This window comes from Arachis stenosperma, chromosome 5, assembly GCF_014773155.1.
Source record: "Arachis stenosperma cultivar V10309 chromosome 5, arast.V10309.gnm1.PFL2, whole genome shotgun sequence".
NCBI lineage: Eukaryota > Viridiplantae > Streptophyta > Magnoliopsida > Fabales > Fabaceae > Arachis > Arachis stenosperma.
This window is the reverse complement of record NC_080381.1, coordinates 34,322,545-34,394,633: the sequence shown is the minus strand read 5'-3', so window position 1 is coordinate 34,394,633 and position 72,089 is coordinate 34,322,545. Positions and strand designations below refer to the sequence as shown.

The 72,089-nt window shown below is 37.1% G+C and overlaps 4 protein-coding genes across 4 annotated transcripts in view; 2 read left to right on the top strand and 2 right to left on the bottom strand.

Annotated features, from left to right (window-relative positions):
• Positions 1–638, bottom strand: part of LOC130980686 (uncharacterized) — an 870-nt gene extending 232 nt beyond the window's left edge. Inside the window, exons 1-2 of the mRNA XM_057904341.1 lie at positions 447–638; positions 1–365 (exon numbers count right to left, since the gene is read on the bottom strand). The exon at positions 1–365 is cut by the window's left edge and continues 232 nt beyond it. Of these exons, the coding sequence (XP_057760324.1) occupies positions 1–365; positions 447–638 (557 nt within the window). The remainder of the gene's footprint in view (positions 366–446) is intronic.
• Positions 639–29,298: 28,660 nt separating this feature from the next.
• Positions 29,299–33,289, top strand: LOC130980801 (uncharacterized). The gene is made up of 7 exons (XM_057904442.1): positions 29,299–29,890; positions 30,547–30,687; positions 30,778–31,143; positions 31,343–31,585; positions 31,742–31,834; positions 32,551–32,751; positions 32,839–33,289. The coding sequence occupies exons 1-7, from the start codon at positions 29,564–29,566 to the stop codon at positions 33,049–33,051; spliced, it is 1,584 nt and encodes a 527-aa protein (XP_057760425.1). The 5' UTR covers positions 29,299–29,563; the 3' UTR covers positions 33,052–33,289.
• Positions 33,290–33,837: 548 nt separating this feature from the next.
• LOC130980802 (uncharacterized) lies at positions 33,838–35,014 on the bottom strand. The gene is made up of 2 exons (XM_057904444.1): positions 34,697–35,014; positions 33,838–34,058 (listed from the first exon to the last, which is right to left on the bottom strand). Exons 1-2 carry the CDS (start codon positions 35,007–35,009, stop codon positions 33,880–33,882), a joined length of 492 nt encoding a protein of 163 aa, XP_057760427.1. The 5' UTR covers positions 35,010–35,014; the 3' UTR covers positions 33,838–33,879.
• A 5,005-nt stretch (positions 35,015–40,019) lies between these two features.
• On the top strand, positions 40,020–41,515 carry LOC130982856 (metalloendoproteinase 2-MMP). Its single transcript, XM_057906975.1, has one exon. It carries the CDS (start codon positions 40,085–40,087, stop codon positions 41,204–41,206), a length of 1,122 nt encoding a protein of 373 aa, XP_057762958.1. The 5' UTR covers positions 40,020–40,084; the 3' UTR covers positions 41,207–41,515.
• The last annotated feature ends 30,574 nt before the right edge of the window (positions 41,516–72,089 follow it).

The window sequence follows — 72,089 nt, the reverse complement described above, 5'->3', positions numbered from 1 at the left end:
ATCATATTAGCAATCTTTGTCAAGTCACCCCACAGTTCTTTATGCCGATGTATATGCTGATTAGCATACACCGCACTGCAGTAACTAGAATTATTGCCCATAGTGATTTCAAAACTGATACATTGATCAACTACATCCAATACTCTCACAGAAATATTTGAATTAGAACATAGAATCCAGATACCCCCATTATGACCATTAGCCTCAACAATACCAACACCTTGGTAACCTAGACTATTCCAAAAAGATTTCATCCTCTCGAAAGGAATATGGGTTTCAAACAGAATGAAAAAAGTAGGGTGAAATTTATTCACTAACTCTTTACTATGAACCCGGGCCAATTTATTAGATGCCCCTCTAATATTCTAAAATAGAAAGCTTAAATCTAAATAATCCATAAAACAATTGTACTGTAAAAGGAACCAACCTCAGCCGAAGTCCCTAACGAGATAATGAAGATCCACCATCATATCTCCCTGAGACTTGTTTGTCCTTACTCGTTTGTTGCCTGTTTTGTCTATGTCCTTCCACTGATAACCCTTCCAATTCGCTGATTTGCTGCTTGCTGGTATCGCCACGGCAGTCCGGAGTCGACGGCAAATTCTACAAAGAAGAAGCGCGCAACCTCTTGTGTCCATTTTTGATAATGGCAGTGAAAGTCGGCACCGCAACAGAGACAGCTTTGCCCTTCACCCCTTGCTGTTTGGAAGACACCATGCGTGCTTGAGATCTGCCAATTGACCCGATCTTCACCCCTGATTTGGCTCCTCTCATACGTAGCCCAAAGTCACGGTTCTGGTCCAATTTCTTATTTGAGTGCACCGGCACTTTGTCTTTAGAGGTTTGTTGGGCTTTGTTTGATTGGCCAATTTTTCTCTCCTTTTACCGCCGACTTTGGTCCAGCCAGCCTCATTTCCCAAATGCTGGGACCCCACTTCCTTCCCATGCAACATGTCACCCAATTCCTTCCCAATTTCTGTAACTATAACTGAATCTTTGAGATTGCATCCAAATTCAAAAAAAATTTTCCTTTGAGACTTCCTGTGGCTGCACCACCCGAGCCGCCGTCTCAGTCACTGATGTTTCCTTTCGATCCACCTTTTTTGACTCCATCGGGGTCATTCTGTAGTCAGTTGCTGGATGCCCGAAACAATTGCACTTGTCACAAATAAGGTGTAAGCATTCATACTCCACCTTATATTCAAACTCATCGACAATCACACTCCGAACCACCGGTAAACCAAGATTAATTTACACGCAAGCCCGAGCAAATTTTCCCTGTTCTACCGACTTAGTAGCCAAATCCACCCTGACTGGTCTCCCTACAGCAAAAGCAATTCTCATAATGGCTTTTTCCTGATAGAACCATATGCTCAAACCAGCGATTCGAATCCAAACCATAGTCTCCCTGAAAGTTTCCTCACAAGGTTTAAAATCCGATGTCCATGGCTTGACCGCAATATAGTGACCGAAGATCATCCATGGCACCCCTAGTAAAACCTTTTCTCAATCATCCATTCGATCAAATTTAACAAGGAAGTACCCAAAACCCACATCCAAGATTTCATATCCATCGGTGATCCTCCATACCCCTTTTAATTTGTGAAACATGGCCGTATAACTAAGGTTTTTTCCAAGAACCTTAATCACAATTGCCTCCTTGTATGGTTCAGAAAGGAGGTTTCGAGCCTTTTCGGAGAAGCAAACTTTCGGAGGCATAGGATCTCCTTATTTTTCGGTGACAACTGCCATGGAATCCTCATCTAGAGCTTCAATCCGGTTTATCCCTGAGGCTACCGTAGAGCCAATAACCTTGTCACAAAAAGAAATCTTGGAAGTCACCCTAGAATTAAGGTCGCCCTTACTTGATCCCTCCTTCACACCTAATGCAAACCCTCCCACACTCTCCCCCCTTATCTCTTTCAATGGCATGGCCATCTTCCTCACCGTGTTTCACCCTCAAACGCTCTCTCCCGCTCTCTCCTTCTCTCATTCTCCCTAAATACGAAGTACATAATCCAAATACACTTAAAACCCTATTCTTCTCAACCATTATTTAACAATTTCTCATAAAAAAATAAAAAATTAATAAAAATTTAAAACTATAAATCACTGATGAGCGGATAATTTGTATGCTTTTTGGCATTGTTTTTAGTATGTTTTTAGTATCTTTTAGTTAGTTTTTAGTATATTTTTATTAGTTTTTAATTAAAATTCACTTTTCTGGACTTTACTATGAGTTTGTGTGTTTTTCTGTGATTTCAGGTATTTTCTGACTGAAATTGAGGGTCCTGAGCAAAAATCTGATCCAGAGACTGAAAAGGACTGCAGATGCTGTTGGATTCTGACCTCCCTGCACTCGAAGTGGATTTTCTGGAGCTACAGAAGCCCAATTGGCGCGCTCTCAACGGCGTTGGAAAGTAGACATCCTGGGCTTTCCAGCAATATATAATAGTCCATACTTTGTCCAAGATTTGATGGCCCAAACCCGCGTAGCAATCCGGCCTCAGAAATTCCAGCGTTAAACGCCGGAACTGGATTAAAAGTTGGAGTTAAACGCCCAAACTGGCATGAGAACTGGCGTTTAACTCCAGAAAACGTCTCTACACATAAAAGCTTCAATGCTCAGCCCAAGCACACACCAAGTGGGCCCGGAAGTGGATTTTTCTGTCATTTACTCATTTCTGTAAACCTTAGGATACTAGTTTACTACTTATAGGACCTTTTGACATTGTAATCAAAACCTTGTGACCTCATAACATTTCATACACGTTCTTTCCACAGTATGAGCCTCTAAACCCCATGGTTGGGGGTGAGGAGCTCTGCTGTGTCTTGATGGATTAATGCAATTACTACTGTTTCTTATTCAATCATGCTTGCTTCCGTTCTAAGATAACACTTGTTCTTAATCCGGATGAATGTGATGATCCGTGACAATCATCATCATTCTCAACCATGAACACGTGCCTGACAAGCACCTCTGTTCTATCTTAGATTGAGTAGTTATCTCGGGTTCTTTAATCGGAATCTTCGTGGTATAGGCAGGACCTGATGGCAGCATTCAAGAGAATCCGGAAGGTCTAAACCTTGTCTGTGGTATTCTGAGTAGGATTCAATGATTGAATGACTGTGATGTGCTTCAAACCTGTAACCTACTGGGCGTTAGTGACAGACGCAAAAGAGTGATTCTATTCCGGTAGGGGAGGGAACCAAACCGGTGATTGGCGGCACTGTGACAGAGTGCTTTGCATTAGCTTTCACTGCGCGGATGGGAGGTAGCTGCTGACAACAGTGAGACCCTACACGAGCTTGCCATGGAAGGAGACATGCGTGTTTGATGAAGAAGACAGTAGGAAAGCAGAGATTCAGAAGATGGAGCATCTCCAAACCTCAACCCATTCTCCATTACTGCAGTACAAGTAATCATTACATGTTCTTTTGCTTTTTACAATCAATCCTGATAATTTCTGATATCCTGACTAAGATTTACAAAATAACCATAGCTTGCTTCAAGCCGACAATCTCCGTGGGATCGACCCTTGCTCACGCAAGGTATTACTTGGACGACCCAGTGCACTTGCTGGTTAGTTGTGCGGGATTGCAAAAGTGTTATTGCAATTTCGTGCACCAAGTTTTTTGGCGCCGTTGCCGGGGATTGTTCGAGTTTGGACAACTGACGGTTTATTTTGTTGCTTAGATTAGGATTTTTTTTATTTTTGTTGGTTTAGAGTCTTTTTAGTTGAGTCTAGTTTCATATTCTAAGTTTGGTGTCAATTGCATGCGTTTGTTTTTCTTTTAAAATTTTCGTTCTTGCATGTTCTTAGCCCTTTTTGATTCATAAAAGTTCTAAGTTTGGTGTCCTCTTTGTGTTTTTCCTTTAAAATTTTCGAAAAAAATTAGTGTTTGATTTTCTAAAATTTTAAGTTTGGTGTCTTTTTGTGTTTTTCTCTTTCCTCTTTTTAAGAATCAAATCTTTTTCAAAAAATTTTTCAATCATATCTTCTTAATTGCTGTTTTCAAAATCTTTTTCTTTACTAATTGATTCAGTTCCCAATTTGCTTTGATCTTATTCTATTCTTAATTTTCGAATTTTATTTTATTTTCCTTTTGTTTTATTTTATTTTATTTTAATTTTTCGGTTATTTCAAAAAAAAAATAATAATAATAAAAATAAACAAAATTCATCTCTTTGCAATTATTCTCATTTCCCTTTTGTCTATTATGGACTTAAGTGGAATTAATCAGTCCAGAAGGACTCTGGGGTCCTATGCCAACCCCAGTACAGCTGCATATGGGAGTAGCATCTGTGTACCTCCCATCAAAGCAAGCAGCTTTGAGCTAAACCCTCAACTCATTATCATAGTGCAGCAAAATTGCCAGTATTCCGGTCTTCCAGAGGAAGAACCTACTGAGTTTCTGGCACAGTTCTTACAAATTGCTGACACAATACATGATAAAGAGGTAGATCAGGATGTCTACAGACTGTTACTGTTTCCATTTGCTGTAAAAGATCAAGCAAAAAGGTGGTTAAATAACCAACCTACAGCAAGCATAAAGACATGGAAACAGTTATCAGAAAAATTTCTGAATCATTTTTACCCTCCAAAAAGGATGACACAGCTAAGGCTGGACATCCAAGGCTTTAAACAAGAGGATAATGAATCCCTTTATGATGCCTGGGAGAGGTATAGAGGTATGCTAAGAAAATGTCCCTCTGAAATGTTTTCAGAGTGGGTACAGTTAGACATTTTCTACTATGGGCTCACAGAAAAAGCTCAGATGTCTTTAGACCACTCAGCTGGTGGATCTATACACATGAGGAAGACAATTGAAGAAGCTCAAGAGCTTATAGACATTGTTGCTAGAAACCAATACTTATATTCTAGCAAGGAATTCGTTCCACAAGAAGAGGTCATGGCAGTAGTCACTGATCCTGATCCTCAAGAACAGATGAATGAGCTTAATCAACAACTACTCCTGATGACTGAACAGTTAGCAGAATTTAAAGAAATGCTCCATGATACTAAGGTTGCTAACAAGAGCATAGAACTGCAGTTGAATCAAGCAAAACAGCAAATATCTAAACAAATAACAGAAGAATGTCAAGCAGTTCAACTGAGGAGTGGGAAAACACTGAATGCCACTGCTCAAAAGAGCAAGAAGTCAATTAAGGAACAGTTGACAGAGGATGACCAAGCCACTGTTCAAAATCCCTCTGAGGACAGTAAGAGCCCAGAGAGGAATATTATTGGCGTTCAAACGCCAGAAAGGGGAGGAAAATTGGCGTTAAACGCCCATTCCTTGCCCAATATTGGCGTTCAAACGCCAGAACAGGGAGGAAAGCTGGCGTTAAACGCCCATTCCCTGCCCAGTTCTGGCGTTCAAACGCCAGAAAAGGGGGAGAAGTTGGCGTTTAACGCCCAAACTTCATCCACTCCTGGCGTTCAAACGCCCCAGGAGAATCAGACACCTGAGAGTGCTGACAGTAATCCTCTAACAAGGCTTCTTCAACCACTTCTGTAAGGAATAAACCTGCAGCATCTAAGGTTGAAGAATATCAAGCCAAGATGCCTTATCCTCAGAAACTCCGCAAAGCGGAACAGGATAAGCAATTTGCCCGCTTTGCAGACTATTTAAGGACTCTTGAAATAAAGATTCCTTTTGCAGAGGCACTTGAGCAAATACCCTCTTATGCTAAGTTCATGAAAGAGATCTTAAGTCATAAGAAGGATTGGAGAGAAACTGAAAAAGTATTTCTCACTGAAGAATGCAGTGCAGTCATTCTAAAAAGCTTACCAGAAAAGCTTCAAGATCCTGGAAGCTTTCTGATACCATGCACATTGGAAGGCACTTACACCAAGGTAGCCTTATGTGATCTTGGAGCAAGTATTAACTTAATACCTGCATCCACTATCAGAAAGCTTGGGTTGATTGGAGAAGTCAAACCAACCAGGATATGCCTCCAACTTGCTGATGGCTCCATTAAACACCCATCAGGCATAATAGAGGACATGATTGTCAAGGTTGGGCCATTTGCCTTTCCAACTGACTTTGTGGTGCTGGAAATGGAGGAGCACAAAAGTGCAACTCTCATTCTAGGAAGACCTTTCCTAGCAACTGGACGAACTCTCATTGATGTACAAAAGGGGGAAGTAACCTTGAGAGTCAATGAGGATGAGTTCAAGTTGAATGCTGTAAAAGCTATGCAGCATCCAGACACACCAGAGGACTGCATGGGCGCTGACATTATTGACTCTGGTAGAAGAGATCAATATGGCTGAAAGCCTAGAATCAGAGCTTGAGGACGTCTTCAAAGATGCTCCAACTGATCAGGAAGAGCCAGAAGAGGCAAAGGAATTTTCGAAAATTCCTCAGGAGGAAGATAAGCCTCCTAAGCCTGAACTCAAGCCATTACCACCATCCCTGAAATATGCATTTCTGGGAGAGGGTGATACTTTTCCAGTGATTATAAGCTCTGCTTTAAATTCACAGGAAGAGGAAGCACTGATTAAAGTGCTAAGGACACACAAGACAGCTCTTGGGTGGTCCATAAGTGATCTCAAGGGCATTAGCCCAGCCAGATGCATGCACAAGATCCTGTTGGAGGATAATGCCAAACCAGTGGTTCAACCACAGAGGAGGCTAAATCCTGCCATGAAGGAGGTGGTGCAGAAAGAGGTCACTAAATTACTGGAGGCTGGGATTATTTATCCTATTTCTGACAGCCCATGGGTGAGCCCTGTCCAAGTTGTTCCCAAAAGGGAGGCATGACAGTGGTTCATAATGAAAAAAATGAACTGGTTCCTACAAGGACAGTCACAGGGTGGCGCATGTGTATTGACTACAGAAGGCTCAATACAGCCACCAGAAAGGATCATTTTCCTTTACCATTCATAGACCAAATGCTAGAAAGACTAGCTGGCCATGATTATTACTGCTTTTTGGATGGCTATTCAGGCTACAACCAAATTGCAGTAGACCCTCAGGACCAAGAGAAGACAGCATTCACCTGCCCTTCAGGCGTGTTTGCCTATAGGAGAATGCCTTTTGGTCTGTGCAATGCACCTGCAACCTTTCAGAGGTGCATGCTCTCTATCTTCTCAGATATGGTAGAGAAATTTCTGGAAGTCTTCATGGATGACTTTTCAGTATATGGAGACTCATTTAGCTCCTGTCTTAACCACCTATCACTTGTCCTGAAAAGATGCCAAGAGACTAACCTGGTTTTAAACTGGGAGAAATGTCACTTTATGGTGACTGAAGGAATTGTCCTTGGGCACAAAATTTCAAGCAGGGGAATAGAGGTGGATAAGGCAAAGGTGGAAGTAATTGAAAAATTACCACCACCTGCCAATGTTAAGGCAATCAGAAGCTTTCTGGGGCATGCAGGATTCTACAGAAGGTTTATCAAGGATTTTTCGAAAATTGCTAAACCTCTGAGTAACCTGCTAGCTGCTGACACACCATTTGTGTTTAACACACAGTGTTTGCAGGCATTTGAGACCCTGAAAGCTAAGCTGGTCACAGCACCAGTCATCTCTGCACCAGATTGGGCATTACCATTTGAATTAATGTGTGATGCCAGTGATCATGCCATTGGTGCAGTGTTGGGACAGAGGCATAACAAACTTCTGCATGTCATTTATTATGCCAGCCGTGTTCTAAATGATGCACAGAAGAATTACACAACCACAGAAAAAGAATTACTTGCAGTGGTCTATGCCATTGACAAGTTTAGATCCTACTTAGTGGGATCAAAGGTGATTGTGTACACTGACCATGCTGCTCTTAAATACTTACTCACAAAGCAGGATTCAAAACCCAGGCTTATCAGATGGGTGTTGCTTCTGCAAGAGTTTGATATAGAAATAAGAGACAGAAAAGGGACAGAGAACCAAGTGGCAGATCATCTGTCCAGAATAGAGCCAGTAGCTGGGGCGTCCCTCCCTTCTACTGAGATCTCTGAGACCTTCCCAGATGAGCAACTCTTTGCCATTCAGGAAGCTCCATGGTTTGCAGACATTGCAAATTATAAAGCTGTGAGGTTCATACCCAAGGAGTACAGTTATGTGCAAAGAAAGAAACTAATTTCAGATGCCAAGTACTACCTTTGGGATGAACCATATCTCTTTAAGAGATGTGCTGACGGAGTGATCCGCAGGTGTATACCCAGAGAAGAAGCACAAAGGATCCTATGGCACTGCCATGGATCACAGTATGGAGGACACTTTGGAAGTGAGCGAACAGCCACTAAAGTTCTCCAGTGCGGCTTCTACTGGCCTACTCTCTATAAAGATTCCCGAGAGTTTGTGCGTAACTGTGACAGTTGCCAAAGAGCTGGTAACCTGCCTCACGGATATGCCATGCCTCAACAAGGGATATTAGAGATAGAGCTGTTTGATGTATGGGGAATTGACTTCATGGGGCCATTCCCACCATCATACTCAAACACTTACATTCTGGTGGCAGTGGACTATGTATCTAAGTGGGTAGAAGCAATTGCTACACCCACTAATGATACCAAAACCGTGCTGAAATTCCTCCAGAAAAACATTTTCAGCAGGTTTGGCGTCCCTAGAGTACTAATCAGTGATGGGGGTACTCATTTCTGCAATAAACAGCTATACTCTGCTATGGTTAGATATGGAATCAGCCATAAAGTGGCAACTCCGTATCATCCACAGACAAATGGGCAAGCTGAAGTCTCTAACAGAGAGCTAAAAAGAATCCTGGAACGGACTGTGATGTCCCGAAGAAAGGATTGGGCAAAGAGCTTGGATGATGCTCTGTGGGCATACAGAACAGCATTCAAGACTCCTATAGGCACCTCTCCATACCAATTGGTGTATGGAAAGGCCTGCCATTTGCCTGTGGAACTGGAACATAAAGCCTACTGGGCAACCAGATTCCTAAACATGGATGCACAGTTAGCTGGTGAGAAAAGACTGCTCCAGCTAAATGAGCTAGAGGAGTTCAGACTCAATGCCTTTGAAAATGCTAAGATCTATAAGGAAAAGGCAAAGAAGTGGCATGACAAGAGATTGTCAACCAGAGTCTTTGAACCAGGACAAAAAGTTCTGCTCTTCAACTCTAGGCTCAGACTGTTTCCAGGAAAACTCAAATCCCGGTGGAGGGGTCCATATGTGATTACAAAAGTGTCACCATATGGGTATGTTGAGCTTCAGGATATTGATTCTGACAGTAAGTTCATTGTTAATGGACAGAGATCAAACACTATCTTGAAGGAAATTTTGAGCAGGAATGCTCAAAACTGAGACTTGAGTGATTCTCAGTGAAAGTCCAGCTAAAGACAGTAAAGAAGCGCTTGCTGGGAGGCAACCCAGTCATTAGGAAGTTGTACGATTAGTTCTTACAGAGGCAAGTATCAAAAATGAAGGAATTCACAGAGTTACAGAAGGATTCAGCTCAAAAAGCAGAGAAAATGAGCTTACTGGCGAAAAAAACGCCAGTAAGAGGCATTTTGGGCGTTAAACGCCAGAATGGGCACCATTCTGGGCGTTTAACGCCAGTAATGGTACCATTCTGGGCGTTAAACGCCAGAATGGGCACCATTCTGGGCGTTTAACGCCAGGTGTGCAGCATCACTGGGCGTTCAGAAAAACGCCCAGTGAGGAAGGTTTTCTGGCGTTTAACGCCAGCCAGGGTACCTGGCTGGGCGTTAAACGCCCAAAAGGGGCAACAAATGGGCGTTAAACGCCAGAATGGGTGCCATTCTGGGCGTTTAACGCCAGCTTGGTGGGGGGACCACATTTTTGTTTTCAACTCAGATTTTTTCAAACTTTCCTTTTCTCACCCATACTTTTCTACAAAATCACACTTCAATCATTCATTATTCACTTTCAAATCTTCAAAAATCAAAACAATTTTTCAAATCTATTTCAAAATAATCCCAAATCTTCTTCAAAAACTCACCCTTTTCTCAAAAATCTTTCATATCTTTTCAAATTTCCTTTCAAATCTCTCTTTTGTTTTCGAAATTCTCCTCCCCCCACTCTACAAATGAACGTTCCTCACCCCTCCTTCCTCACACCATTCGAATTTTCTCTCCCTCTCTCTCTCTCTTCTCTTTCTTTTCTTTTTGCTTGAGGACAAGCAAAACCTCTAAGTTTGGTGTGCTTTTCCGTGATCACTAAGCCAAGATTCATCAATATCATGGCTCCCAAGGGAAAACAAACCAACTCAAGAGGAAGGAAAGAGACCAATCCAAAGAATCTTTGGAATGAAGAGAAGTTCTTAACCAAAGAACATGAGGACCATTATCACAAAATAATGGGACTGAGGTCAGTGATCCCGGAAGTTAAATTTGATCTGAAAGAAGATGAATATCCGGAGATCCAAGAGCAAATTCGAAACAGAGGTTGGGAAGTTCTGACCAATCCTGAGACAAAGGTTGGAAGGAACATGGTTCAGGAATTCTACTCAAATCTGTGGCTCACAGATAAGCAAAGAATGACTGGAACCGCTTTTCCTACCCACAGAACCATGGTCAGAGGGAAAGTTATGTACTTCCATCTGGACAAAATAAGAGAAATCTTCAAGTTACCTCAACTACAAGATGATCCTGATTCCTTCAATAGGAGGATGGTGAGAGTAGATAAGGGGTTGGATCAAGTTCTAGAGGACATATGCCTCCCTGGAACTAAGTGGATAACCAATTCTAAGGGTGTCCCAAACCAACTCAAGAGGGAGACCTCAAGCCAATTGCAAGAGGTTGGCTAGACTTTATTGGGCGTTCCATATTGCCCACTAGCAACCGTTCTGAGGTCACCATCAAGAGAGCAGTGATGATTCACTGTATTATGCTTGGAAAAGCAGTGGAGGTGCATCATGTGATTGCTTGTGAGATCTACACAATTGCAAACAAGAATTCCACTGAAGCCAAGCTGGCTTACCCAAGCTTGATCTCCTTGCTCTGTAAAGAGGCGGGGGTAAAGATGGGAGTAGATGAGTTCATACCCATTGAACACCCAATCACCAAGAAGTCAATGGAAGGACAAGTGCAAGACAACTCCATCAAAAGGAGGGCGCGTGAGTTCCTCCCTGAATTCCCTGAAATTGGCTACTGGGCCAGCCTAGAAGCATCCATCAACAAGCTGCAAGAGACTATGGAGCAACTGAAGGAAGAACAGCAGAATCAGAACTGCATGATCTGCAAATTGCTGAAGGAACAAGAGAAGCAGGGCGTGATATCAAGGAACTGAAACGCCAAAAGCTCTCCTCTCAAGCAGGGGGAGCATCCACTTCTCAAAATCAAGGTTGTTGAGTCCTAACTCTGTGAAACCTCTATCATTAGAGGCCTCTGTTTTCGTTTTTTTTATCTCTTTCCTTTATTTTTAGTCTCATCTTATATCTATAATTGAGTCTTGTTCTTAATTAATAAAATTAATAAAGTTTATGCTTTAAAGCTATGAATGTCCTATGAATCCATCACCTCTCTTAAAAGAAAAATGCTTTAATCACAAAAGAACAAGAAGTACAGGATTCCGAAATTTATCTCTGAAACTAGTTGAAGTAGTTTGATGTGGTGGCAATACTTTTTGTTTTCTGAATGAATGCTTGAACAGTGCATATGTCTTTTGAATTTGTTGTTTTAAGAATGTTAAAATTGTTGGCTCTTGAAAGAATGAGGAGAAAGAGAACTGTTATTGAGGATCTGAAAAATCATCAAATTGATTCTTGAAGCAAGAAAAGCAGTGAAAAAAAAAAAAAAATTTTCGAAAAAAAAAAGGGAAAGAAAAAGAAAAAGAAAAGAAAAGAAAAAAAAAGAGAAGGAAATAGAGTTGTGATCCAAAGCAACAAGAGTGTGCTTAAGAACCCTGGACACCTCTAATTGGGGACTTTAGCAAAGCTGAGTCACAATCTAAAAAGGTTCACCCAATTATGTGTCTGTGGCATGTATGTATCCGGTGGTAATACTGAAGACAGAGTGCTTTGGGCCACAGCCAAGACTCATACACTGGCTATGTTCAAGAATCAATGTACTTCACTAAGAGAATCAATAACACTATCTGAGTTCTGAGTTCTTATAGATGCCAATCATTCTGAACTTCAAAGGATAGAGTGAGATGCCAAAACTGTTCGGAGGCAAAAAGCTACTAGTCCCGCTCATCTAATTGGAGCTGTGTTTCTTTGATATTTTGGAATCTATAGTATATTCTCTTCTTTTTATCCTATTTTGATTTTCAGTTGCTTGGGGACAAGCAACAATTTAAGTTTGGTGTTGTGATGAGCGGATAATTTGTATGCTTTTTGGCATTGTTTTTAGTATGTTTTTAGTATCTTTTAGTTAGTTTTTAGTATATTTTTATTAGTTTTTAATTAAATTCACTTTTCTGGACTTTACTATGAGTTTGTGTGTTTTCTGTGATTTCAGGTATTTTCTGACTGAAATTGAGGGTCCTGAGCAAAAATCTGATCCAGAGACTGAAAAGGACTGCAGATGCTGTTGGATTCTGACCTCCCTGCACTCGAAGTGGATTTTCTGGAGCTACAGAAGCCCAATTGGCGCGCTCTCAACGGCGTTGGAAAGTAGACATCCTGGGCTTTCCAGCAATATATAATAGTCCATACTTTGTCCAAGATTTGATGGCCCAAACCCGCGTAGCAATCCGGCCTCAGAAATTCCAGCGTTAAACGCCGGAACTGGATTAAAAGTTGGAGTTAAACGCCCAAACTGGCATGAGAACTGGCGTTTAACCCCAGAAAACGTCTCTACACATAAAAGCTTCAATGCTCAGCCCAAGCACACACCAAGTGGGCCCGGAAGTGGATTTTTCTGTCATTTACTCATTTCTGTAAACCTTAGGATACTAGTTTACTACTTATAGGACCTTTTGACATTGTAATCAAAACCTTATGACCTCATAACATTTCATACACGTTCTTTCCACAGTATGAGCCTCTAAACCCCATGGTTGGGGGTGAGGAGCTCTGCTGTGTCTTGATGGATTAATGCAATTACTACTGTTTCTTATTCAATCATGCTTGCTTCCGTTCTAAGATAACACTTGTTCTTAATCCGGATGAATGTGATGATCCGTGACAATCATCATCATTCTCAACCATGAACACGTGCCTGACAAGCACCTCTGTTCTATCTTAGATTGAGTAGTTATCTCTTGGGTTCTTTAATCGGAATCTTCGTGTATAGGCAGGACCTGATGGCAGCATTCAAGAGAATCCGGAAGGTCTAAACCTTGTCTGTGGTATTCTGAGTAGGATTCAATGATTGAATGACTGTGATGTGCTTCAAACCTGTAACCTACTGGGCGTTAGTGACAGACGCAAAAGAGTGATTCTATTCCGGTAGGGGAGGGAACCAAACCGGTGATTGGCGGCACTGTGACAGAGTGCTTTGCATTAGCTTTCACTGCGCGGATGGGAGGTAGCTGCTGACAACAGTGAGACCCTACACGAGCTTGCCATGGAAGGAGACATGCGTGTTTGATGAAGAAGACAGTAGGAAAGCAGAGATTCAGAAGATGGAGCATCTCCAAACCTCAACCCATTCTCCATTACTGCAGTACAAGTAATCATTACATGTTCTTTTGCTTTTTACAATCAATCCTGATAATTTCTGATATCCTGACTAAGATTTACAAAATAACCATAGCTTGCTTCAAGCCGACAATCTCCGTGGGATCGACCCTTGCTCACGCAAGGTATTACTTGGACGACCCAGTGCACTTGCTGGTTAGTTGTGCGGGATTGCAAAAGTGTTATTGCAATTTCGTGCACCAATCACCATTATTTTTAACATTCAAAGAAAAATGATCACAAGCATGATATGACGCACTATTTTTCTTGCAATCATTTTGCAACTTGATCAATCACATCGGTCGTCAAAATGGGCTAAACCCATCGGGCCAGCCCGTTTACCGATTTAAATGGGCAGGCTTTGCCTCTAAAATTAAGTCCGTTTAAATTTCGGGCTAAACGGGTTGAGCTCGATTAACCCGAAAAAATGACTGGTTAAATGGGCTAGCCCACGGGCTAAACGGGTGGCCCATTTATTTTTTTACATTTTTTTTAAAAAAGTAGCACTTTTAGCCAATATTTCTCCTGATCCGATCTGAAAATCCGACCCATCAACTAAAAAATTTTTTTAATGGTTTTTGACCTAAAAATAGTATTTTTTGTCAATATTTTTCAAAAAATAAAATAAAATGATAAACGGGCTAGCCCGTTTAACCCATCGGACTTACCATAAACGGTCCGGGCTAAAAAATTCTAGCCTGCAAACGGACTAACTCATTTAACCTACAGACTTAATGGGCCGGACCTAAATAGGTCAAGTTAGCCCGTTTAACAGCCTTAATTTATAAGTTCTAAGACAGCAATCTAATTGTAAATTTGTACTGTCTTCGACATCTATTTTTACTTTTGGCAACTTTCAGGCCTACTTAAGGAATAACATAAACGCAGCTTTAACAGCTTTAGAAAATATTTGTAATTTATCATATTGTGTCTCATAAAATAAACTTAATTACTTCTACCACATTGCACTACTGTGATGTCTCGCCTAGTTAAGAGATAGGTTTTGAAAATAAAGAATAATAAAAAGGTTTTGATTTAGGTGAAAAAAGATATATTAGAGACTCTAGTGGTCTAAATAAAAAAAAACTAAAAAATAAAATGATAAAATTACATTAGTACTTTTATTTCTCTTTTTTTCCATAACAATGACAATTATCATAACACTTACTGCACACTTATCTTTTTTCATAACAATAGTAACCACTGTATTATTTATTGTTGTGTATCCATTATTATCAATAATATTATTACTAATTCTTTTTTTTCTTTCCTATATTGCTAGAATAAAAAATGAATAACAATTTTTCAGCTCTCCCAAAAACAAGGAATAATTTCCCGTTCACTGGAATCGTATTCAAAATCGAAACCAGTCTCCAATTTTAGTGACATTAAAAGAAACATATTGAGAAACTATATTTTATAGAGCAACTAAGACATATGAATGAAGCTGGATGATGAGTAAACGACGTCGTTTACCCTTGGCATCCAAACAAGTCAGAACTGAAGAATAGTAGAGGTAGAGAAGAAGAAGAATACTTTATTTTGGGTCTCCATCATTTCTTCTCCCTTTATATTGTTTTGTCGATTTTTAACAAATCGATGGTGGTTCGATATTTAACAGCCTGGGAGCGAAACCTACTCCTCTCTGCAGGTACCAGTTTTCTATAAGTACATCACAGCGTCTCGAATTAGACAGGCATCACAATAAAGAATAAAAAAATTGTAAAAGGATAAAAGAAGTTAAAAACAACAAATTTGAAAAGGAAATTAATCGAAATCGAAAAGGTTGCGTTGAAATTTAAAGAAAGCAGTAAAGGTGCCTTTGACTTAGTCAAAAAGCTTTTGGCATGAAAATTAAAGGTACTGGAATATAAATTGCATTCGAAAATTAAATCATTACTTAAAACATAAATTTGCTTGAAAAAGTAAAGTTTATAGAAAAATAAATTGAAAAGATAAATACATGAAAGGAACCCTATAGATAATTAACTCGAAGCAGACTCGAAAGTCTCTAGGGATGTGAGTCTGCGTGAGTAATTTCTGAAGCAAAGTTCCAACATTTATTCCCTAAAACTTTCTAATATTTATAGTCTACTTCTGTAATCGATTATTAATTACATAGTGTTGTCTTATATGCGCACTCCCTGGTAACCACTCCCGCTCTTTTGTTAATAAAATGTTACTCATCAATTCCTCACGTGGTGAAAGCCTTCAATTTCTCCACTTATGTAACCGGTCGATTCACTATTTCGAGCAACCATTCGATTTCTCATTCGAATACCTATTCGACTAGGCCCGCTCGATTTAATGAGGTGTCCGAAATTGAATCTGTATCAAGTAACTCCCAATTAATGCATGCACGTGCACCTTTTTGACATCTTCTTCTATCCCAATTATCTCTTTAATACTTTGAATTAGCTCATTCTAATTGAAAATATTTTTTGACTAACAAATTGCCCCCTTGGATTAATGTGTTTGTCTTCGAAATCAATTCTGGAAGATGAAACACTTAATCCAAATTCAAATTTCAATCTCCTGAATCAGTAATAATTGCCATTTAACTTTTTCATTAATACTGACCCGTTTGACACGTCTCCCACGATTTACATTTTCTCTCTCCACCACTTCGCCTTCTTCGCAAAGTTACCTCTTTTCTCTTTGAGTTCCTCTTGTAATAACGGCTACAGTGACATTCTCTTTAAATTCAACACTTCAGTCTTTGTTAAACTTTCTCGAACCCTTATTCTCTCAATTTCCCTTGCATCTATCTTTCTACGCAGCCAATATTCTTCAATCTTCATTTTTCTTTACTCTACAATGGCCGCTTCATCATCTCACACTGCTGCTCAAGATAAGGACAAAAACCCTGTGGTAGAGCCACCAGCTCCTTCGGCCCTTCATGTGTTGAATCAGGTCAATGATGAAGTCATTGATGACCCACACCTTCAAATCAATGACACCAGAATCCTAATCCCATTTTCAGTAGGTGGAGATGTTCATTGTTTCATTGGACTTATTAAAACCCTAGAAAGGGCAAACAAGAAATTACCTTTCTTCCCTAGTGTTCAAGGGGAGGATTTGTTAATCAACCAAGCCCTCGATATCTCTTTCTTCATCAATCAAAAACCTTTCAGGAATAATCAAAGATTAATCCTCGAGGGACCGACTTCACAGCCTGGCATCAGCACCTTGCTCCCACAAAGAGCGCTGCTTGTAGGGCTTTGGGAATTCAGGACCATATAAGACTTTCCCATTTCTCACCTTCAACTCTCCCTTGGATGATTGGGGCCATAACCTGTTTCTGGAATAGGACTACCAACAATTTCCACATTCCTTGTGGAATAATTGGTATGTCTCTTTTGGACATAGTTGATATTACAGGACTCCCAATAAGTCTTCCAAACTTCACTTCTGACATACAACCCAAACACCAATACAATATTGCCCCCACCACTTCCTATAGCGACTTTATTGCTCATCAGATGGGTGCAGAGGGCACTGCTATTACAGATGATGAGCATGTAGCCTTTCTGTTCTGTTGGCTAAATGTAATTGTCTTCTGTTCTCGAAGTGTTCAGATGTCAAAATTTTTCTTTCCTCTAGCTGCTCTACTTCATGAAGGAAATAACCTTAATTTGGCCAAGCTTCTTCTAAGGCATGTTTTTGAAGAGCTTGGTCAATTTGTAAATTGTCTCCGAAACATTTATTTGATCAGCACAGGTGGCCCTCTCTGGCTTCTCCAACTATGGCTTAATGCCATTTTCGAAAAGTATATGACAAAGTTTGGAGGTGGTGCTACTGATAAACAGCACATCGAAGGTTTTCTGATTGGCTGATTTTAAGCCAGATTTCCCAAAAACACAATCGGATGAAGACCGATTTTGGGCTATTTTCTCTCTCTTCCATTCCTGTAAAGATTTTTACAATGAAAACTTCAATTTCACTCCTTTTATGCGTCGAAATTGTGGTCCTGCATGGCTTGAGCATTTACTCTTTCCAAATGACACTAAGGAAAATAAACTTGCTAAATTGGAGTTAGGCGAATTTACTGGCTATTCAAGTAATTCCTACAGGATTACCGCAACACAAAAAGAAAAAGTTCAAAGTGACCATGTACACCTCTCATTTCACAGCCAATTAACTGGGTTTCTCACAAGCCATCCCAACTCCACTTCTTCGAAACAACAAACCATTTTGCCACATCACTCTGACTTCTCAAAGTGAACTTGATTTCTGCCTCTTGAAAAATCAACAACAAAAAGAGCATTTCAACTTCCTCGTTTATGATCGCAATTCATATAGCACCAAATCTTGTTTCGAATGGTGGACTGCTTACTACTCTAGGCACAGTCGTACCTTAGAGGAAATCCAGCATTCTGCTATTCGAACGACTCCTGCTACTGAAGGTTCTCCCAAAAAATCTCAAAAGAGAAAAGCTGACACCACAGCCTCCTCACGACAACCGCAACAAAAGAGTCGAAGGACTCCCACAAGGACTTCCAGAAGGGTAACTTTTCTACCTATACTCATGCACCTTGAACTGAAATATTTCAAAAATCAAATTGGCTTAACACCTCTTGATTTCAATCTTTTCATCAGTTACAGTTGCAACCATCGAGTGAGAGCTCTGATGAAAGTGAGCAATCTTTTCGTAACATCCTTACTGCTTCCTCACAATCAGAGGATACAGCTGATTCAGATTTGGGTCTTCAATTAATTCGAAGGCCAAGACTCATTTCGGTAACATCATGTCATCTCTACATATATTTCTATTAAGTTAGAATAAATCTTAACTTATAACTGTGTACCTTGTATGTCAGCCCACTACTACTGCTCAATCAATCACCTCACCCCCGGCACCTAATCAACCGCTTCAACAATAACAACATGACCAGGGACAAACCACATCTCATGATTTAATTCAAGCCACAGAGTCTGTTCAGCTACTACAAGGTGCTTTTCCACCTCTCACTGGGATACAAGTGGTTGATCTAACGACAGAGCAAACCCAACACTCACCAACACGAACTCTGAGCATTGGACATACCTCTCTAATCATCCAGGCTGCACCTTCATCCGAATATCAGGTGGCCCCTGATTCTGACACTCCATCTTGAGTTACTGAGACTACTGGCCCATACTCGGATTCTGCATCAAGAGTTCTGGAGACTTTCCCTTCTCCTCAAAGAACCTTTAGTCCTCTTCAACAAGCTGAATTTCAAACTCCCCATGGTCAAGGATTTGGAGGTTTGGATGTTTCTTCTGAACCTACAAGCGCCACTTTGGCTAGCCTGATCTCCATCCTAAATCAAGCTATCCAAGAAGACGAAGTGCCTATTCCTGCTCCTATAATTCCCAGTCCTTCTACATCTGGTCCTCTATCTGAGCTAAATGTCAATGCTCGAGAACAACTTTTATCACTCCTTAAACTTTTGGACCATTCACCTACGGACTGGATTAATGATGCAGCCCTCAACAAGCTTTTGTCTGATCTTTTGAACTCTGCCTTTGAACTCCCGGCTCCTACTCCACATTCTGCCATAGTCCATCAATTCAAATAAATTGCCAACAACAGCGTAGCTTTCCAAAACAAACTTCAAGAAATCAAAAACGAGGAAGCTAGAATCAAAACTGAGGCAGAAAGCTATGTTGCAGCCCTTCAACCAATCAAAGCTTCCCGAGAAAAATTTGATTTGAGAATCTCTCAGGCTGTCTCTGTTCAAGCTTATTATGACAAGGAAGAGATAAAACTTGAAGCGAAATTGGCCTAAATTAATGAAAAACTTGCCAAAATACGCAAGAGAAGAGCTGATATAAGCATACCTCTGACCACTACCCAGCAAGAGCAACAACAACTCATCTAAGAAATTGTTTCTATTGAGACCAAACAAGAAGAATGTGGGAAACAACTTGACAAGGTCCAATACGAAAAATTTAAGCATGCTGAGGCACTTTCTGTTCTGGACAATGAACGAGTGAAGCTATGCTCAGACTTGGCAAAACTCATGGCGCCTCATATTTCTTCTCCTTAAATTTCAGTATTTGTAATGGTTTCCCTTTCTCTCAGACTTATGCATTTGATTTTGATTCACCAAACAATGATATCTCTTTAAGTATTTACCATTAAATGAGTTAATTATATTCCCCGATTTAATATCCTTGATTTGATATGCATTTCCCGAATATAATCCTATCACTTGGAAAGGACCTTCCCAAGTAGGGGACCATTTGCCAAAAAATTTTGATTTCTTTTCCATGGGCAAAATAACTTTTAAAACCAACTCACGAATACTGAAACACTTCTCTCTTATTCAACGATTATAGTTTCGAGCAACACTTTCTTTTTTTCGAATCATATTCTCAAGTGCCAATATTCGCTCTGAGTCTAATTCATTCAACTCATCAAACATTGCATTCCAATAATCATCGACTGGCAAGTCATTTTGTTTTGATACTCTCAAAGTATTCAAATTAATTTCTAGTGGTAGCACAACATCATGGCCATAAACAAATTTATAAGGTGTAGTACCCGTTGACCCTCTTGGTGAATTTTGCTAAGCCCACAACACTTGACTCAACGTTTCATGCCAAGTTCGAGGTCTATTTCTGATTTGTTTCTTAATCAAACTTATCAAAATTTTATTTGCTGCCTCAACTTGTCTATTAGCCTGTGCATAATATGGGGTTGAGGTAACCATATTGATATTCCTCGAGGATGCAAAATTTTTAATTCGTTGACTAGTAAACATAGTCCCTTGATCAGTGCTCAATGTTTGAGAAAATCCGAATCGATGGATTATATGTTCCTCAATAAAGTCTATGATTTCATTTTGACTAACTTCTATTAGAGGAACTGCCTCAACCCACTTTGTGAAGTAATCAATTGCTACCAAGATAAATTTGTGCTGTTTCGATAAAGGAGGGTGAATCAACCCAATCAAATCTAAAGCCCAACCTCTAAATGGCCATGGCTTTATTATCGAATACAACTCAGATGCTGGAATCTGCTATATCGAACCATGTTTCTGACATACCTGACATGCCCTTGCATAATTGATACAGTCTTTTATTATGGATGGCCAATACACGTGGTTGTGATATAACACCCATTTCATATTCCTTCCAGCTTGATGGGCACCACATATCCCTTTATGGACTTCTCCTAAAGCAATATTTTTATCATCTTGGCTTAGACATCTCGACAAACTCCCATCAATCCCTTTCTTATACAACTTCACAGCCATTATGACAAAATTCATCGCCCGCAATTTCATCTTTCTTTCAACTGGGATGTTGGGATTCTTCAAATACTCAGTAATAGGCTTTCTCCAATCATCATCTTCCCATTCTACTATAAACAAAACCTCCCTTTCATCCGCAGGCACTAATATTTGATGGATACTAGCCAACTTTCTTAGAGTTTTTAGGCTGATTCTATATCTCGAAGCAATTTGAGCTAACTCATTAAAAATTTTATTATGAATCCTTGGGATGTGAACCAAAGAAACCTTTCGAAAAGAAGTTAACAACTCCCAAGCCGTTGCTAAATATTTCTGTAACTTTTCATTATTGCATTTAAACTCTTTCGATAACTACTTTAGGACTAACTGAGAGTCCCCTAGTATTTGAACTTCCAAAGCTCCTTTATCGATCAATATTTCAAGACCCAAAATTAAAGCCTCGTACTCCGCCATATTATTTGAGCAATGATATTTTAACTGGAACAAAAATTCCGATGGAATCCCTTCTGGTGATATAATAAGAATTCCTACCCATACACCATCTTTGTACTTTGATCCATCAAAATATAATTTCCAATAATCGACTTTAACGTCTACAACATTTTCCCCCTGGTCATTTAGATTATTTGAATTATCAACTAAAAAATATACAATGACCTGTCCTTTGACGAGATCAGTTTGCGCTATCACCTTCACCGATTTAGCCACCATATAGCATTTTAATTTCATACAAGCATAATAGAGAGATAAACATAATTTCTCTATCGCGGAGTACCTTGTTTCGATATCAGTCAAAACTCGACTAAGGTAATAAACTGCCCGTTCATGCCCATTTTCATCATCTTGGACTAACATACACCCGATTGTACTTGTGGATACTACAATATACAATTTTAGGGGCTCATATGGACGAACATTCACCATAATCGGAGCCTTAGATAAATAAGCTTTTATTGAATTGAATGCTTGTTGATGCTCATTTGTCCATTTGAATTGTGAATCATTCTTTAGTTTTACTAAAGGTGCAAATACTCGAGTACGATAAAAAAGATTTGAGATAAACCTTTAGAGATAATTCACTTTTCCTAAAAAGGATTGCACTTCTTTTTTCGATTTAGACGCAGACAACGCTAATATTGCATCAGCTTTGGTTTTGTCGATTACAATTCCTTTTTTATGAACAACAAAACCTAGGAAATTCCCAGCCGATACAACAAAAGCACATTTTAAAGGATTCATCTTTAATCCCTTCTTCTCATGCTAACAAATGCCTTCCTCAAATGATCAATATGTTGATTCACTGTAATTGATTTAACCATAACATCATTGATATACACCTCCATAAATTTCCCAATATATTCATGAAATATGGCATTCATAGCTCGCTGATAAGTTGCACCAGCGTTTTTTAACCCGAAAGGCATAACCACCCATTCATAAGTGCCTAATGTCCCAAGACAACGAAAAGCAGTTTTGGACACATCATCTTCTGCAATGAAGATTTGGTTATATCCTGAATAACCATCCATAAAACTTAAAATTTTGTTTTTTGCTGCAGAATCGATCAACATATCTGCAATCGGCATGAAGTATTCATCCTTGAGAGTAGCATTATTCAAATCTCGAAAATCAATACATACTCTTAACTTTCCATTTTATTCATTATAGGAACAATATTCGAAACCCATTCAATATAACGTGCGGTTCGAATAAATCTTGCTTTAATCAAGCGTTCTATTTCTTCTTTAATTTTTTGATTGATTTCTAGAGCAAAACACCGTGGAGTTTGCTTCATAGGTCGAGCATTTAGCTTTAATGCTAATCGATGTTCTATGAGAGAACGATCAAAACAAGGCATCTCATGATAATCCCAAGCAAAACAATCTTTAAATTCATGTAAAAGATGAAAAAGTTCGGTTCGAAAAGGATCAACATGATCTTTACAAATATAGGTGATTCGAACATCATCAAAAGACCCTAAATTAATTTCTTCTAAGAGATCTTGAGATTCGAACCCCTTAAAATGATCCTCATCTTTTACTAAATATTTTTCGAAACCTAAAGGTTCTAAATCATAGATGCAATCAAAAGATAAATCCACTGATTCATTATAAATAGAACATATTTGATCTTTTGCTGGATTAACAACAGCTTTATTTTCAATACAATGAAATTTTGCTATCAAATCAGCAGTTTGTCTTGAAACATCATTTACATTACATAAAGAAGAAGAACTAAAATCATGACTAAACTCGATCGAAGACATCGAGTTGTAACTATTAGTAACAGAACTTGTATTCCTATATGATTCCATTTCATCAGAAGAACCACTTTTATTTTCTACAGAAAGAGAATTACTTAAATAATTATGTAAAGTTACCAGGTAGTCTGAAATATACTGAACCTAGTCCATGGATCAATCCTTCATCAAACCTTTAAGATAAACAATCCCAGCCAGTCGGGCTCACATTCAACATTCAAAGAATTTAATGCCCTGTTAATTCTAAGAATTTAATGCCCTGTCAACATTCAAAGGCTTCAGTTTTGGATTATACATCCTAAAATTGACATGCAGTTGCTCGACATAAAGATTCGAATCTGCCTTAAAAATCTTAGGTTTGCCATCCTTTGTCCAAAGAAGGACGCTTTGATGCACAGTAGAAGGTACAACTCCAACACCGTGGATCCAATCTTGCCCCCAATAAAGCATTGTAACTTGCTTTTGATGGTACCACCACGAACACAGTATTCTGTTTGGATGATCCAACCTTCACTCCCAAAGTAACAAGACCTTTTGCTGGCGTCGAAGAACTACTAAAGTCTGTTATAGCAATGTTAGTGGGGACCAGATCATCAGGATGCTTTCCCACCTTCATTAGCATCCTCTCTGGTAGGAGACTTATTGCTGCTCCACCATCAATAAGAACTTTATTTACTTTAATCTCACTCAGAGTAGTGGTGATATGGAGTGGATGGAGATGTGATTTCTGCCTTTCAATAGGCCTTAGAAAATAACCCAGTTCATCCTCATATCAGATGAAGAAAAAACCTTCTTCAGTTTCCATGTCAAAGTCTTCCTTTTGGTCACCTTCATATTCCCCCAGATACTCAGTTGGAATAATCGAAATCATTCCAACCATTTCATCATCTCCTTCCTCGAAGTACTCTTCATCCAAATCAACTTCTTTGCCTTTGTCGACCCCCGAAGAATGAGCTATTGCCTTGCCTTTCTCCATCTTTGCAGGAGATGGAATCCCCTTTGAGCACGTCTCTCCATCGGAAGGAAAGATAATTCGGGAATGCACGGAAGGCATTGCCCCCTTGCTTATGTCTACTTGAGGCTTTTTATATTGATTAAGATTTCTTCTACCCCTACCCCTTGGGTATCCTCTGGCTCGACCACAGTGATAGCGATACTAGCTTTGAGGAGGTCCTCGATGTCCCTACTGTGGGTTCCGTCAATAGAGAGCATCTCAATTTTGGAATTCCTGACAATTCCGAATCCATTGTACACCTATAGCTTGAGACTGGCTCAAAGGTGCAACCACATTTTGTTGAGGGGTCTTAGAGCTTTGACCCTCTATACGCCGAATTGGCTGCCTCTGGCATGCTTTCTCCTCTCTGAATGCTAACTCCTTCTTCATCCTCTCTTTCTCAAGAATTGCTATAGCTTCAGCTTCAAATATAGCATTACATCGTGGATATAAAGACACGTCACGATCTTTAATCTTTTGTTGTACCAAGAAATCTAGCAGGCTATCTCCTGCTCGAAGATACACAGACCGAACTTGTGACTCAAAATCATCCAAAGCCACATCGAAGTCATAAGACATACCAACCATGTTCACTCCAAAACATGGTTCAACAAAACTAGCATCAGCATAAAAAGGGTCAACAATCAACTTTCATCTCTTTTTTTCCCATCATCAAACTTCAATCGTCCCTCTATTATAACTTCCTGAATTAAGTCCCTAAAATGAACATAACTGTTAGTTGAATGACTGGTTGCTTGGTAAAATTTACAATAAGGTTTCCCTTTTAAATCCTTCACCGAAAGTAAAGTTCTACCCTCAGGCAGAATTAATTATTTATCTTTAAGCAACACATCGAAAATCTAAGTAGATTTCGAAATATCAAAACTATATTTCTTTCCACTTTTTAGTTTTGAATCATTCGACTTTTCATTACTAGGAAGGTTTTTAAGTAAAGAACAAACATATGGAGGACCCTTTTTAAGTTCAGCCAAATCGATTTCTGCCTCAAAATTGAGTTCCTCTTCTGAGGACTCCAAAGTCACATAAGCAACTTTCTCTTTTCGATTAAAAGGTTTAATCTTCAATTTCTGCTCATTCCTATGTTTATCCTTTTCTTTTTTCATAAGTTCGACCTGACGAACCTTTTCAGCCAAATGGGCTAAGTCAGGAATATGCACATTAAGCAACTTTCGACGCATATAAAATCCTAGCCCCATAACTGTTATTTTCACCACTTCACTCTCGGGTAACGAAACATATCATCTACTTCTAGCATTTTTGAAACGTATCATATAATCATCAATGGTTTCACCATCCTCACATTTCAAAGCCACTAGATCAGTAACTGCCACATTTAATTCTCCTCAATAAAATTGAGCATGAAAAGCAGTTTTCAACTGATTCCATGTTGTTATTGAATTTGGTCTAAGATTTAAAAACTAATTAAACGCATTCTTCATTAACGAAGAAGGAAAAAACTTCATTTTTAAATTTTTATCATTGGCTAAATTCTCAATCTCAACCAAATATCGCGTGACATGTTCAGAGGTTGACTCTCCAACTTTTCCTACAAACTTTGTGATTATTTTTGGATTTTTCACCCCTCTTGACACTTCAGCCATTTGAACAACTTGAGAAAAAACAGACACAAAATGAAGTCGATTCATAAAACCAACATTTAAACCAACTCGATTGAGTACTTCTTCTACAATTCTTGTGACTTGATAACGTTCACCACCATGATTAGCACGTAATCTGGCTAGGAACTCATCAGCATTTTAACCATGGGAAACTATATGAGGATTTTCTTTATTTAAAAATTGTTTTTATTTTGAAACACATTTCCGAATCCTTCATTATTTCTCCTAGCCTTATGCCTTTCACCTTCCTCAAAATCCACGATTTGAGCAATTCGTTCGACTTGTCTAGTAAGGCGTTCGAATTTTGATTCGTGATCAGCCATCATAGGATTTAGAATTGTGATCATTTGTTGAGTCAACAAATTGACTAAGTCATGATGACTTTCTTATACATGTTGTAGATATACTGCCATAGAATTAGCAGCATTCGAGGTAGAGCCCACATAATAGTCACGAGAATACTCGGAATGTTGTTGTGGGTTTTCAGAATTATTCGCTCCGCTCATACTCCCGAAATGAATAGGAGGAGCAAAACCACTCATTGGTGAGGTATAACCAGGAGGTAGGCCATAAGGAGGCCATCCAGTGGTTATTAGAGGTGGTGGCAAATTACCACGTGGACGAATGTTACGTCCAACATTTCCAGTTTGCATGGTGGTAATTGCTATGCTTTCACTTCCAATTACACCTTCCGAATATGAAGTCACGTTCGCTTGTTGCACGATTATTGGTAGGCTATCATTGGTGGATGAACCACCATTCACATTTGACAATTCATCAGCCATGTGAATGATATTTCTACTTCTCAATCGCATACACCAAATGATACATAAATTTTTGACACACTTCAATTTAAAACTGTCTCACCAAGCGTGCCAATTTATTTTGTCGATTTTTAACAAATCAATGGTGGTTCAATATCTAATAGTTTGGGAGCGAAACCTACTCCTCTTTGCAGGTACCAGTTTTCTATAAGTGCATCACAGCGTCTCAAATTAGATAGGCATCACAATAAAGAATAAATAAAAAATTTGTAAAAGGATAAAAGAAGTTAAAAACAACAAATTCGAAAAGGAAATTAATCGAAATCGAAAAGGTTGCGTTGAAATTTAAAGAAAGTAGTAAAGGTGCCTTCGACTGGGTCAAAGGAATTTTGGCATGAAAATTAAAGGTACTGGAATATAAATTGCATTCAAAAATTAAATCATTACTTGAAACATAAATTTGCTTGAAAAAGTAAAGTTTACAGAAAAATAAATTGAAAAGATAAAGACATGGAAGGAACACTACAGATAATTAACTCGAAGTATACTCAGAAAGTCTCTGGGGATGTGAGTATGCGTGAGTAATTTTTGAAGCAAAGTTTCAACCTTTATTCCCTAAAACTTTCTAATATTTATAGTCTACTTCTGTAACCGATTATTAATTACACGGTGCTGTCTTATATGCGCACTCCCTGGTAACTGTTCCCGCTCTTTTGCTAATAAAACGTTACTCATCAATTCCTCACGTGGTGAAAGCCTTCAATTTCTCCACTTATGTAACCGTTCGATTCACTATTTCGAGCAACCATTTAATTTCTCATTCGAATACCTATTCGACTAGGCCCGCTCGATTTAACGAGTTTGAAATCGAATCTATATCAAGTAACTCCCAATTAATGCCTGCACGTGCACCTTTTCGACTTCTGCTTCTATCCCAATTATCTCTTTAATATTTCGAATTAGCTCATCCTAATTGAAAATATTTTTCGACTAACACATATACAACGCGACGACATTTTTGACTTATTTGTGTGTCAAGGATAAACAACGTCATTTACTCATCATCTAACGTGACAGGGAGGATGCCATCTCAGCATTTTATTTGTCTAATCATTGCCAGAAAGAGTCGAGGGACCTCATTGGTGCCCCGTGTCCGGACTTGAATCTAGAGGACTAGTATAGGTCATTTTAAATTTCAAGGACCAAAATAGATAATCGCGTGAATTTCATAGACCAAAATGAGGATTTAGTCTAAAATTTGAGCGAAGCTTTTATTGTTGTTGTTGGGAGTGGTGGGCACTGGACAATAAAAAGTGTGAAGAGTCCCAAAGAGAGAAAGAGAGAGGGGAGAGGGAGAGGAAATTAAATATAAGCGAAAAAATATATTTAGAAAAAAAGATAAGATAAAAATGTAAAATCAAAATTTGATGAAAATTAAATTACTAATTAATATTATTATAGTTTTTAATATATAAAATAATCACTTAATCTAAAGATTTTTTATTTTTATAAATTAAATAAATGTAATAATTATCAAAATAAATAATTTTAAAAATATTTACCAAAATAAATATTTTTCTCTTATCTCGTTTACACTGTAAACAAGATAATTTTGCATGTATCTCGTTTACAGTGATATATGTATTTTTTTTAAAAAAATTGAAATTAATAAAAAATATGAATAATATCAATAATCCAAACTTTTGCCATGTAATTAGTACATAAAAAGGTTGGTAGAAAATATTAAAATGAATATGTTTGATCAATTTTAGTCTATTTTAAATGATAAGAATTAACACGTTTACTTGAAAACCATTAAATTATCCACTATTAACACAATTACCTCTTTTCTAACTGTTCACTGTTTAAAAATTTAAAATATAATTTAAATACACGTCATTTATTTAATGACTCAATTAATATATGTCACTACTCTATTGGTATATAATATGAAATCTTTTTTACTTAAATTATATTTCAAATGTTTATGTACTCCCATGCAATAAATAAAATTTATATATACTCTCGTACAAAAAACGAAAAAAGTAGGTGAATATGGAAGAAATAAATATATTAATAATGTATAGTTAAAAATATATTTGTAACGGTACATTATTAATAGTGTATTGGGAATATATATATCGTTTACACGGTAAATGAGATAAACACGTATCGCATACATCGGTCTTATATCTCGTTTACACTCTAAATGAAATATATGCAAAATTATTTCAAGATAAGAGAGATATTTTTATTTCAATAAATATTTTTAAAATGATTTATTTTAGTAATTATTACATTTATATAATTTATAAAAATAAAAAATCCCTTAATCTAAGCCGTTCATCTCTATTTTTGATAGTTTGAATGAAAGATTCTATTTAGACCATTAAAATTCCAAAGATATTTTTTCCATCCAAAAATTCTCCTAATAAGAAAGTCCATCTTATGTTTGGTAAACAGTGAAAACATTGGTCTTTTTACCAGGATTCATCAATATGGATAGATGATGATAAAGTGTGTATGGTCATAGTTCAAAGAAGATATAGTGGTGAGTGGTGACCTTGCTAAAAAAAAATGTCATTAGTTTTTTTTTTTTCTCTCACGAGGAAAAAAGAAAAAGAGTAATTTAGAAATTCTATTTAAAAGAAAAAAGAAATAACAAAAGAGTAATTTGACATAATTTAAAATTGTTTACGACGAAGGACCATTAAGATCCAATATTCTAGTTGGTTCATTGAAGACAAAGGCTTCGACTTCTCTTTAAACACTTGAATCACGTTGTCTTTTACTTGTGGATTTTATTAGAATTTAGAAACCAGTTTTGTACTTAACGAACTGGCAACATCATCATCCTTTTCATGCCACGTGTCCGGATGAGTCCCACCAACACCGCATGCTATCACAATAATTCACCAAAACTTCCACACTTCCAAGTTCCAACCACTTCCGCCTCACACCACCACTCTCCCACGTCGTCGTCTCCATCCTTCACGGCGTAACAACCCAACTTCCCAAATCCCCAACCCCTGGAATGGATCAAAACCCCTAAAATCCATCAAAACCCAGTTTCTTGCGAAATTCCCAAAATATCCCCATCCAAATTCATGTCTCCCCCTCCTTCTTCTTCTCCACTCCGTTTCTTCTTTCTTCTTTTGTGGATTCTAGGGTTTTCGAACTTCGGCAGCGCTCTCAAGGTTCCCTTCAGAGTCAAAGATGTGCTCCCAGTTCTCCCTCACGGGATATCGTGGCCTGTTCTTAACAATTTCCACAGTGCCGTCGATTTGCTCCCTTCTTTCGTTGGATCGGTGAGTCCCACCAACGGTTCTATTCAGTGGAAAGGTGCTTGCTTTTTTGATAATGAAGCGAAACTGGAGTTCACCACAGGTGACAGGGATGATTCTGATTTGGGGGGTGGCGTTCTCTATCTCAAGGTTTGACTTTCTCTCTCTCGATTTTTATTATTATTTTTAACTTGCTTTGATCATTATTAATCATAATTGGTAGTGATTGCTGAACCTGTGAAGTGGAGTTTGTGTTAGTTAGGTTGAACTGTGTTTGATGATGAATTCATTGACGTAATTCAATTGAGAATATTGGTCATTTTTGTGGTTCCCAACTATAAGTAGAAAAGTATAACCTTTTTGAATCAGTATATAATCATAATCATAATCATTCTGTTAAAGCAAAAACTAGGTCTTTTTTTATTCATACTTCATATTTCTGTCCTAATTTACTCAGTGTGATCCATTTCAATAGTTGTTGACTGGTTGAGTAGTGAACCACTGAACTTTTTCTTTGTCAACTGATTCTTTTCCCCATGAAATTGTTTGTGTTATTTAACCGCTATAACCTAGATGCCTTTTGCATAAATTCAGTGTATACACCCAGTTTTTCATCTCTCTTTCTCACTTTTGGTTTACGGGATAGTTGATAGGATGGTTCTGGTATTGGAAGCTGGGAAGCTACGGATTGATAGATTAATTTGGAATATAAGCATCTATCTATCTACTGTTTTCCCCTCTTCTGCCCACTTTATATTATGGGATTGTTTTGTTCGTATATTGAAAAGATTTTTTGCCTTTCGCAGACAGCAGCTGCACACAGCTGGACCTGTATGGACCTCTATGTTTTCGCGACACCATACAGGATAACATGGGACTACTACTTCTCTGCTCGAGAACATACCTTGAAGTTTGATTCATGGGAAGAGCCTGCAGAGTTGGAATATGTATTTTCCTGGTTCCCTACTATGTTTGAAATTTCTTATACTTTTTAATCCCAAACTATAGGAAGTTAACATTTTCACTGAATTGATCAGGTAAAGCAGCATGGGGTTTCTGTGTTTCTCATGCCATCGGGGATGCTGGGGACACTGCTTTCTTTAATTGATGTTTTGCCTCTATTCTCTAACACTGCATGGGGTCAAAATGCCAACTTAGAGTTCCTAAGGAAACACATGGGAGCTACATTCGAGAAACGCGATCAGCCTTGGCGTGCAACGATTGATCCTGCAGATGTTCATTCTGGAGACTTTTTAGCTGTATCAAAGATCCGTGGTAGGTGGGGAGGTTTTGAGACCTTAGAAAAGTGGGTAACTGGTGCTTTTGCCGGTCATACTGCAGTTTGCTTGAAGGATGAAATGGGCAATTTATGGGTTGGTGAATCAGGGCATGAGAATGAAAAGGTATAGAATGTGGAGGACTTTAGATCTGTTCAACTGAATGCACTCACACAATTATATTTATACTTGATAGTATTCTGATCTTATTTGTTTTCCTAAATCTGTTCATATCATCAGTAGTGTCTGACCGCCAACTTTTTACCATTGATTATGTTAACACGATTGCTGATTATCTTATCTGGATGTCTGTCTCTGGCTACAGGGTGAAGAAATTATAGTGGTTATTCCATGGCTTGAATGGTGGGAATCAGCTCTCAAAGATGATTCTAACCCACAGATAGCATTGCTTCCACTTCATCCAGAGCTGCGTGCCAAATTCAACACCACTGCAGCATGGGAGTATGCTCGAAGCATGTCTGGCAAGCCATATGGTTATCATAATATGATATTTAGTTGGATTGACACAGTAGCTGACAACTATCCGCCACCTCTTGATGCTCACTTGGTATTAATCTTTTCATTGCATTTTTCAGTCTTAAGAATTATCGTAATGAAATTGAACCAGCAATTATGTGAAGTGCATGCTGATTTACCTAGAGGTGACTGTATTATATAATGTAAAAGCAGTGGAAGCTTGTTTCTGATGACTTGTTCTGTGCAGGTAATTTCTGTCATGTCTATGTGGACTAGAATGCAGCCAGCTTATGCTGCAAATATGTGGAATGAAGCACTGAATAAGCGGCTAGGGACTGAGGTATATCTTGATGCTGTTTGAAGTTTGAACCATTGGTGTGATAAAGAGTATCCATTTGCTTTGAATGTATTTTGGGAGTCAAATTGGACTCATAATTTTCATACATGAATATGTGGATGTAAGTTGTATGTGTGTGTGTCTGCAATCGCATGTTTCTTTCACTTTTACAGCTAATAAGTCACAGGCAAAACAAGTTGGCATCACTTGGGATAAGGTTCTGATTGGTTTCTGTTTTAATTTCCTATCGTAATTTTCAGTATTTCCTTTTTTTAGGAAGAAAACTAAAAACAGCCTGAAAATAGAAAAACACTGAAAGTTTTGAAACAGAAAATGAAAACAAAATGCAAACAGGCCCTTAGTTTGCCGATGACATCAAAGTATAACTGATGCTGTTCTATAATTTGATGATCATGGTGAAAAGAAGGGTTACAATATATTAATAAGAACTCTTCATACATGCCCTTCCTTTCTCATTGCATGCAAATTTGATCTATAAGGACTATCCTGCTTGAAATGCTTCACTCTGTTTCATTATTGAAGTGGAATTTGTCAGTTTAGGAATTTTGTGATATAGTTTAGTGATGTGTACAATATGCTGGCATAATTTCATTTCTTGAATGATACTGTATTGCACTGAGAATAAAATCTTTGAATAGTTCCTCATGACAAAATCCTTTTATTTATTGTTAATGCAATCTTATTGTATTTGCTTTCAGGGCTTGGATTTGCATGACATTCTACTAGAGACTGAGAAGCGTGGGATAGCATTTGATCAATTACTTATCATTCCAGAACAAGATGAATGGGTGTACAGCGATGGCAAATCAACAACATGTGTTGCCTTTATTCTTTCGATGTATAAAGAGGCTGGGATTTTCAGCCCCTTTTCTAGCTCAATTCAAGTAACTGAATTCACTGTAAGTCATACCACCTTAGTGATTAGAGGAATCCTGGTCATCATAATTGCTTGCTGGCTTATTAGTTTCATATTGTTTTTTCTTTAGATTCGGGATGCATACATGCTTAAGATTTTTGAGGATAACCAAACACGCCTTCCAAGATGGTGCAACAATGAGAATGACAAGCTCCCATTCTGCCAGATTCTGGGTGAATATAGGATGGAATTACCTGGCTATAACACATTGGAACCGTATTCCAATATGAATGAGAATTGTCCTTCACTTCCTCCAATTTATGATAGACCCTCACAATGTTAGGTACATCTCTTCTCCATGTCATTTCTATTACTTAGATTTTCTTGTTATCCGCAATTTAAGACTATTGGTAGTTGCTATTATCGAATTGTTTATAAACTTTGAAAAAAAGGATTGTGTGTATCTTACCCCTTTTTTTAAACTGTAGCATTGTATATACGACTTTATTTTGGTGGGTGTGCCGTGTGGTGTGATGTAATCTTCAATCAAATACTAGGACGATAATTGTGTTTCCTGAAAATCCTGATATATTTTACTATATTAATTTGGGTATCCCAAAAGTAATTTACTTTACCAAAAGTGGAAATTTAGAGGATGAAACATTCAGTTAATCGTATCATTTAAGGTGGTTCAAAACTATTTTAAGAGGTTATAAAGTTTGGTGAGAGTAAAATGTTTATGACTATTCAACTTGACTGTATCAAGCATCAACTGAAAATTTATGCTTGTTATTTTTAACTCTCTACTTTTATATATTTTTGGTAGTATTATATACCGTATCTTGGTACTATTCAAAAAAAAAAAAATTCTCAATTTACTTCTCAAGTATTTAAAACCATAGTTATCAGAACTGAACTGATAATCAACCCGGTCATATGATCGGGTCACCGGGTTGTTGGTTCAATCGGTAGGTCACTAATTTATCCGGTTAACTCGGTCATAACTAAAAAAATATAAAATTATATCAATAAAATTGAAATAATGTCTTAAAACTTAAAATGCGATTCTTACCAACATTAATAATCAAATATTAAGTCTTAAACATAACTAATAATCTAAAAGAAGAGTTAATAAACTAGTCTCTAGTATAAAATATGTTCTTAATTTAAATCAACAAGAGCAAGTTAAAGATAACACAATCATTAAATTAAGTCCAAGGGGTGAGCTCAAAGTCGGCATCAACATCTTCATTGGACAAATTAGGAGCTTGATCAACATTTCCCTCATTTTGATTTGCATCCATATCTTCCATAGCATTGTTACTTGGTCATCTTCCAAATTTAATTGAGCTACATTTGTGTATTTTGACAAATCAATATCAAGAATAATTTGTAATAGCAACTGACAATTAAAATATTCTAGCAATTGAAGAATTTACCAAGATCATCTAAAGTTGGTTGAATGGACATATTTGCCAAATCATTTTGTAGAGCATCAACCTCTTCAAGAGTTAAAACGGCGGTGAATCTTCCAATATCCAATTCGAATGATTATCAAATGTATCAAGACAAATTGGATCATAGCTTTGCTTTCTCATTAGATTTCTATATTATCAAGTTATGTAATTACTAAACTAAAAATTAAATTTTAATGAACAATACTTTTTAAAATTAGATAAATAATTATAGAAGATACTTTTGTTGTAGCCTCAAGTTATAATGAACGAAAACAAGATTATTAAGCTTTTGATGTTCTAACCGATTCCTCAACTTTGTGTGGATGTGTTAAAAAAACTCCAATTTCATTCATAACCAGAAAAACTACAAGTTTGACTTAAAACACGAATGACTAACTTTTGTAAATTTGGTACTCCAGTTCCATAAGATTTCCATCATTGGTCTTAAAATCAAAAGAGGCAATGCATTACAATTAGCTTTTTAAAATAAATAAACGAATAAAGAAAGATAAAATTAAATAAAATATTTACCTGGCATCACTGTGCTTAGTTCACGCAGTGCAGATTGTCTTCCAAATTCATCTTCAGCATTAGAATATATTCTCGTCTCACTTGTCAACTTAGTATTCAACTCTGGATCATCATATGAATATTTCTCAATTACATCTAGTAGACCAGAAGTGGTTTGCTTATGTTTTTCAAATTCAGCAGCATTGAATCGAAAAGCAGGGTTTAACCAATAGCCAACATGAAGAATTTTTTTAAGTTGTGAATCCCAACGAGTATCCAAAATTTTCAAGTAAGGCTCCACAATCTTCTTTTTTCGTTGAAACCTCCTCACCATCTCTTCTCTAGCCTTATTAAAAGCTTGATAAAGAAAATCCATTACAGCTTTATCTTCACTATCCACAATACGAAGCACACGAACAAGTGGCTCAGTAAGCTTGACAATATCTGCACATTGATTCCAAAACTTAGAGTCTAAAACTTGATCGACAAATGTTTTAGCTTTAGTTTCTTTAGAGTAGGCTGAGATTGTCCATTCTCTAGAAGTTACCATAGTTCTTAATGCATCTTTTTGAGCTAGAATACTCTGCAAAGCTATGAAATTGATAGCAAAACGAGTTGGAGCTGGACGAAGTATTTCTCGTCCACCGGTAAACTTCCTCATCAGATACAGTGGATGACAATGATTATATATGTATTTAGTAATCTTTGAAGCATGTGAAACTGTCTCACTGACTTCATTCAACTTTCCAATATCTTGTAACATCAAGTTAATACAATGTGCAGCATAAGGAGACCAATACAACTTAGGAAATTCAGATTCTAACAACCTTCCAACAGCAACATAATTTGCAGCATTGTCTGTCACTATATGAACAACATTTTTAGGATCGACAAAGTTGACAACATCCTTAAAAAGCTTAAACAATAATTCAGCAGTCTTGGAGGCATGAGAAGCATCAACAGACTTTAGGAAGATAGTTCATTTTGGACAATAAAACAAGAAGTTAATTAAAGTGCGCCTACAACGATTAGTCCATCCATCAGTCATGATAGTACATCCAGTTTGCTTCCAAATTTCACAATACCGTTCAATCATCTTTTTCACATCATCCACCAACTTACTCAACAAATACCCACGAACTCTACCAAAGTTTGGACCTTTATATCCTGCACCTATGTTTGCAATAGCATCAATCATTGGTTGGTAATATGCTGAATTAAGTGCATTAAATGGCACAGAATTGCAATAGCATCAATCATTGGTTGGTAATATGCTGAATTAAGTGCATTAAATGGCATAGAAGCATCAACCATCCACTTCGCAATGACAATGTCACATTTTTCCACAATTTTTTTACTTTGCAATACACTTTTTATCGTTGGTTGGGCTTCAGGTGTTGTTGAAGATGAAAAAAAAAAAGTCTCTATTCCAATATTTTTCCCATTTCCTAGCTGTAGGTGGTGGCAACCTTGTCCTTGAATGTTGTTGTTGCTGTCGTGCTTCAAGCTCTTCCATTCTATCAAATTCTCTTTCAACCTCATCACATGCTGCATAAATTTCTACATAATTTTCTTGAGTTTTCTTTTTCTTATTCATAAATTCTTCAATATTTTGCCCAAATTGATAAGCAACAGCAGATAGAACCTTTTTGCACTTCTCAACATCTCCTCCTTTTCCAGTTAAGTGATACTTAAATCGATTAATCCCACCTCCCCTAATAGGTTTGTCACAATATATGCACATCATAGTAATTTTTTCTGTTTTTTCCACAATTTGTTTACAATGATCCCAAGTTGGATCAGTATTTCCTCTATTATTATAAACTCTTTTAGTGGTAAGATCAGGGGTAGGAGTTGCTGATGATGCTTGTTCTTGAGATGGTGGCGTTTCTGATGGTGTTTGAGATAAAGACATTTTTAAAATTCTAGCATGAAAAACCAAAAATATTTTCAGCAACAAAAGATTTGCTTAAATCAGTTTTTAAGTAGAACAGCAACCACTACTATTTCACTAAAGTTCACTGATTCAACTAACAGCAATTCTAAACAAACCAACAATAAACAACAACAGCTATAAAAACCCACAGTAAATACAATAGCAGCAACCAGCAACTAAAAAACTAAATACCAACACAGCAACCAGCAACAAACAGGGAAAATACAGCAACCAGCAACAATACAACAGGAAAAATACAACAGCTCTATACCGATTACCAAATACCAACACAGCAACCAGCAACAAACAACCCTAAAAAACTAAATACAACAGCAGCAGCTACCAAATTCAAGAATAATTTTAACTAAAATTCGGACAGCTTCAACAACTACTCTAAAATATCAATTTATCCACCAGATTCCATAACAATATGTCAATAGCAACTAAAATATGTTCAAGTTCAACAACTCTAAAAATAAAATACAACAGCAACTGACCTGAGGGAGCAGAGGCACTGAGGCAGAAGGTGAATGCTTTATGACGACCACCACTTCCACCCAAATGACCCGAGTGAGCAGAGACTGAGAGTGACGGAGAGGTGAGGCCGCAGAAGATGAACGCTTTCTGAGTTATTTGATGAACACTTTCTGCCGCTGACGAGGTGAGGCCGAGACTGAGAGTGACGACAGAGTTACGAGGGTGAGGCCGTGACGGTGAGGGTGAGGCCGTGATGGACTACCGATGGAGAGACGAGGTTGGCTGGGGGGTATCGGCGGTGACTGGTGAGGGTTCGGCGGTAAGGGACTGCCAATTGATGAACTCAGACACTCAGAGTCTCAGCCATTAGGGATTTAGAGGCAATGGGGGGAAGGGGGGATTAGCCTAGGGTTTCATCACAGTTTCAACGAAGGGGGGGATTGAATTGGAACGGCGCTGTTTAACGATTTTTTAAAAAAAAAAAAAAAATTTCACCACTTGGACCGGGTCAAATTACCCGGCCGGATCACTGATTTTCATCAAAATCCGTCAAATCGAACCGTATTCTATCGAGTTCATTGCATGACCAGTTCAACGAGTGGTTAGGCTCAGTCAGGTGACCAGATAACCTGGTTTTCGGTCAAACTGGCCGAATCGAGCCAGGTTTGATAACTATGTTTAAAACCAAAGTGAATTTATTTTTTCAACTTCAATTCCTCCAAGATAGTTATCTAAATTACTTGAAAAGGAATTTTCGAAATTTTATATTAACTATGCACACAATCCTTATAAAAAACCTTTCTATGACCTGTACTTGATGTGCACACTATTTTTTTTTTATCATATATATTCCCCCCCCCCCCCCCCCCCCCCCCCTTCTCTCTTTTTAAGGGGTATTTACTTTGGTTTTGTTTTGAGACCCCTCTACAGCAGGCTTTAGATTTTAGAGCAATAAATCCAACGCTTGCTGCATGCTCGGGGAGTCGGGATGTAAGTGTGTTTATGGTAATGGTAGCAACTGTAATAATGTTTTGGTATAATATTGTTCAACAAAAAGAAATAGTTCTGCTTCATAAGAAGGAAAACTTCAAATTGCGCTAACGCTAGTTTGACCATATTTTATTGCAGTACGAAAAATGTATTGCTACGAAACTTTCGGAACCTAATAACCCACACGTAAGACATGATGCATATGCATGTAGCCAAAACCGTGAGGACAACAACGTTGAAAATATTGGACACTTACGTTATACATACGGTAGAGAGCAGGCTTCCATTGATGACATATGATTATGATTCCGTTCCACCATTATACGAATTCTTAGTTCAAAATTCTAGCTAAGATTTACTTGTAACAAACCAACGCTTAACAATGCATGACACAGAGACAATGGTCATTTATATAAGTCACCAAATATGTAAATAGGAACAAGAAAAAAAAAATCAAAATGTAAGTACATAAATCGTACGTACATAAAAAGGATATATGTGACCAGAAAAATATCGAGATAGAATTCAAACTTGATAGGTGAAATAGAAGCTGGGTTAGTTCACGATGTCATGATGTCTCTTCTTTACCGTAAGTTCATAACTTGAATTGACGGGTACTCAAAATTTGAAATTACGAGTTGATGGACATATTTTATATACGTTGATAAACTGATCGATAGGCTTAGCTTAATTTCGGTCAACGAGGGCCACGTAACCATTAACAACCCCCGTAGCTTTCGGACTTTTTCAGTCCTCCTTCCCCTTCTTCTCATCATTCACTGATTGGCTGTTTATAATTTATATTATTTATGAGTTACGTAAACTTTTGTTTTTTCAATAGTTTATTTAAAAGATATTTTTTAAAAATGGTAGCAGTTATTTGATAAATTAAAATAAAAACAACCTTTAATAAATATGCTATAAAAATTGTTTGGTGAAATTACTTTTAACGTTTAAAATGATTTTAATATACATAAATATAATAAATAATAAGAATATATATATATATATATATATATATATATATATATATATATAAAAAGTTATGTTAGATTATGAACTTTAAAAAACAGTTTTTTTAAACAAAAAGTAGAAGTATATAAATTTTTTTTATTTGTCAAATATACAGTAAGACTATGTTTTTCAAAAGTGGAAACATTTCTCCAAACATTTTACTAAATCAGACTTAAAAACTATATTTATTGAAAAATAACTCAATGTATAACTTTAAAAAATTAAGATATATATACAAAAAAATTATATATGCACGAAAAATCAATTAATATTTATATATTCAACTAAAAAAAAAATCACCATGTATATTATTTTATATATTTTTAATTTGAAACATTTTTTTCTTTTGTTATTTATATCGGTGCCATTGTAATCCACTTTTATTTCTCTATCCAAATAGAAGTGACATACAAGAAGAAAAAAAAGTAAATCAATAGAAGCATCTATAATACTATTGTCGTCCCTTTTGGGTCTTGTGAAGTTTGTGAGCAAAAAAGAAAGAAAGAAAGAAAGAAATGGACATTATCAAAGTCAAACAAGGCCACCCTTGTTTTATTCGTAGTTCTATATAGCCAGCAGCATAATTGGTACGTATAGTATTGGTAAATTCAATGATAATAGCAAAGTGTCTTTATCCCCTATACTTTATTAAGAGGGTCTTTTTCTCCATGGGATAACAACAAATGCAAAACACAATGCCAATTGTCAAACGGCGACGTTTCCAAGAGCGACCAATCTTCCGGGTACTTACCTTACCTATTTGCCCAACCGCGGGAATCAATAGAACTTTTCAAAGCCGCATCAAAAATCAAACTAAAAACAAAAGCAACAATAATTAGACGAAGACTTCAAAGTTTACATCCCTCTCATGTGAAAATTGACATCGTCAGCTCTTTGCTTATTCCTACCTGGTATAAAAATGGAAACTCAAACTATATCTTCACATTACACTAACTCCATTTTCATTTTCTCACTAATTACCTAACACTAAAATGAACAATCAACACATCTTCTTTTCTTTATTAATCACTCTCTTTTTCCATAACACTCACTTTCCAGTCTCGGCTCGTATGTTCCCAGATCCATCATCTATTCCGGGGTGGCTCTCCAGCCACGCGCCGCCTGGCGTTTGGGACTCGTACCGGAACTTCACCGGCTGCCAGCGTGGCAAAACATACGAAGGCCTATCCAAAATCAAAGACTACTTCCACCACTTCGGGTACATCCCCAACGCACCGCCGTCCAACTTCACTGACGACTTCGACGACGCGCTGGAGGCTGCCGTCAAAATCTACCAGAAGAATTTCAACCTCAACGTCACCGGCGAGCTCGACGACGCAACTCTTAGCCAGATCGTCCGGCCACGGTGCGGCATCGCCGACATCATCAACGGCACGACGGCAATGAACTCGGGCAAGTCCGACACCAACACGACCGCCACAAGCAGCACGAAGCTGAAATTCCACACCGTCGGACACTACACGTTCTTCGACGGGAAGCCGCGGTGGCCGGAGGGAACGACGGAGTTGACCTACGCGTTCGATCCAGGCAACAACCTCGAAGACGTCGTTAAGAACGTTTTCGCCAGAGCATTTTCGCGTTGGTCGGAGGTAACGACGATAAACTTCACTGAAACAACGTCTTTTTCAGACGCCGACGTGAAGATAGGGTTTTACACGGGGAACCACGGAGACGGAGAACCGTTCGACGGCGTTCTTGGAACATTGGCGCACGCGTTCTCTCCAACGGACGGGAGGTTCCACCTTGACGGTGCGGAGGACTGGGTTGCTTCCGGCGATGTGACGACGGCGTCGCTGTCGACGGCGGTGGATCTTGAATCTGTTGCGGTGCATGAAATAGGGCACTTGTTAGGGTTGGGTCACACTTCTGTGAAAGAAGCTATAATGTACCCTACGATAACTGCGAAAACGAGGAAGGTGGAGCTTAAGGATGATGACATTGCTGGTGTTCAGAACCTTTATGGTTCAAATCCTCACTATACTGGTACGACTACCATTTCTTCGCGTGAGACCAGCAATGGCGGAATGCACGTGGGGTCCATGTGGGGTTTGGTGATTCTATTGGTCGTTGGGGTTGCACATTTGGTTTTGTAATTTGTAGACACACCTATTTTTGTATTTTTATTTTTAAATTAGTTAGGTAGGTGTAGGGTAGAGTTTTATTTAACTATTTATACGGGTATACAGATTCGCATACAGTTTTTTTTTTTAGCTGGTATACACAGACTATACTTGCCTTTGTATGATTGACATATACTCCACATTCTTTGTGTGAATTTATATATTGTTCTCTTAACAAAAATTGTTATCATTTTTTTTTTCGGTATTGAGTTGGGATTTTTTTTTTCCGGCTCCCCATTGTATACCCAATTCAATAAGTTAAAAATTAATCAGTTGTGGACATATCTAAAGTGAAATTTAAATTTTTTATATTTTGTTAAATAAACTAATAAATTAATTATTAGGTTTGATGGATATTATAACAAAAATTTTATAATTATCTTCGTGTAAAAATATTTTTTTTATTTTTAAATAATAGATTATATAGTAAAATTTTAATATTTATAAAAATGTTATTTTTATTTAAAATATAATTAAATAAATAAATCACACTTTTAAACAAAATATTTTTATAAAAGGATGTTTTTGTTATCTTCAGAGTAGTTTCCATTGAGTTTTGAGCTCTTCTCAGTTCTCACCGAAAGTCATGCTTTTATACTTTTCCATTGTTTCCCTGGAATAAAAGTGAGGTAACCTTTGGAAAAGGTTTAGCTATCAATATATTTTTTGTGTAAGTCTGGAACGTACCATAAGAAACATTACTCAAACATATCCAAGAGAGAGAGAGAGATCTTCCGCTCCATTTAGTGGGAACTCAGGATCTTTGGGATAGATATGATTTTACTAATAACCCGCAAAAGGCACCATCGCATGAATGCATGCAGTATAATCACATACACAAGTAAAGTAACTGGTTCTTCATCATGTTCGATAAGTTGTGATAACTGACCTTTGTCCTTGAAGTACAATTAACTGTGATCTCATTGCCCTTAGATTCCAATATTTCTCCTTCAATCCAAGCTTCATCAAGGTCCTCAATCCAAATATGAGATCCAACTATGAAATTTAGTTGAGCAATTTGTACATTCAATAAGAAATGTGTTTGTACAAGTGACCAATACATTAGAAAGAAACTAACACAATGACAAGTTGTAAATAATTACCATTGTTAAGGGAATGCTAGGTTTGAGGTTGAATTGATCAAACAACCTACAATACAAAAAAAAAAAAAAAAAACAATATTTGTAAACAAAAAAATTATTATAAAAAATCAAAATTTTAAAATAAAAGAATTTTGTAATAAAAAAGAGTCGTTGCAGTATGTTCCGTTACAAAAAATTTTTGTAATAAAAAATAGAACTGTTATAATTTAAAATAATATTTGTAACAAATTTTTTTATACAAAAAACCAAACGTCGTTATAAAAGTAATAACAAATTTTGATCTTTAAAATATTTTTGGTAGCAATATATTTTTTTCGTATCATAAAATTTTGTTACAAAATGTAACTTGATTTTATAATATTTTTTTTAATTACAAAAGTAAAATATTTATTTTGTAATAATTTTTTTAATACAAATTGCATACATAATTTTATCAAATTATTTTTTTAATTAACTAATATATTAATTATTTACTGAACAAGTCAACATTTATATAATATGTAAAAATATACATAATTCAAATATGCTTCATTAACTAAAATTGTTTTAAAACAAACAAACATTAGTGAGTACATTAATTAGTTCTACAAGTTATATTTCTAACACAAGTTCAACCAAAAGTTAAAAGTCTAACATAGATTAGAGTCTCTATGAATCAAAATATTCTTGAGCCCTCAAAGGTAGCATGTTGTCACCATTTTAGCACTCCTGTAAATAAGAAAACCAAAACAAAAAATTAGAAACAAGATATAACACCAATTATAATTTTTTTCATTAACTTTTATCCAAAATGTTTAAAAAACTTTTGGCAGAACCTCCCCTAAAATTTAGATATTTTCACCATCTACGGTTTCATAAAAAATAACCAATTTACTACTTATTTCTCAGCCAATAAACAACCAAATTTATCAAACCAAATAATAGGACATTTGTCATTTCTCAACCATGACACAAGTAAAATGTAATAAATAGATCTATATACAAATTAAACTATAATAATAATATATAAATCATTTAGAAATATGTATTAAAACCATAAACAATTTTAGAAGTACCTTTAATTGTCTAGTTTCTTTCATTATCAAAGCGTCCTATGAAAGAGTTCACAACGGCTTGTTGAGCTTCCAATTGAGCTTTCGCTCGAACTAATTCTTCCTCTTGCCATGTTCGTTGCTCTTCAAGTTTTTCTTTGAACACATCTATTTCCTTTGTTAGCTCCTCACGGTCTTGCATTGCCTTTTGAAGTTGTGTTTGAATCCTTAACTTAGATTTTGAAGCCTTTATACCATAACTTGCACCACTTTTCTCACCTTTCACAAGTAAAAAAACTTCATTTGGAGTGATAGAATTTTTAGAATCGCAGGATTCATTGATCATACAGCTAAAGAAAAAGGTTAGTAATGTTACATCAATTTGTTTAGCTTTTTCATTGACCCATTCTCCGTTATTCTTTTGATGAGTAATTTGTCACAATTCTTGAATGTCAGGCTCGACACCAGTTCTAGGATGGCGCTGCAAATTTTTTAAAGTTTAAAATATCACATATTGTTAAGTGCAAACGTGAGATAGCAAAAAATATAACACCAAATTGAAGACTTCAAGACTATTCACATGATCACGTCTAACAACTTGAAATATTTTTTGACCACCAATATGTGTTACAACGTGATACTTTCTATTATCTTTGTTTCTTAAACTTTTTTTCTACAGAATACTAAACTCACAAAAGACAAAAGGAGTTCAGTTATAATTATATCATTGACCTAAAATAGCAAAACAACAAAAGAACACCTCAATAGTTGTCACAACGAAAAATTCAAATCTGAAAAGAAGAACTTCCAAAGTAGCACACTAAATTCTCCCATGTCTCTGGAAGAACATTGTTTGATGGATTTTGAAGGCGCTCCTCATCAGTTTGATACAACTCATAGTGTTCACGCAATCTTGAGCGCCAACTTCGATAACAAATATTAGCCTTAGCTAAAATCATTTTGCGTATTACTTGCACAAATAAAGATTTAATATACATAATAGTTGAAAATATAAATATGTATTACCAAAGCAATATCGCATATTTTTTGCTTGACATCATCTCTAATTTGGTTCCATTTCTCTATATCCAAAGGAGCATTTTGTCTTGTAACAATACCCACTTCGGATGTAAAAAGATCAGCATAGATGTCATTAGGAGCTAAGTTGTCCAAAGAGATCAGCAATTCCAATTTTTCATTTGTCTTTATTTTCAACACCCTATTTGTTGCAATCCCACGCGAAGGGCCCTTTTTACCAATACGTGATGAAACAGGGACAGTGGCTGGTACTGAAATAGGGGTTGCCAGTGACGAAATGGGGACTGTCAGGGCTGGGGCAGGGCTGTCAGGGCTGAAGCAGGAACTGCTGGGGTTAAAGTAGGGGCTGTCGGGCTTGGAGAAGGGGCTGGTGTTGTAGAACTAGATGCAGTAGCCCTTGTCAACCTTCTTGAGGCTATTATGTTACGCAATCTACAATAAAATTTACATAAATAACATTAAAGAAATAAAATAATAAAATATCTACATCATTTAATATACAATTACACAAAGAAAAGCACATCAATAAAAGTGGACATGATTAAAATATATTATACATTTCAAAAAAGTTAAACAAACGTAGCAAAGAGTGAATAACTTAGCAATTGCAAATATGATGTGAATTCCTAAAATTTAACTACTTTAAACTCAATCACCGTTCTATGCAAGTGGATAACTTAGCAATTGTAAATATCTTGTGAACCCCAAAATAAAACTACTAAGAAGTCAATCACTATCATTTGAATCATCATTATCATCTTCTTCTTCTTGATCTATAAACATAAGCACGTCCACACTTGATCCATCTATGTCACCTCTGTCCAATTCCATCAACAAACTGATATCACCCGAAGATGATACTTGATTAAAGCTTCCCATTTCAGCTTGTTGGTATGCCTCTTCTTGTAATGATATCTTGCTCAGGCACATCATATGTATTGTGAGACTTTACTCGTACCACAGTACGCCAATTAGGCCTTTTAATATGCCTTTACATAGTATACTTATAATTTTTAAAGTTGACATGATTAAAATATATTATACTTTTCAAAAAAGTTAAACAAATAGAGCAAAGAGTGAATAACTTAACAATTACAAATATGATGTGAACCCCAAAATAAAATTATTAAAAAGTCAATCACTATCATTTGAATCATCCTCAATATATAAACATAAGCACGTCCACACTTGATCCATTCATATCACCTCTGCCCAGGGGCGGAGCTAGATAAAATATTAGAGGGGGGCCAAAAATATTTATACAATAAATTAAGACTAAAATAAAATTTTAGGGGGGGCTAAACTGAAATTTACATATAATTTACATGTAAAAAATTAAAATTAGGAGGGGTCATCGCCCCCCTTTCCCACCACCTAGCTTCGCCCCTGCCTCTGTCCAATTCCATCAACATTGATATTACCCGAAGATGGTACGTACTTGATTAAAGCTTCCCATTTCAGCTTGTTGGTATGCCTCTTCTTGCATGATATCTTACTCAGGTACATCATATGTACTGTGAGGCTTTATTCGTACCACAGTATATTAATTAAGCCTTTTAATTGCCTTTATGTAGTATACTTATAATAATATAAAATAATATTTATAATTTTTAAAAATTAATGAATACAAACAACATATAAACATCTTAATTTTTTAAACAAAATAAAATTATTCTAAAAAAATTATATAAACAAATTTTTTTTACCCTCAAAGTGTTTAACATTTTGAAAAAATTTTTGTTATAAAATATACTTACATTTTGTGACAAACAAATAACTTGTTACAAACAATGTTGAATTTTGTGATGAATTAATGTTTTGTTACAAAACCATTGGAGTTTTTAAAACAAAAAAATATTTTATTACAGAACAATTGGAGTTTTTGAATCAAAAAAGATATTTTGTTACAAAATATTACGACTTTTTGCAACTTCTTTTTGTTTTATTACAAAATATTATAATATTTCGTAACAAAACAACTGTTCGTTACAAAAACTAACATAATTTGTAACAATTTGTAATGTTACAAAATATTATTCTTCTGTAACAATCACCAATTATTATTACAAAAAATTAATTTTTGTAACAATTTTAAATTTGATACAAAATTTTTGTTACAAATATTCCATTTTCTTGTAGTTAAGTGGTTCTATGTTCAGAATTGTTTTCACTAACTTGTAATTCTTGTTGGAGTGACTTCAGAAATAGTAGGGGAACCTTGCAAATTACAAACACTAAAGTATTACTAAAAAGCATAAATTATAACGTTTAATCAAAACATTATTAATCAGAATTTAGTATATATTAGAGTTTGTGTTTGTTTCAGATCCTGATCTGCAATCCAGAAATTAATGACTAATAATAAGCTAAAATGGACACCAGAAGCTATGCATAGCAAATATAAGAACTCCCTGGGTGCAGTGTAGCAAATATCCACATGATTAAATCGTTTCAAAAAAGAAACAAAAAGTTAACTATATGATGAAAATTTATCCAAGCAAGGAACACAAGCAAGCAGAGATTTATGGTTTTTAATAATTTTTAAATGATTACAAGCTCTATTCAAATCAAACACATAGCAAGACAAATAAAACAGCCCATTTTTTTCCAAAAATGCCTAAGAATTAGCAAAGTTTAAGTATAAATGAACAAAAGTCTCTACCTGAAAATGCATAATTATAGATTTTACAAGCCTTGTGTTGAACTGGAAGTCATAGAAGGCCTTCCCCTTCTACACTTCTAAACACTCCTGCCAAATAAATAAATAAACATGGAGTTTAGAAACAAATTAGAATTAGTATTCATAATTTCATCTGAATCAGAAGTGAAAGCGTGAAGCATCTAAAGTGTTCATCTTGTCGAGATCCTCACGACAATGCGAGAGGTTCTCGTAGTTCTTGTACTGCTTCAATCGAGTCTCGCAATACTTATGTAGCTGTAGTTAAGCTTCTTTTGTGGAATCTCTTGTATATCTTTTCCATGAAGCTTCAGCATAGCCACACGCAGGAGGAGATAGAGACCGGTGACACAGGAGGAGAAACAGAGCGTTACGAGTTTCAACCATGGAGGAAGGAACGACATTTGAGGGCTTACGAGAGAGTGAGCACGACCGAGGCTTTGAGACGGAGGAAGAGCTGACGGAGGGAGCACCGACAGAGGGAGCAGCGAAGCAGGGGTTGGAGGCGAGATGAAGCTCTAGGGTTAGGGTTACGTTGGAGTTGCGATGAGGAAGCAGGGTTAGGGTTGGAGGTGCGATATGATGAAAAAGCTCTGGGACGATGAAGAGTGATGAAAAACGTTTAAGTGTAGGTGCTAATAGTGAAGTGCTTTTGCTCAGTATATTAAACATACCGTATTGGCATGCTTTACAATTGTCACTGTATGCCTACTCTATTGGCACGTTTTATAAGCGTACCCATTGCTCTCTATGTTCACTGCTCTTCCGCATTGGCAGTTTCCTCTACCTTTACCACTGCCACCAACCCTGCCGATCCCCAGGAAGTTTTTGACTTAAGGGAGGAAGTACAGAAGCTAACACAGGAGCTTCACTAACAAGAGGAGCAGTCTGAACAAAGGTACAACGACCTTTTATTGCACACGTGAGAAAAGCCGTTGCCATAAGCTCGGACCTGACGAAAAAGATGGAGTGGCTAGATCATTTGCGAGAGTAAATGGAGGTATACAACCAGCAGATGCACGCTGGAGGCAATGGTGTTGCATACCAGCGGCAGTGCTACTGGTGGGGCACCGACATCAGCACCTATTCCGCCGCCTCAGTACGGGAAGACAACAATGACGACGACGACGATTATCGGGGTCTGTAAGGTTTAGGGATTTAATTTCTTATGTCTACTTTATTGTATTCTACTTTTGTAACATTTTATTATATTCAGATCATTTATTTTTAATAAAATAATTTATTAATTTCTAATAATTTTGAATTTTTTTTTAATTTTATTAACAAGAGTTTTAATTTGATAACTACTAATTGTGACTTAATTGTGCTAAAAAAACTACCATAGGATTTACCGGCAAACAAATCCGATGATAATTTGGCGCCAAAACATGTGATATGACACCAAAATTATTATCGAAATAATCTGACAGTAATCAGTAACTCAATTTCAATAAATTTATTGAAAAAATCGACAAAAAATTTACTAGTAATTAACATCAAATAAAATAATGTGCCAATAAACAATTTTTAATTCCATTTATACCGTCAAATACAGGATACTAAATATTCCTAAATTTTTAGCCACCAAAACATTATAAATACAGGTGACAGACTCCTCTAAAATATTATCTTTAAATCTAATTCTTGTATCTGTTGAATCATGAATTAATTTGCTCGTCGAAATCCTTGCAAGTACCCACCCCTCGTCCGATTTCAAGGGGATGACTGATTAGTGGCTTCCCAACTCATCACCCATTCAATATTGTAATTCTTCATCAGACCATATGTATTTCATGTACATCACATTATTTCAGATTGAATACAATACTATCTTCTTTCTATAATAGATTTATCTAAAACGTTTTTGACAAAAAAAAAAAAAAGATGATTGCAGCTAAAAATATTTGTGAGCTCTAGTCTTTGCTTGCTAAAACTAGTTGTAGACTTTTCTATGTACCAATTATTAAACATAGCTTGTCCCCCAATAGCTTACTTATTTAAACTATAATTAGTTTATAAGTTGTTAAGTTGATTAATAAAACGGAAAGAGTATGCAGAGTGATTTAATATTGTTTAAGTTAGGATTAGTAAAAACAATTGTAAGTTAAGAAATTAGTTATTCTGTTACGTTATTGTATATACATCAATAATCAACTATATGACTCTTGTTTTATGGGCTTAAAAATGTGATAAAACCTGGAACAGTTAGCAACCTGTTTATTATATATATATATATATATATATATATATATATATATATATATACTAGATATTCAAACAATATTTATATTAATTAACATCACTATTTCTCAATATATATATTGTAAGAGAGATGTATGAGTTGACTAAGCATAATTTTAACGTTAATTGATCTATTTTCTGGTGCGGTGCACTTCCGGGAAAGATTTTATTGTGTCAACTAGCTACCAAAATTCCCTGTTAAGTAAACACAAGAATTGGCTTCAACTTGTCATTTTATCGATTAAAATTAAAATATGTTGATTTCAATATGATTTATATTTAGAAACTCTAATATCAATAGCAGAGTGGTAATAATAACAAAATGAATACTATCGGGATGATGACATGATTTAAAACTTTTTATAGTTTATCGTAAAATTAGAACTAAATAGTCATATTTTTAATACATCTTTAATTTTTATACATATGAACTTTTTAAATTTTTTTTATTTATCTTAATATAAAATTCCTTTTTGCAAATTTTGTATATATAATTAAATTTTAGACTTTTGGTCATAATAAAAATTTGAGTAAAGTATCGTTTTCATTCCTAACGTTTGGGGTAAGTCTCAAAGTTGTCCCTAACATTTGAATAGTCTTATTTAAGTCCCTAACGTTTTAAAATTGATTCAATGTTGTCCTGTTGTTAGGAATCTGTTAACGGAATTGACAGCAAGACAAAATTGAGACGATTTTGAAACGTTAGGGACTTAAATAGGACGAACATGTTGGAAACAAAAACGATACATAGAAATAAATTTTAATTTTATCCTTCAATAATATCAATTTTTTACCGTACATAGTTATTCAATTATTTTTTAATCACATCTAGGTGAATTACACTTAATCACATTAATTTTATTCTAAATAAATTTATTTTCTTATAATTTTATTCTTAAAAATTTTTACTCATCATAAAATATTTGTAGAATGACTAGTACATAAACTTGTTGGGAAAAAAATAATACATATACAATAAAGTAATGTGATTCTAGTCATTTTACAAACATTCCATGATGAGTAAAAATCTTTAAGAATAAAATTATAAAAAAAATAAATTTATTTAGAATCAAAGTAATGTGATTAAGTGTAATTTATTTAAATGTGATTAAAAAATAATTGAATAACTATGTACCGTAAAAGATTGATATTAGTGAAGGATAAAATTAAAATTTATTTTTATGTATCATTTTTGTCCCCAACATTTTCATCCTATTTAAGTTCCTAACGTTTCAAAATCGTCTCAATTGTATTCCGCTGTCAATTCCGTTAACAGATTCTTAACGGCAATACAATATTGAGTAAATTTTGAAATGTTAAGGACTTAAATAGGACGATTCAAACGTTAGGGACAACTTTAAAACTTCTCCCAAATGTTGGGGACAAAAACAATACTTTACTCTAAAAATTTTGGTATTATATTATAATTTTTTTAAATTTAAGATAAAAAATAATATAAATGAATAATTATATTTCTATCATAATTTGAGTGCTTTTTTTTCTTTTCTTTAAAAAAAAACCTGTAATCACTTGATTTAAACAAATAAAATTAAATTAAATTAAAAAAAAAAGAAGAAAATTTGTATAACAAGTATGCTTTTCTTTCCTTTTCTCGGTGGCCTCCTCAACGTATGACATTTATTTTGTGAATTTTCTCGTTTTGTTTTTTGTTTTATGTCTGAATTAGTTATCAGTTAAAAGAAGCTAAAAATAAAAATTTATAAAATTACTGGATATACACAAATAAAAATCAGTTACTATGCATGACGTAAGTACAAGAAAGGCGCCGAATAGCAGTGGTTTATTTTAAAAATTTTGAAAAACCAATTTTCAGTGGTTCTCCAATTGGCACTCTTTAGGGCGCAGAAATTAGTTTTATGGTGATTTTCAGCAATTATTGATATAACTGTCGTTAATTTAATATATTGCGTCAGATTTTTTTTGGCAGTTTAAAAAATGTTGTTAAACACTTTTTATTGTTTAACAATATTTTTTAAAAAGTGTTATTTAAAAAAAAATATTACTAAAATATAAAAAAAGTGTAACTTTAATTTTAATATGACTTACAATGTCACCATAATCACTATAGCATAATCATAATAAAATTTACTTTATATTATATATATATATATATATATATATATATATATATATATATATATATATATATATATATATATATATAAAGTGTTTGATTTAGTAGCATTTTTCGACAAACTGTTAGTTAGCCCATGAGACTCTGCTGCATATTCATAAGCAGTGACACAAATAGTACTATCTTACCAATTTGTGGTGATTTTGGAAACGAATGCCATTTTTTTGTTGCTATTTTTCGTTTGCATTGTAGTGGGTATAAATATATGTATTATTTAATTTATTTTTAATGTATATTTTATAATTTATTATGTATTTTATATAGTAACTAATTTTTTATATAACCTAATATAATTGAATAATTTATTAAAGCAAAACAAGATTGACATAAATAATTTATAATTTTAATATAATAATAAAAATACCATGTATATGTACATAAAAGATTAATAATCAAATTAGTCACTATGTATTTGTCTATGAATATATGTATTGTTTAACTCATTTTCAATGCATATTTTATATTTTAGAAAATCGTCGGTTCGAAATTTTTACAAAATAATTTTATTGATAGTCAACAATTAATACTCAATCAAAGTTTAATGTGTTTGTCACAAGTACAAATCAATAAAAACTGAGAGTATTTAAATCTCGGGTCGTCTCTCAAAGAAATTACAGAAAAGTATGCATGCTATTGGTTATGAGAATTTTGGGGGTTTTTTTGGTATGATGAACAAGAAAGTAAATCAAACAAGGAAAATGACAATCAATTAATATAGAAAACCTTGTCTAAGGGTGAAAATTAGAAATCCTATCCTCATTATCATCCTCCATTGTGATGGTATTGTCTATTACTCTCACTTAGTTAATTTCTAATAATTGAAGGAAAGTCAAGTGAAGATAATTGGCTATAGTACGTCCACAAGTCCCAATTAAATCCTAGGGAATGACTAGTTTTAGTGAAATTCAAACCAACTAGCAACTTTTACTTACCAATCAATATTATATTTTGACAATTTAAAAATCTCCAATTTCTCAATCTCAAAGCTAAGAATGCTAAAATCTACTCTAAAATATATATTTTTATATATATTTTATATGCAAACTTAATTTGTTAGTTCATTTTTGTTATACAAGGTAGCATAGTTGATATAATGATATAATAATAATTATATTAATGTTCAGGTAAATAAAAAACAATTCTACTAGGTAGACAATGGAGGTTTTTAACAATCTGAACAATGGGCTGCACTCACAAACTCAATAACACCTTTACTTATTTTCACTTTACCTATCCAAAATTCAAGTTTCACCACAACCATCTTATTGCTGCAGCCCCTGTGACAATGCTCATTGCTACTTCCTCTGTGACGCTGCTCATTGTCGCTGACACAAAGCTTTTCAACGTCGCATTCGCCTATTGAAGGTTGTGGTAGGCTTAGAGAAGGGGGGGTTGAATCTATGCCTTCCTTTTAGTTGCAGTTATTACTCTTTTAAACAAACTTTCAATTCAGGTTCTGTCTGAACACAGCAGTGGAAATTTATGAGACAATTTATTTTTGTCTCATGAATATTAGATAACAGAACTCAGCAGAGAAGAGAAAAGCTAATACCAGCATGTATCCTGGTTCGGTTGCCTTGTGCTATGCAACCTACATCCAGTCTCCTCGACAACTATGGAAGAATTTCACTATAGTTAACAGTATTATTACATACACCAATTTCACACTCAAGTTCTAACCTAACTTGACATTGGCTATGCTAACTCCTAACTATTCACTCTTAGTGCTAACCCAACTAAGAAAGGGATACCAAACAGGTACAAGATACAAGACACTTAACCAACCTAAAGAAATCAGAAAATAACTCTAGGCTTTTCTCTCAAGTGTATCACTCAGCCTTTTTCCACTCATGGCTTTTACTTGAGCTTTCTCACAATGCCTTTTCTCACAAGAAATTACAGAAAGATAAACTTAGAAAAGTACATTACAATCAGTAAAAACATGAAGGAGATTGACTTCATCAGTAGCCTCTTTGCTATGTGCAAAACCAGATTTGCAAACCTCAGATGCAGTTCTTCAGTATTGGCCGAATGCTTCTTTGAAAGAAAGCATTATCCAAGTAGAGGAACTTCTTAACAGCACACTGTTCTCACTCTCTGGTTTTCTCTCCTTCTGACTTCCTCATCTTGGCCAAAAGCCATAAAACAGCAACCATAGAAATCTTCCAATGGTCAACATGATCTGAGCCCTTGAAACCAACTTGGTCCCCAAGATATGTTTGAGACCGTGGATACACAGCAGATTAGGGCAGAAAACATCTTTCTCTTGTGTGCCATTTTCGGTCTTGCAGAGTGTTTGGGAGGTAGAAAAGAAGATATGGAGCACGCAAGCGAAAATGGATTACTTTTACCAAAAACCGGATTTGGCTTGAACTTGTTGATTTGACCTAAGCCTTTCTTGCCTGACCTTCTCTTTCTTTCCTCTTCTTTGAATAGCTTAGGAGCTAAGCACTTTCTCTTACTTCTGTGATTTGACATGATCAGAGAAAAAGTAACGTTGAGTTTGTGAAAGCAGATGATAGGGAAAAAGCTTGCTGAACTCAATTCGGGCTTGGGTATGAATATGATTTGCTTGGCCCGTTTTGGTTTTCTTTGACTTTGTTTCTTTTTGGGCTTCTGTTTTTGTTTTTTTTTTCAGCCCACCAGCTTGGTTATTTTATTTTTTCATTCCATTTGGGCTGTAATTCAAATTTTGGCCTGCAACAATTTATAAATAATTAGTAACATGTAATTATAATTAATCAATACTAATTATTTATTTTGTCCAAAAATAATGTTTGTCATCACTTAATTTATTTAGTTAATTTCTTAACTCAACAATCTCCCCCTTGATGACAATCATAATTTAAGCAATAATCAAAAGGAAATGAATTTGAGTAAGGTTTAGAAACTCCCTTTGATTTTTGTCATTTGCTCTTATGTTGCTCCCCCTTTCTTTTTCAATGTTAGCTCCCCCTGGATTTATGCTTTCCTCTTTGTTCCTGTTTTCCATAGTACACAAAGAGAATGCTATAGAGAGCTATGCACAATAATTTTGTCTAAGGGATATCATACAAGCAACATCACATTATTAGCCCAACATCCAGCTAATATTAGCAGCTAAAAGATTCAACATGTGATCTTAAAATAAAAGCAACAGTTAGACAAAAATCTCAAAAGAAATACTAGTAGCTTTTACTCCCCCTTTTGTCATCAAGGGAGGATAATAAGCATTATCAACAGAGGCAATGCCTTGTAGCTTGCAGAAAAGAGTTAGATCACAGTTTAAAGAACTAACTAAACAACTAAAAGTGCGGCAGTATCTAGAGTTATTACAGTTATCCGAGACAACAAAAGTAGTCCAAACAGTAGCAAAATAAAACAGAGTTCATGAGATAAAATGAGTGCAGCTGTAGCAATTTTTATGAGACAAATCCTAGGCATCAGAACCATTCCCCTCAGAAGCATCTTCCTCTTCAACATCAGTGGCAATGTCTTCATCATTTTGAAGGTTATCAATGAATGTCATGAGCACAACCACTCTATCTCTTGATTTCTTCAGGAAGTTCTCATGCTTGCTAGCTAGCTTCCTTTGTTCCTTGCACATGGCAATCATGTGATTTGATTGGGAAACAAACTCTTGAGCGACATCCTTGACCACGTTCAGTAGAGCTGATTTCTTCCCAGTAGAAATGGAAGTACCCTCAGTTGAAGGAGGAGGAGAGTCATCTGGGATGTACTCTTCATCATCATCATCTAGAACCACTCTCTCAGATCGAGTTGGTCCTTTTTGCTGTTTCACTGAACCACCCCCTTTTAGGTATGAATGTTTATTTTCATAATTCTCATTTGACAGGTCAACACCAAAAGTCTCAAATATGCAAGTCAAAAATATGCCATAAAGTAGTGCTTTATCTTTCACACTTCTAACAGAATCAAACATGTATCTAGCCATCAAATAGGCAAAAGAGATTTCTGTTTTAGTGATTAGGGCATACAAAACAAGTGTGTCTATGTAATAAATCCTTTGGTATAAACCGCTTTGTGGAATTAAGATGTGGTTGACAATACGATGCAACTGAGCACGTTCATATCCTAGGGCTTTGTGAGTGGGTGTGATGCCATCAATTAAGGAAACATGTTCACAAATGTGAGCCAGAGCATCATAGTAAGAGATACCAACACCTTCATCCCACTTCACAGATGTATAAGCACACGGCCCAACATCAGTGTACTTCAAGGATTCACTGATAGTTTCATTATTCAAGATAATGTCTCTGCTCTTAACATAAGAATGCATACTTCCTTCATGATAAGTCATGTTTGCATAAAATTCTTTAACTAACTGAGGATATACAGGTTTTTTAATTTTGAAAAGGTGATTCCAGTCTAAAAATTTCAAATTTTCAACAAAAGGAAAACCTTTCTTTTTCAAATCTGGTAAATCAGCAAGAAAAGAGGGACATAGAGTACGATACTGAATACCTCCCTCATAAAAATCATGGTTCATGGCAGATTTGAAACGATGGGGGTTATAGTTGAGTGAGATGTCATGAAGTGTGATTTGTGAGTAAAAGGATCAATGTCTGGTTCTCTAACAGATTTGAGAGGGCGATGATGGTTACCTCTTTGTGAGCGCACTGGAATCGACCTGGATTTAGGTTGTGTTGGTTCGGGAATGGGTTCTTCAGTCGCCGGACATTTGCCTTTGGATGAGCTAGGCTTTGCAGAACCAGGTTTTGAGGAGCCTGGCTTGGAAGTTGGTGCACGAAATTGCAATCACACTTTGCAATCCCGCACAACTAACCAGCAAGTGCACTGGGTCGTCCAAGTAATACCTTACGTGAGTAAGGGTCGATCCCACGGAGATTGTCGGCTTGAAGCAAGCTATAGTTACCTTGTAACTCTTAGTCAGGATATCAAAGATTATCAGGATTGATTGTAAAAAGCAAAAGAACATAAAACAGGTACTTGAATTGTAGTGATGGAGAATAGGTTGAGGTTTTGGAGATGCTCTGTCTTCTGAACCTCTGCTTTCCTACTGTCTTCTTCTTCAAACACGCAAGGCTCCTTCCATGGCAAGCTGTATGTAGGGTTTCACCGTTGTCAATGGTTACCTCCCATCCTCTCAGTGGAAATGTTCAACGCACCATGTCACGGCACGGCTATCCAGCTGTCGGTTCTCGATCATGTCGGAATAGAATCCAGTGATTCTTTTGCGTCTGTCACTAACGCCCCACAATCGCGAGTTTGAAGCTCGTCACAGTCATTCAATCATTGAATCCTACTCAGAATACCACAGACAAGGTTTAGACCTTCCGGATTCTCTTGAATGCCGCCATCAATTCTAGCTTATACCACGAAGATTCTGATTAAGGAATCCAAGAGATATCTACTCAATCTAAGGTAGAACGGAGGTGGTTGTCAGGCACGCGTTCATAGTTGAGAATATGATGAGTGTCACGGATCATCACATTCATCCGGGTTAAGAACAAGTGATATCTTAGAACGGAAGCAAGCATGATTGAATAAGAAACAGTAGTAATTGCATTAATCCATCAAGACACAGCAGAGCTCCTCACCCCCAACCAAGGGGTTTAGAGACTCATGCCGTAGAAGATACAATGAGAAACGTGTAAAGTGTCATGAGGTCCAGATACAATGTCAAAAGATCCTATTAATAGTGAACTAGTAACCTAGGGTTTACAGAAATGAGTAAATGACAGAAAAATCCACTTCCGGGCCTACTTGGTGTGTGCTTGGGCTGAGCATTAAAGTATTTTCGTGTAGAGACTCTTCCTGGAGTTAAACGCCAGCTTTTATGCCAGTTTGGGCGTTCAACTCCAATTTTTATGCCAGTTCCAGCGTTAAACGTTGGGAATTCTGAAGCTGATTTGCAACGCCAGTTTGGGCCATCAAATCTCGGACAAAGTATGGACTATTATACATTGCTGGAAAGCCCAAGATGTCTACTTTCCAACGCCGTTAAGAGCGCGCCAATTGGGCTTCTGTAGCTCCAGAAAATCCGCTTTGAGTGCAGGGAGGTCAGAATCTAACAGCATCTGCAGTCCTTTTCCGTCTCTGAATCAGATTTTTGCTCAGGTCCCTCAATTTCAGGCAGAAAATACCTGAAATCACAGAAAAATACAAAAACTCATAGTAAAGTCCAGAAAAGTGAATTTTAATTAAAAATTAATAAAAATATACTAAAAACTAACAAAATCATACTAAAAACATACTAAAAACAATGCCAAAAAGCGTATAAATTATCCGCTCATCACAACACCAAACTTAAATTGTTGCTTGTCCCCAAGCAACTAAAAATCAAAATAGAATAAAAAGAAGAGAATATACTATAGACTCCAAAATATCAAAGGAACTTAGTTCCAACTAGATGAGCGGGACTAGTAGCTTTTTGCTTCCGAACAGTTTTGGCATCTCGCTTTATCCTTTGAGGTTCAGAATGATTGGCATCTATAGGAACTCCGAATTCAGATAGTGTTATTGATTCTCCTAGTTAGGTATGATGATTCTTGAACACAGCTACTTTATGAGTCTTGGCCGTGGCCCAAAGCACTCTGTCTTCCAGTATTACCACCGGATACATACATGCCACAGACACATGATTGGGTGAACCTTTTCAGATTGTGACTCAGCTTTGCTAGAGTCCCCAATTAGAGGTGTCCAGGGTTCTTAAGCACACTCTTTTGCCTTGGATCACAACTTTATTTCTACCCTTGCCTTTTGGTTTAAAGGGCTATTGGCTTTTTCTGCTTGCTTTTTCTTTTTCTCTTCTATTTTTTCGTTTTTTTTTGAATCACTGCTTTTTCTTGCTTCAAGAATCAATTGATGATTTTTCAGATCCTCAATAACAGTTCTCCTTTTCCATCATTCTTTCAAGAGCCAACAATTTTAACATTCTTAAAACAACAAATTCAAAAGACATATGCACTGTTCAAGCATTCATTCAGAAAACAAAAAGTATTGTCACCACATCAAACTAATTCAACTAGTTTCAGAGATAAATTCGAAATCCTGTACTTGTTCTTTTGTGATTAAAGCATTTTTCATTTAAGAGAGGTGATGAATTCATAGGACATTTATAGCTTTAAGACATAAATTTTAAATTTTATTAATCATGAATTAAGAACAAAACTCAGAAATAGATATAAGATAAGACTAATAGTAATATAAAACAAAAAATTTAAATAGGCTCCTAATGATAGAGGTTATCACAGAGTTAGGACTCAACAACCTTGATTTTGAGAAGTGGATGCTCCCTCAACTTGAGGGGAGAGCTTTTGGCGTTTCATCTCTTGAAGTTCACGCCCCTGCTTCTCTTGTTTCTTCAGCAATTTGCAGAGCATGCAGTTCTGATTCTGCTGTTCTTCCTTAAGTTGCTCCATAGTTTCTTGCAGCTTGGTGATAGATGCTTCTAGGCTGGTCCAGTAGTCAATTTCAGGAAATTCAGGGAGGAACTCCTGCGCCCTCTTTTTGATAGAGTTGTCTTGCATTTGTCCTTCCATTGACTTCTTGGTGATTGGATGTTCAATGGGTATGAATTCATCTACTCCCATCTTGACCCCAGCCTCTTTATAGAGCAAAGAGATCAAGCTTGGGTACGCCAATTTGGCTTCAGTAGAATTCTTGTTTGCAATTGTGTAGATCTCACAAGCAATCAGATGATGAACCTCCATTTCTTTTCCAAGCATAATGCAATGAATCATCACTGCTCTCTTGATGGTAACCTCAGAACAGTTGCTAGTGGGTAATATGGAACGCCCAATAAAGTCTAGCCAACCTCTTGCAATTGGTTTAAGGTCTCCCCTCTTGAGTTGGCTTGGGACACAAAATTGCAATCACACTTTGCAATCCCGCACAACTAACCAGCAAGTGCACTGGGTCGTCCAAGTAATACCTTACGTGAGAAAGGGTCGATCCCACGGAGATTGTCGGCTTGAAGCAAGCTATGGTTACCTTGTAACTCTTAGTCAGGATATCAAAGATTATCAGGATTGATTGTAAAAAGCAAAAGAACATAAAACAGGTACTTGAATTGCAGTGATGGAGAATAGGTTGAGGTTTTGGAGATGCTCTGTCTTCTGAACCTCTGCTTTCCTACTGTCTTCTTCTTCAAACACGCAAGGCTCCTTCCATGGCAAGCTATATGTAGGGTTTCACTGTTGTCAATGGTTACCTCCCATCCTCTCAGTGGAAATGTTCAATGCACCCTGTCACGGCACGGCTATCCAGCTGTCGGTTCTCGATCATGTCAGAATAGAATCCAGTGATTCTTTTGCGTCTGTCACTAACGCTCCACAATCGCGAGTTTGAAGCTCGTCACAGTCATTCAATCATTGAATCCTACTCAGAATACCACAGACAAGGTTTAGACCTTCCGGATTCTCTTGAATGCCGCCATCAATTCTAGCTTATACCACGAAGATTCTGATTAAGGAATCCAAGAGATATCGACTCAATCTAAGGTAGAACGGAGGTGGTTGTCAGGCACGCGTTCATAGTTGAGAATATGATGAGTGTCACGGATCATCACATTCATCCGGGTTAAGAACAAGTGATATCTTAGAACGGAAGCAAGCATGATTGAATAAGAAACAGTAGTAATTGCATTAATCCATCAAGACACAATAGAGCTCCTCACCCCCAACCATGGGGTTTAGAGACTCATGCTGTAGAAGATACAATGAGAAATGTGTAAAGTGTCATCAGGTCCAGATACAATGTCAAAAGATCCTATTAATAATGAACTAGTAACCTAGGGTTTACAGAAATGAGTAAATGACAGAAAAATCCACTTCCGGGCCTACTTGGTGTGTGCTTGGGCTGAGCATTGAAGTATTTTCATGTAGAGACTCTTCCTGGAGTTAAACGCCAGCTTTTATGCCAGTTTGGGCGTTTAACTCCAATTTTTATGCCAGTTCCAGCGTTAAACGCTGGGAATTCTGAAGCTGATTTGCAACGCCAGTTTGGGCCATCAAATCTCGAGCAAAGTATGGACTATTATACATTGCTGAAAATCCCAGGATGTCTACTTTCCAACGCCGTTAAGAGCGCGCCAATTGGGCTTCTGTAGCTCCAGAAAATCCACTTCGAGTGCAGGGAGGTCAGAATCCAACAGCATCTGCAGTCCTTTTCCGTCTCTGAATCAGATTTTTGCTCAGGTCCCTCAATTTCAGGCAGAAAATACCTGAAATCACAGAAAAACACACAAACTCATAGTAAAGTCCAGAAAAGTGAATTTTAATTAAAAATTAATAAAAATATACTAAAAACTAACTAAATCATACTAAAAACATACTAAAAACAATGCCAAAAAGCGTATAAATTATCCGCTCATCACAACACCAAACTTAAATTGTTGCTTGTCCCCAAGCAACTGAAAATCAAAATAGAATAAAAAGAAGAGAATATACTATAGAATCCAAAATATCTAAGAAACTTAGTTCCAATTAGATGAGCGGGACTAGTAGCGTTTTGCTTCCGAACAGTTTTGGCATCTCGCTTTATCCTTTGAGGTTCAGAATGATTGGCATCTATAGGAACTCCGAATTCAGATAGTGTTATTGATTCTCCTAGTTAGGTATGATGATTCTTGAACACAGCTACTTTATGAGTCTTGGCCGTGGCCCAAAGCACTCTGTCTTCCAGTATTACCACCGGATACATACATGCCACAGACACATGATTGGGTGAACCTTTTCAGATTGTGACTCAGCTTTGCTAGAGTCCCCAATTAGAGGTGTCCAGGATTCTTAAGCACACTCTTTTGCCTTGGATCACAACTTTATTTCTACCCTTGCCTTTTGGTTTAAAGGGCTATTGGCTTTTTCTGCTTGCTTTTTCTTTTTCTCTTCTATTTTTTCGTTTTTTTTTGAATCACTGTTTCTTCTTGCTTCAAGAATCAATTGATGATTTTTCAGATCCTCAATAACAGTTCTTCTTTTCCATTATTCTTTCAAGAGCCAACAATTTTAACATTCTTAAAACAACAAATTCAAAAGACATATGCACTGTTCAAGCATTCATTCAGAAAACAAAAAGTATTGTCACCACATCAAACTAATTCAACTAGTTTCAGAGATAAATTCGAAATCCTGTACTTGTTCTTTTGTGATTAAAGCATTTTTTCATTTAAGAGAGGTGATGGATTCATAGGACATTCATAGCTTTAAGACATGAATTTTAAATTTTATTAATCATGAATTAAGAACAAAACTCAGAAATAGATATAAGATAAGACTAATAGTAATATAAAACAAAAAATTTAAATAGGCTCCTAATGATAGAGGTTATCACAGAGTTAGGACTCAACAACCTTGATTTTGAGAAGTGGATGCTCGCTCAACTTGAGGGGAGAGCCTTTGGCGTTTCATCTCTTGAAGTTCACGCCCCTGCTTCTCTTGTTCCTTCAGCAATTTGCAGAGCATGCAGTTCTGATTCTGCTGTTCTTCCTTAAGTTGCTCCATAGTTTCTTGCAACTTGGTGATAGATGCTTCTAGGATGGTCCAGTAGTCAATTTCAGGAAATTCAGGGAGGAACTCCTGCGCCCTCTTTTTGATAGAGTTATCTTGCATTTGTCCTTCCATTGACTTCTTGGTGATTGGATGTTCAATGGGTATGAATTCATCTACTCCCATCTTGACCCCAGCCTCTTTATAGAGCAAAGAGATCAAGCTTGGGTACGCCAGTTTGGCTTCAGTGGAATTCTTGTTTGCAATTGTGTAGATCTCACAAGCAATCAGATGATGAACCTTCACTTCTTTTCCAAGCATAATGCAATGAATCATCACTGCTCTCTTGATGGTAACCTCAGAACGGTTGCTAGTGGGTAATATGGAACGCCCAATAAAGTCTAGCCAACCTCTTGCAATTGGTTTGAGGTCTCCCCACTTGAGTTGGTTTGGGACACCTTTTGAATTGGTTATCCATTTAGTTCCAGGGAGGCATATGTCCTCTAGAACTTGGTCCAACCCTTTATCTGCTCTCACCATCCTCCTATTAAAGGATTCAGGATCATCATGCAGTTGAGGTAATTTGAAGACCTCTCTTATTTTGTCCAGATGGAAGTAAATAATTCTCCCTCTGACCATGGTTCTGTAGGTATGAAAAGCAGTTCCAGTCATTCTCTGCTTATCTGTCAGCCACAGATTTGAGTAGAATTCCTGAACCATGTTCCTTCCAACCTTTGTCTTAGGGTTGGTTAGAACTTTCCATCCTCTATTTCGAATTTGCTCTTGGATCTCCGGATATTCATCTTCTTTCAGATTGAATTTGACTTCCGGGATCACTGACCTCAGACCCATTATTTTGTGGTAATGGTCTGCATGTTCTTTGGTTAAGAACTTCTCTTGACTCCAAACATCCTTTGGATTATTCTCTTTCTTGCCTCTTGAATTGGTTTGTTTTCCTCTAGGAGCCATGATCTTGATAAATCTTGGCCTAGTGATCACGGAAAGCACACCAAACTTAGAGGTTTGCTTGTCCTCAAGCAAAAGAAGGCAAAGAGGGGAGAGAGAAGGAGAGCAAATTCAAATAGTGTGGGGAAGGAGGGTGGCCGAATGTGTTTAAATAGGAGAGGAGGAGAAATATTCGAAAATTTGAAGGAGATTTGAGAAGATATGGAAAAAATTTGAGGAGATAATTGAGTTTTTTGAAAGAGTCTAGGAAAGAATTTGAAATAGATTTGAAAAAGATTCTAATTTTTGAGATTGGGGGGTGAATAATGAAAATTTGTAATGTGTTTATGGAGAAAGATATGGATCAAAACAAGAAATTTTGAAAAAAATTAAAGTAGGAAACAAAATCTCCTCCCCCTGCCTTTCTGGCGTTAAACGCCCAGAATGGTATCCATTCTGGTGTTTAACGCCCACTTGGTGGCCTATTTGGGCGTTTAACGCCCAGCCAGGTATCCTGGCTGGCGTTAAACGCCAGAAATCCCTTTATCACTGGGCGTTTTGCTAAACGCCCAGGATGTTGCACACCTGGCGTTAAACGCCCAGAATGGTGCCCATTCTGGCGTTTAACGCCCAGAATGCCCCTTACTGGCGTTTTTTCGCCAGTAAGCTATTTTTCTCTGCTTTTTGCACTGAATCCTTCTGTAACTCTGTGAATTCCTTCAATTTTAATAATTGCCTTTTAGGAATATGTATCCAACCTTGATTAGACAGAACTGATGCCCTTCTAATCACTGGGTTGCCTCCCAGTAAGCGCTTCTTTACCGTCTTTAGCTGGACCTTCACTGAAAATCACTCAAGTCTCAGTTTGAGCATTCTTGCTCAAAATTGCTTTCAAGATAATGCTTGATCCTCTGTCCATTGACAATGAACTTCTTGTCAGAATCATTATCCTGAAGCTCAACATATCCATATGGTGATACTCCTGTAATCACATATGGACCCCTCCAGCGGGACTTAAGCTTTCCTGGAAACAATCTGAGCCTAGAGTTGAAGAGCAGGACCTTTTGTCCTGGCTCAAAGACTCTGGATGACAATTTCTTGTCATGCCATTTCTTTGCCTTTTCCTTATAGATTTTTGCATTTTCAAAGGCATTGAGTCTGAATTCCTCTAGCTCATTTAGCTGAAGCAATCTTTTTTCGCCAGCTAACTTAGCATCCATGTTTAGGAATCTGGTTGCCCAGTAGGCTTTATGTTCCAGTTCCACGGGCAGATGACAGGCCTTCCCATACACCAGTTGGTATGGAGAGGTTCCTATAGGAGTCTTGTATGCTGTTCTGTATGCCCACAGAGCATCATCCAAGCTCTTTGCCCAATTCTTTCTACGGGCAATAACAGTCTGTTCCAGGATTCTTTTGAGCTCTCTGTTGGAGACCTCAGCTTGCCCATTTGTCTGTGGGTGATACGGAGTTGCTACTTTGTGGCTAATTCCATATCTAACCATAGCAGAGTACAGTTGTTTATTGCAGAAATGAGTGCCCCCATCACTGATCAGTACTCTGGGAACACCAAACCTGCTGAAGATGTGTTTCTGGAGGAATTTCAGCACGGTCTTAGTATCATTATTGGGTGTGGCAATTGCTTTCACCCATTTAGATACATAGTCTACTGCCACTAGAATATAAGTATTTGAGTATGATGGTGGGAAGGGGCCCATGAAGTCAATTCCCCATACATCAAACAATTCAATCTCTAAGATCCCTTGCTAAGGCATGGCGTAACCATGAGGCAAGTTACCAGCTCTTTGGCAACTATCACAGTTACGCACAAACTCTCGGGCATCTCTATAGAGAGTAGGCCAGTAGAATCCGCATTGGAGGACCTTGGTTGCTGTTCGCTCACCTCCAAAGTGTCCTCCATATTGTGATCCATGGCAATGCCACAGGATTCTTTGTGCTTCCTCTCTGGGTACACATCTGCGGATTATTCCTTCTGCACATCTCTTAAAGAGATAAGGCTCATCCCATAGGTAGTACTTGGCATCAGAAATCAATTTCTTTCTTTGTACTCTGCTGTACTCCTGGGGTATGAACCTCACAGCTTTATAATTTGCAATATCTGCAAACTATGGAGCTTCCTGAATGGCAAAGAGTTGCTCATCTAGGAAGGTCTCAGAGATCTCAGTAGAAGGGAGGGACGCCCCAGCTACTGGTTCTAGTCGGGACAGATGATCAGCTACTTGGTTCTCTGTCCCTTTTCTGTCTCTTATCTCTATATCAAACTCTTGCAGAAGCAATACCCACCTTATGAGCCTGGGTTTTGAATCCTGCTTTGTGAGTAAGTACTTAAGAGCAGCATGGTCAGTGTACACAATCACCTTTGATCCTACTAAATAGGATCTAAATTTGTCAATGGCATAGACCACTGCAAGTAACTCTTTTTCTGTGGTTGTGTAGTTCTTCTATGCGTCATTTAGAACACGGCTAGCATAATAAATGACGTGCAGAAGGTTGTTATGCCTCTGTCCCAACACTGCACCAATGGCATGGTCACTGGCATCACACATTAATTCGAATGGTAATGCCCAGTCTGGTGCAGAGATGACTGGTGCTGTGACCAGCTTAGCTTTCAGGGTCTCAAATGCCTGCAGACACTGTGTGTCAAACACAAATGGTGTGTCAGCAGCTAGCAGATTACTCAGAGGTTTTGCAATTTTTGAAAAATCCTTTATAAACCTTCTGTAGAATCCTGCATGCCCCAAAAAGCTTCTGATTGCCTTAACATTGGCAGGTGGTGGTAATTTTTCAATTACTTCTACCTTTGCCTTATCCACCTCTATTCCCCTGCTTGAAATTTTGTGCCCGAGGACAATTCCTTCAGTCACCATAAAGTGACATTTCTCCCAGTTTAAAACCAGGTTAGTCTCTTGGCACCTTTTCAGGACAAGTGCTAGGTGGTTAAGACAGGAGCTGAATGAATCTCCATATACTGAGAAGTCATCCATGAAGACTTCCAGGAATTTCTCTACCATATCAGAGAAGATGGATAGCATGCATCTCTGAAAGGTGGCAGGAGCATTACACAGACCAAAAGGCATCCTCCTGTAGGCAAACACGCCAGAAGGGCAAGTGAATGCTGTTTTCTCTTGGTCCTGAGGATCTACTGCAATTTGGTTGTAGCCTGAATAGCCATCCAAAAAGCAATAATAATCATACCCAGCTAGTCTTTCTAGCATTTGGTCTATGAATGGCAAAGGAAAATGATCCTTTCTGGTGGCTGTATTGAGCCTTCTGTAGTCAATACACATGCGCCACCCTGTGACTGTTCTTGTAGGAACCAGTTCATTTTTTTCATTATGAACTACTGTCATGCCTCCCTTTTTGGGGACAACTTGGACAGGGCTCACCCAGGGGCTATCAGAAATAGGATAAATAATCCCAGCCTCTAGTAATTTAGTGACCTCCTTCTGCACCACCTCCTTCATGGCTGGATTTAGCCGCCTTTGTGGTTGGACCACTGGTTTGGCATTATTCTCTAATAGGATCTTGTGCATGCATCTTGCTGGGCTAATGCCCTTAAGGTCACTTATGGACCACCCAAGAGCTGTCTTGTGTGTCCTTAGCACTTGAATTAGTGCTTCCTCTTCCTGTGGATTTAAAGCAGAGCTTATAATCACTAGAAAAGTGCCACCCTCTCCCAGGAATGCATACTTCAGGGATGGTGGTAGTGGTTTGAGTTCAGGTTTGGGAGGCTTATCCTCCTCCTGAGGAATTTTCAAAAATTCTTTTGTTTCCTCTTGTTCTTCCTGATCAGGCTGAGCATCCTTGAAGATGTCCTCAAGCTCTGATTCTAGACTTTCAGTCATATTGATCTCTTCCACCAAAGAGTCAATAATGTCAGCGCCTATGCAGTCATTTGGTGTGTCTGGATGCTGCATAGCTTTTACAGCATTCAACTTGAACTCATCCTCATTGACTCTTAGGGTTACTTCCCCTTTTTGTACATCAATGAGAGTTCGTCCAGTTGCTAGGAAAGCTCTTCCTAGAATGAGAGTTGCACTCTTGTGCTCCTCCATTTCCAGCACTACAAAGTCAGTTGGAAAGGCAAATGGCCCAACCTTGACAATCATGTCCTCAATTATGCCTGATGGATATTTAATGGAGCCATCAGCAAGTTGGAGGCATATCCGGGTTGGTTTGACTTCTTCAGTCAACCCAAGCTTTCTGATAGTGGATGCAGGTATTAGATTGATACTTGCTCCAAGGTCACACAGGGCTATCTTGGTGCAAGCACCTTCTAATGTGCATGGTATCATAAAGCTTCCTGGATCTTGAAGCTTTTCTGGTAAGCTTTTCAGAATGACTGCACTGCATTCTTCAGTGAGAAACACTTTTTCAGTTTCTCTCCAATCCTTCTTATGGCTTAAGATCTCTTTCATGAACTTAGCATAAGATGGTATTTGCTCAAGTGCCTCTGCAAACGGAATCTTTATTTCAAGAGTCCTCAGATAGTCTGCAAAGCGGGCAAATTGCTTATCCTGTTCCGCTTGGCGGAGTTTCTGTGGATAAGGCATCTTGGCTTTATACTCTTCAACCTTAGTTGCTGCAGGTTTATTCCTTACAGAGGTGGTTGGAGAAGTCTTTTTAGAGGGGTTACTATCAGCACTCTCAGGTGTCTGGTTCCCCTTTTGCGTTTGAACGCCAGGATTGGGTGGAAAATGGGCGTTTAACGCCAACTTTTCCCCCTTTTCTGGCGTTTGAACGCTAGAACTGGGCAGGGAATGGGCGTTTAACGCCAGCTTTCCCTCATTTTCTGGCGTTTGAACGCCAATAGTATTCCTCTCTGGGCTCTTACTGTCCTCAGAGGGATTTTGGATAGTGGTTTGGCTATCCTCTGTCAATTGTTCCTTTGCTGACTTTTTGCTACTTTGAGCAGTGTTATTCAGTGTCTTCCCACTCCTCAGTTGAACTGCTTGGCATTCTTCTGTTATCTGTTTAGATAGCTGCTGTTTTGCCTGATTCAACTGTGATTCCATGTTCTTGTTAGCAATTTTAGTCTCTTGGAGCATCTCTTTAAATTCTGCTAACTGTTTTGTCATCAGGTGTAATTGTTGAGTAAGCTCAACCATCTGTTCTTGAGGATTAGGATCAGTGGCTAATGCCATAACTTCTTCTTTTGTAGAGGACTCATGGCTAGAGTACAAATGTTGATTTTTAGCAACAGTATCTATAAGCTCTTGAGCCTCTTCAATAGTCTTCCTCATATGTATAGATCCACCAGCTGAGTGGTCTAGAGACATCTGTGCTTTTTTTGTAAGCCCATAGTAAAAGATATCCAACTGCACCCACTCTGAAAACATTTCAGAGGGGCATTTTCTTAGCATACCTCTATACCTCTCCCAGGCATTGTAAAGGGATTCATTATCCTCTTGTTTAAAGCCTTGGATGTCCAGCCTTAGCTGTGTCATCCTTTTTGGAGGGTAAAAGTGATTCAGGAATTTGTCTGATAATTGTTTCCATGTCTTTATGCTTGCTGTAGGTTGATTATTCAACCACTTCTTAGCTTGATCTCTTACAGCAAATGGAAACAGTAATAATCTGTAGACATCCTGATCCACCTCTTTATCACGTACTGTGTCAGCAATTTGTAAGAACTGTGCCAAAAACTCAGTAGGTTCTTCCTGTGGAAGACCGGAATACTGGCAATTTTGTTGCACCATGATAATGAGTTGAGGGTTTAGCTCAAAGCTGCTTGCTTTGATGGGAGGTATACAGATGCTACTCCCATATGCAGCTGTAATGGGGTTGGCATATGACCCCAGAGTCCTTTTGGACTGTTCATTCCCATTTATGTTCATATTGGAGAAAAGGGAATTGATGTGAATAGTAATCAAGATATATATGTATATATATTTTTTTGAAAAGAGGAAAGATAAAAACAACAAAGAGACACCAAACTTAAAATTTTTCAGAAAATCAAACATGAATTTTCGAAATTTTAAAGAAAAACACAAAGAAGACACCAAACTTAGAATTTTTTAAAGATAAAAAAGGGACTAAGGACTTGCAAATTCGAAAATTAAAAGAAAAACAAAAGCATGCAATTGACACCAAACTTAAAATATGAAATTATACTCAAATAAAAGACTCTAAACCAACAAAAACAAAACGGTCCTAATCTAAGCAACAAGATAAGCCGTCAGTTGTCCAAACTCGAACAATCCCCGGCAACGGCGCCAAAAACTTGGTGCACGAAATTGCAATCACACTTTGCAATCCCGCACAACTAACCAGCAAGTGCACTGGGTTGTCCAAGTAATACCTTACGTGAGTAAGGGTCGATCCCACGGAGATTGTCGGCTTGAAGCAAGCTATGGTTACCTTGTAACTCTTAGTCAGGATATCAAAGATTATCAAGATTGATTGTAAAAAGCAAAAGAACATAAAACATGTACTTGAATTGCAGTGATGGAGAATAGGTTGAGGTTTTGGAGATGCTCTGTCTTCTGAACCTCTGCTTTCCTACTGTCTTCTTCTTCAAACACGCAAGGCTCCTTCCATGGCAAGCTGTATGTAGGGTTTTACCGTTGTCAATGGTTACCTCCCATCCTCTCAGTGGAAATGTTCAACGCACCCTGTCACGGCACGGCTATCCAGCTGTCGGTTCTCGATCATGTCGGAATAGAATCCAGTGATTCTTTTGCGTCTATCACTAACGCCCCACAATCGCGAGTTTGAAGCTTGTCACAGTCATTCAATCATTGAATCCTACTCAGAATATCACAGACAAGGTTTAGACCTTCCGGATTCTCTTGAATGCCACCATCAATTCTAGCTTATACCACGAAGATTCTGATTAAGGAATCCAAGAGATATCTACTCAATCTAAGGTAGAACGGAGGTGGTTGTCAGGCACGCGTTCATAGTTGAGAATATGATGAGTGTCACGGATCATCACATTCATCCGGGTTAAGAACAAGTGATATCTTAGAACGGAAGCAAGCATGATTGAATAAGAAACAGTAGTAATTGCATTAATCCATCAAGACACAGCAGAGCTCCTCACCCCCAACCAAGGGGTTTAGAGACTCATGCCGTAGAAGATACAATGAGAAACGTGTAAAGTGTCATGAGATCCAGATACAATGTCAAAAGATCCTATTAATAGTGAACTAGTAACCTAGGGTTTATAGAAATGAGTAAATGACAGAAAAATCCACTTCCGGGCCTACTTGGTGTGTGCTTGGGCTGAGCATTGAAGTATTTTCGTGTAGAGACTCTTCCTGGAGTTAAACGCCAGCTTTTATGCCAGTTTGGGCGTTCAACTCCAATTTTTATGCCAGTTCCAGCGTTAAACGCTGGGAATTCTGAAGCTGATTTGCAACGCCGGTTTGGGCCATCAAATCTCGGGCAAAGTATGGACTATTATACATTGCTGGAAAGCCCAGGATGTCTACTTTCCAACGCCGTTGAGAGCGCGCCAATTGGGTTTCTGTAACTCCAGAAAATCCGCTTCGAGTGCAGGGAGGTCAGAATCCAACAGCATCTGCAATCCTTTTCCGTCTCTGAATCAGATTTTTGCTCAGGTCCCTCAATTTCAGCCAGAAAATACCTGAAATCACAGAAAAACACACAAACTCATAGTAAAGTCCAGAAAAGTGAATTTTAATTAAAAACTAATAAAAATATACTAAAAACTAACTAAATCATACTAAAAACATACTAAAAACAATGCCAAAAAGCGTATAAATTATCCGCTCATCAGAAGTTGTGGCCTTCGGTGGTGGTGTCGGCTTGGCAGGGGCAGGGTACCTTGGTGTAGTCTTGGTTCGTGCCATGGGAGTAGTGCGAGGAGGAGACGTAGGAGGAGATGGTGAAGGAGTAAAAGTGGTGTCTTGAGAACGAGTTGATGGTCTAGGATATCCTGGAAATTTATGGATTTTCTCACGCGGTGCTCTTTTAGCAATAACGTTCTTCCCCATTTTGGTTAGATTGAGGCTTTTGATGGAAGAGAGACAGTGGAGTGAGAGGGAAGAAACCGAAGGGTTTGAGGAGAAGTTATGGAGGGAAGAGAGGGAGTGTTGGTAACCGTACCCAAAAGTGGATTTCCAAAACCAGGCAACTGCATCACCTTTTGAAATGACATGAAAAGACCTGACCTCATAAAATAAAGATTTGATTTGATTTGAAAATAAAACAGGAAATGAATTTTAACTTTTGAAAAACCAAAAAAATTAAACTGAAAAATCTTTTTGGATTATAAACATTAAATGAAAAATTAATTTAAAAAAAAAAAATACACAGCCCATCAACCAAAAAAAATGTAACATTCATATATGGGCCCAGAGATAGTTGGATTTAGGGAAACACATTGGACCACTCTAGATCTGATTTTAAGGTTGGCCCAGATTATCTTTCTTTTGAAATAAGCCCAGAACACTCTGAATTGAAGAGAACGTTCATCACCTGCCCAGAATTGTCTCATACCTGTTTATGAGACAAAAAGCTCCAGCAACTACATCAGCATTTTTCAAATAAGGAATCATAACTCAAAATTCCTAGACAAGTCCTAAGCATGCAGAATCTATCCTCAGCTAATAGTTTTGTGAAAATATCTGTTAATTGCTCCTCAGATTTAACAAATTGAATACTAATATCCCCTTTTTGGACATGTTCTCTTATTGAGTGAAATTTCACTTCAATATGCTTAGTCCTAGAGTGCAAAACTGGATTTTTAGAAATATTGATGACACTCATATTATCACACATTAAGGGAACATTTTCAGCATTTAATTTGTAATCAGCAAGCTGTGTTTTTAACCATAAAAGCTTAGAACAATAAGAAGAAGCAGCTATATACTCAGCCTCTGCAGTGGATAAGGCCACTGTTGGTTGCTTCTTACTTGACCAAACATTTAAGGACTTCCCAAGAAAACAACATAAGCTTGAAGTGCTCCTTCTATCAACTCTATCACCAGTAAAATCTGCATCACAATAACCAACTACAGAAAAATCATCAATCTTAGGATACCAAAGACCAAGATTGGATGTTCCATGAACATATCTAATGATCCTTTTAACTGCTGAAAGATGTGACTCTTTAGGTTTGGATTGGAACCTAGAACACAATCCAACACTTTGCACAATATCGGGTCTAGAGGATGTTAAGTACATAAGAGAACCAATCATTCCTCTATACCTAGTCTCATCTACATCTT

Bases quoted from the DNA above. Each gene is read 5' to 3' on its own strand.
- LOC130980801 (XM_057904442.1), top strand. From the start codon at position 29,564: ATGTCTCCCCCTCCTTCTTCTTCTCCACTCCGTTTCTTCTTTCTTCTT. The intron at 29,891-30,546 runs GTTTGACTTTCT...TGCCTTTCGCAG, and splicing joins GTGGCGTTCTCTATCTCAAG to ACAGCAGCTGCACACAGCTG. The intron at 31,586-31,741 runs GTATTAATCTTT...TGTTCTGTGCAG, and splicing joins CACCTCTTGATGCTCACTTG to GTAATTTCTGTCATGTCTAT.
- LOC130980802 (XM_057904444.1), bottom strand. From the start codon at position 35,009: ATGGTGAGGAGGTTTCAACGAAAAAAGAAGATTGTGGAGCCTTACTTG. The intron at 34,059-34,696 runs GTAAATATTTTA...ACACAAATGTAG, and splicing joins ACTAAGCACAGTGATGCCAG to CTCAATTAAATTTGGAAGAT.
- LOC130982856 (XM_057906975.1), top strand. From the start codon at position 40,085: ATGAACAATCAACACATCTTCTTTTCTTTATTAATCACTCTCTTTTTC.